The sequence below is a fragment of the Carassius auratus genome, unplaced genomic scaffold (genome assembly GCF_003368295.1).
Source record: "Carassius auratus strain Wakin unplaced genomic scaffold, ASM336829v1 scaf_tig00215844, whole genome shotgun sequence".
NCBI classification, from domain to species: Eukaryota; Metazoa; Chordata; class Actinopteri; order Cypriniformes; family Cyprinidae; genus Carassius; species Carassius auratus.
Genome location: NW_020528270.1, coordinates 704,855 through 776,943, shown reverse-complemented (window position 1 = coordinate 776,943; position 72,089 = coordinate 704,855). Strand labels below are relative to the sequence as shown.

Sequence of the window (72,089 nt, the reverse complement as noted above, 5' to 3'; positions counted from 1 at the left end):
TCAAGCTATCCAAAATTCATTCGCACCTGTACTGTAAGATACATTCTTTAAACAGTGGTAAAAGAGGATGTGGTGCTGATCCTTCAAGAGTCACTCAAAATGTATCTGTCCATAAAGCCTATAAAGAATTATTCTTAATATACAGTTCACAATACTTCAGCTTGTTATTCTAATAAAGTGAGGGTCATTTTATCAGTAAAATACATAAAATTCATATTATTTTTCTTTGAAAGATTTCTATAAATGATTTAAATCATACTTGTTTCTACAATAATTATTTAAAAGTGATCCTATAGCTCCATCTGGTGGCCATTATTGGTACTAAGAATTGCAAGCTTGATTTATATGTTATGATAGTTTTAATTTTATGCTGGCTCTTGAAAATGATAAAGCTATGAAACTTACTGTGCTTCCTTCAAATGATGACTTCTACGTATATAAAAAATTATGAAGAGTTGGAATTAAAATTTTAAAAGATATAGTAAAATAACTATTGTATTTATTTATGTTACTTTAATAAATCGCTATGGCCACACCATTTAAGGTATCCTAAACCCATTCGCAATTTAACATCTTCAGTATATGGCTTCATGTTAAAAAAGTTTGGTGTGAACTACTTGTGTCTTCTTGGAGGAGAATGAATTCATTTACAGGCTGAGTTTATCATAAATCCACAATAACATTTCTGAGTTCTGTATCAATCAGTGTTGTTGTTTGTTTATTTTTATTTTTTTTTATTTTTCATAGGAAGATAACTGACCCTTTACTCTCCTTTTTAATAAATGAGCTATTTATAGCTGTATTTATAAACTGCTTACTACTGACTATTAATATTGGGACAAGGCTTTATGAAGCATGAACTGACTATTTACTAATGAGTGCAGTTATTATAAAGTGTTATCGATGCATTTGCTAATGTTAACAAATTAGACATTATTTTACAGTGTTATCAAACCCCTTAAATGATTTGTAAGTGTTTTGTAATGATTTTATTGACCTACAAGCATTTGTGAAAGTTCTGCTTGCATTACAGCTTAGTCTTGATCTGTGAGCTGAACAGATTTACTGTTACATCCATGAGATTATGTAAATTCAAATAAATATCATGTCACAGGATGTCAGAGGTCAGTATCAAATTAGTTTGAAATTATTATTTGCAGCACAAATAAGGTTTTTTAGGATTTTTAAAAATCCCTAAAACTGTCAGAAAAGGATAAGGCCTAAGATTTCTATGTGAGTGGCTAAATTTGTTTGTTTTTATAACTATAATGCATAAACTATGAAACTATACAAAATGTATAAAAAAGTACAAGTTATTCTTTTCCAATGTTTTTTATTTATTTACAATTTTTTTTTTTTTTTTGGGGATTTACATTTTTAAAAATTTGCCTACGGCAATCATTCTAAACAGCTTGAATAAAACCTGTCAATATTTATTATAGACCACTATAACTGTGTATAATCTAACAAACAAGTTTATTATGAAAATAAAAGCGTGTACACCAGATAAATTGGACGATAAAGAAATTGCTAACAATAGTATATAGAGCATGTTTTATGTTTTTAGGCGTTTAGATGCAGAAATGGAAAAATCAAATGTAAAATCAAATGTAATTGATTTAATTAAATATAGATTAAGTCTTGTTAGAGCAAAATAATAAATAAATACGTACACACATTAAAAAAGCAGCCAAGATGAATGAGTTTAATTTTTTTATATAGATTAAAATTGAAGACAGAAGCAGCTGGTATATGCGGTCACTTAATATTAAAATCCAGTAGATCCACTTCAGATTTATTTCTCAACAGTTTATGTTCACGTGGCTGTTTTCGTTTATATTCGCCAAGCTATTATGTATTTTGAAATAATCTTGTCCGTGATGTGTTCGTTCTTACGACGAAAGCCAGAATCCTGCAGCTCGAGAGATATATGTTATTCTGCCAGTCGCGCTTTCAAATAGTCTTGCACACTTAAACGGGTCACAAACACCTGCATTTAGCTCGTGTTGTGTTATAATGGATGTATTGTGTGCATTTATGGCAATAATTTATTTTGAAAAGCTCTTAAACAAGAATAAATTCGTTAGTTTTGAACTTGTGACACTGTGCGCGCTGATCGGAGGCAGTGATTTCAGATAGGCAGCCGCAAATATTTCATTTTCACACAAACAGTTCAAAAACATTTTAATTTAGCTCTTGGTGTGCTCTAATTGGTGAATTGTGTGATATCGCTGCAATACTTTATTTTAAATAGCTATAAAACAAGAATAAACTCGTTTTTTTCTGAGCTCATCATTCCACACGCTGGTGCTCAGAGCGTGATTCATCTCTCGTGTTTCTCACGTATCACTGACCACACATCAATTATTAATGAGCCCTGACCTGATAATAATCATATATGTTGGTTTAGCTTGTCAGTGCGAATTAAATCCAAGTATTTATTTGTATTTTAACCGATTTAAAAGTGAAACAAAAAGACAGTCTCCTCCCTTTTTTAGTCCGGTAACTGCACCTGTAGGGGCGCTATTTCTCTCAGACAATGGAAGTCTAAGCACACACACTCAAACAGAGGGACAGAGTGATATGAGATGTCTGACAGTTTTTTTAATTTTCTGTTATCCATACAGTGTTGTAAAGTCATGAAACTATGCATATTTACTCAGAATAACTTTTTTCTGTATGAAAAAAGGTTTTGAAGTGTTTGGAATTTAAAAATGCAGGAAAATTAATAATTCCATCTTTATTGTCATTTAAAAAAATCCCCACGACAACACCATCCAAGCTATCCAAAACCCATTCACAATTTAAGTTCCTCAATGTTTTTTCAACATGTACACCAAGTTTGGTGTGTATAGTGTTACTCTCCTCTGAGCAGTATGCATTAATTCACAGCTAAATGTAAAAAACAATCCACATTCAAATCAAAATAGCCGACTTCCTGTTGGTCGTAGCTGATGACTGTGAATTAGAAAGTTGTCTGTCTTGATAAGAACAATTTTTGTACTGAGTTTGGTGTCTGTAGCTAAAACTAACCCCCCCACTTTTGACAAAAGGTGGCGCTATAGAGTGCCTCTTCCACGCCCTCTTATGAAATTTTGCCAGTGTCTAGCTGTCACTAATACTGATATGTGTTCTGAGTTTGATGAAATTCTAAGTATGTTATATGCCTCAAAATCACCTGAGAAGTATTCCAGTTTGACATGTTGCCACGGCAACAATATTTTTAGATATCAATATCCCCCCAGCAGATTTATATCGGCTGTGTTTTAACATTATTCTGATGAAGTTTGAAGCAAATCGAGTAAAAATAAGATGCTGAATTCAAAGCATTTTGAAAATGACACACTTCCTGCTGCCAGTTGGTGGCGCTATAACTTTGACTCCTAATAGTCACATATATGCGATCGACATCATACAATGAATAATCTAATGAAGTTTGATTAAAATTAGGAAATGTATGTGGATGGTATTAGACACTTCCTGTTTCTCATTTCTCGCCATAATTTCAAAGCCTCGCCACGAGCAAACCGTTCGAGATATCAAAAATCCCCTGGCAATTTTTCATCCCCAATGTCTTGAGATCATGTTGACCGAGTTTGGCGGCAATCGAGTAAAAAACCTATGACAAGTATTTCAAATTCCAGAGCATGCGCTTTTTACATAACTCTAAATAGCTGACTTCCTGTTGGGCGGAGCCTATGATATTCAATACGAAAGTTGTTCGGCACAATGAGATCTATATGTGTACTGAGTTTCATATGAATATTGGCAAATATGTGTGAGCTATACATCAACATTTCTGACTGTGATCCAGGGGGCGCCGTAGAGCCCCTGTGCCACGCCCGGGTCCCAGATTCTGCAGGCTCCTAAAGGCCACAGATTCCAAAGTGTGTGCAAATTTTCAAGAGTTTTTGAGTATGTTAAGGACCCCAAAAGCCCCCACAACTTTGACGAAAAATATGACAACTAAACCCAAAATAGCCAACTTCCTGTTGGGCGGAGCCTATGACATGCAGTACGAAAGTTGTTTGGTTTGATGAGATCTACATGTGTACTGAGTTTCGTGTGTCTACGTGCAAGTATGTATGATACATGGCCCTCCATATTCCAGGGGGCGCTGTAGAGCCCCTGTGCCACGCCCGTGTATCAGTCTCTGCCCGGCCCTAATGGCCGCAGGTTCCAATGTGTGTGCCAATTTTCAAGACTTTTTAAGCATGTTAAGGGCCCCAAAAGCCCCCGAAACCTTGAAGAAAAATAATAATAATAAATAATAATAATAATAATAATAATAATAACAAATAATCCTAAGGAAAACAATAGGGCTCTCGCCCTCCAGGCTTGAGCCCTAATAATAACAAATAATCCTAAGGAAAACAATAGGGCTCTCGCCCTCCAGGCTTGAGCCCTAATAATAATAATAATAATAACAAATAATCCTAAGGAAAACAATAGGGCTCTCGCCCTCCAGGCTTGAGCCCTAATAAAAAACAAAGCAGATACAAGAGGGTCCTCGCACCTCGGTGCTCGGGCCCTAATAAGGGATAATCAGATTACAGTAACATCTGAAAACTATTTTAGATTACCAGTGATTACTTTTATTTTGATGTAATTTATTAATTTAATATTTAAGTTTGGGGATTTCAAACAATACCGCGACTGATTTTTTCCCGTTACAAGCACATAACGACACAAACATTCTCCTAGAAATCACACTATGCATTCAGTCAACAGATCCATACGAAGCATGCATAAAATAAAGGTTTATGAAGTCAAACAATAGCTTTATGTGGTTTACAGATGAACTTCTTTATTCATTCGAAATGTTCAGTATCATCTTTGGCTCGGTAATGCAAGTTCACGATCCAATTCGTGAACAGATGATTCTTATTCGTGAATCTTTTAAAATAATAATTTCCTTTATTTATTTATTTAATGAAACCAGTGTGGAAACCAATGCTTCACTAACGGGATAGATCTGGGTCAGGGTATATTCTGGCAAACCGTTTACCAATCAAGTTTCTCAATTGGCAAAGCAAACTGTGGTACACGCCACTACCAACACAGAATGGGTAAATCTGTGTTTTCTCAGCACAATATCATAGAAAGTATGAGGTTTGAGAAGTAGAAGGCGGGGCAACAGTTAAAACATTTTAAAGTTAAAGTTCATGCAAACAGATAAGTTTCGGTTTTTCATCATTTTTATGCTAAAATATCTCAATAGAGCCGTCTACATAATATGCTGATTAGTCATGTTGAATTAAAGGTTTATGAATGTCCAATTAAGACTCCATTACAACCATAATTGTAACTCAAACAAGCAGTATAATCAATACGGTAGCTGTTGTCAACCCTGTAACTGATGTGTCAACCCTGTTACTTGTATAATATTCTAATATAACTTAAAAAATGTAAATAAAAATGTAATCAATTAATTGTAAATGTTTAGTAAGAGAGGCTAATAATCCACTCAAAATTGAATTGAGGTGTTTCATTTTTGTTTCCATACATTTTTCTTAAAACAGAAGATGCTGGGAGAGTGTAATTTGGAAATGAACGTATTCATCCCCTTAAAAAAATAAAACTTTCAATATTCTCAATTCACAAACACTCTTAATGTAACAAGGGGGAGTATATCTTCCACAGTATATCAGATTTGTTCTATACATGTATTTAAAACCTTTTCAAAAAGTAATTAATATGTTGGTAACAGGGTTGACCAAAAACACACATTTAAATTAGTTAAATGAAAAAAATGAAAAAAATAAGATAGCCTGAGATGGCACGGCACATTTTCCTGAGAGGTAAGGATCTACTTAATCCAAAAATGGGCTTAAAGATTTTCAAAACAGAAATTTGAAAATCAAACATTAAAAGTGGGAAATGGCACGTTTTCGTATAATGACCCCCCCCCCCTTTTTTGGCATGGAGACAGAAATGACATACCCAAAATAAAAAGTTTTCTGCTCATGATTCTTTCTGACTAGATACATAATCAACATTTGTCCACAAAGCTGACACTTCAAAGTTTACTGTTCAGGAATCAGAATCACTCAGACTGTTATGATAATAGAGATATGTAAGCTCAAACATAAAAACAAAAATAAAAATATTAAATTAAATATTTTTTAAATGTATTTTTAAAATTGTTAATGTAGGATATGAGTTTGAAAACACAGTGTATGTAGCTAAGGCCACAAGTCTTCCAAAACTTCATAAAAAATGTCATAATCGAATCTGTAAAACTGTGAATTTTATGAAATATTTTCTAAGGCCATGTCATGTGTGTTTTTAGAGAAGGCTAATCAGATTGATTTATGGCCCTTGTCATCTCTGTAAGATCTCACATGTAAACTCTTCTGTGTATTTTGTGTGTGTTTGGTTGTGAAAATTATCCTCATTATTCTTTTATCATTATTCTTTTGTTTTTATTCCACCTTTATTAGCCTTTATTGTGGTTTTTTAGGCTTTACAAAGCAACAAAGCAGCGATCTCACTTCAGTCTCTCTTTGTAGTTAGCCCTTATTTATCAAAAGTCTTACTATAAAAATACAACAAAACATTTTCTTACGACCTTACGTGTATTATTGAGACAAAAATGCATTCTGAAGAAGAAAAGCACCTGCTATTAGTAGCATTGGCGCTAACATTAGCATCAAGCTACATCATACAATTTATGAAATTATTAGTACACTTTTACTCAAAACTCACTTTAAACCCCGATCGAGTGTTTATAATAACTTCCTTTAGCGATCAGGGGTCGAATTTGGTCGTTTACTGTTGTAAAATATGTTATTTGTAGCCTTTTTCATCGCTGCACAAGTTAGCATTTCCGATGTACATTTTCGATTTTTTTTATAAAAACGCCCCTGATCTCAAGAAAATCTCATACCAAGCTTTACTATCGTAATCGCGGGTTTATTATTCGGATATTTCATGTGTACAGAGGTGTTTCAGTGTTGTTTTGGCCAGATAACTACCAGGAAGTGTGCAGGAAGCATGTGACACGATGTGGCGGTGTCCGGTTATGACACTCTAATATTGACGTTGGGAAGGCCCAATCGGAGTCTGAGTGACACACAGCATGAGCTGACGGCACAGCAAACACACACAGATCGCTGGGAGAGGCTGTTTATCATCAGATCACGTAAATCCGTGGAAAATGAATAGAAATGATGATTCTGTCTGAAGAAATATGAAGTAAACATCAGTAAATATATCCATATATCTCCGCAGATATGCATCTTTGGTCTATAAATCCTTATTGACTGAATATGAGTGAGTGGTGAATTTCTATTCAAAATGTGGCATAATACGGATTTATTATTTTGCACTCCTGACATAAATCACTAAATATCTGTCACTGCAACAATATTTTATCAAAATATTGGTCAAATATCGAAGCTAGAGTCTTTAAACTTTCAATTGATGCACAGTTTGTCCAGATCAAGTAAGACAGCGATGTTTAACATGTTGTGAAAGTGAAACAATAATAAACTGGGGCCGTCAGCGATGTTTGCACGTAAAGGGGTTAAAGGTCCCCTTCTTCGTGATCCCATGTTTTAAACTTCAGTTAGTGTGTAGTGTTGTTGTTAGAGTATAAATAATATCTGTAAAATTCTAAAGCTCAAAGTTCAATGCCAAGCGAGATATTTTATTTAACAGAATTCGCCTACAAAAAACGACCCGTTTGGACTACATCCCTCACGTTCCTGCAGTAATGACGTCACTAAAACAGGTTTTTCATAGGTGAATTGTGTGAAATACTGTCTGAATACTGTGTTTTTTTACATGCGAAACATGAACACGTTATATTGCACACTGTAAACACAATCAAAGCTTCAAAAAAGCGCAAAAAAAAACTGGACCTGTAACTAAGCAGACGGTTGCCGGTTTGCAATCACCAGTTTGTCCTTGAGCAAGGCTCTTTACTCCAAGGGGATTGGGGAGTCCCTGTAATAAAAACACTGTCACTTTGTCACTTTGGATAAAAATATCAGCCAAATGCATAAATATAAATAAATGTCAAATATTTCAGTACAGCCTTTTTAAAAGTGTCTTAGGCACAAAGCTTAATTCAGCTGCTGTTTAAGTAGTAATTAATTAAATACAGACTGAATTTATATGTTTAAGTGAACTAACCCTTTAATCACTGTTACTATGTGTAGTTATTGCAACATGTAAGGTGGTTTGGTTTGTGTAAAAAGTCTGAAGTTCAACTTGGGTCATAGAGGGCCATTGTCCTGTTGAGTTTTCCTTCCCCTAATTGAACACACCTGAACAATATAATCAAACCAATTAATAACACACCACTTGAAATTTACAAACAGGTGTGTTGGAACTAACCCCTGCAAGGTTGTAGTAGCCCTACATGACCTGACTTGAATATCCCTGTATGAGTTCTGTTTGCATTCAGAAGCCTAATAAGACAATAATACAAGGATTGTTTTAAAAGTATGTTTTGTGTGTCTGTGCATTATACCACACATATTCACAAAATAATCACTTTATATTTAAATTAACTTATAAATGTGAATTCATTTTATAAATTATAATTATCACATAATGTCTGTTAATATTGTACTGTGAATGTGTAGAATTATTTTATTGACACATATAAACGAGTTGTACTAAAGTCTTAAGCAACTATTTCATGTTTTAGAACTGCTATAATGACCATATATAATTATTTTTTTTAAACCTGTTTACTAGATTAAAAAAGAAATGGGTGGCCTATAATTTTTGCATAGTACTATGTATATCTATAAAATATTTAAAAATATGCTTTTTTTGTTTTTTACACAAACCCAAACCAAATGTATTAATGACCAGAAGATGCATTTGTTACATAATTTATTGGTCTTATTTTTTTTAAAAGAATTTCAAGGAGGCGAAGAAATCTTTCCTCCCTTTCCTTTGCCTCCCTGTCTCTCCTTTCCTCTTTCTCGCACGTTTCCTGGCGCCATCGGTCTTCTCTCTCTCTAGATTCTCTTTCTCGTCTCTCCTCTTTCTGTCTTTCTCGTTCTCGACGGTCTTCTTTCTCCTCCATTTCTCTCCATCTTCTTTCCTCCCTCTCAGCTGCTTCCCTCTCCACAATCTCTTTCATCAAATCCTCAATTTTTCTTGTTATTTTTCTTGCTGGGGCTGGGCTTAACGAGGAAGAAGAGGCCAAAGCAACATCTTGACCAGATGAGGCAACAAGGACAGGTGGAGTGATGGATGGTCTGCTCCCTTTTGCCTCATCCATAGCGCACCATACCATCTCCAGGATGCTGCTGTGGACGCTCTCTCCATCCTCAGTGCCCACGCCAGCCTGCGGACATTTCAGATCCTATAAAAATGCACAAAAACAATACAAAAGCTGTCACTCTGATACCACAGTGTGATTTCATTTCTGTATTAAAAGTAAAAAAAAATAGCTAACTTTATATTTTTGTTTAAGGTTTTGCCTTTTTTTCTTTTTTTTTTTTTGACATGCCGCAGTAATTTGGCCTTGCAGGCCCTTTTCCACCGCAAAAGCTCTTCGAAGGCACAGAAATCAAGAATCAGAAAATTGCTGTAATAACTCAGTTTGAAATTACAATAATAATTAAAGAAAACAGCAACTTTAGATTTACATAGATTTTTTAAATGTATTTATGTAGTATACTCACTCAAATCCTTTGATAGCTGAATTTATTTTTCCGGTGAAGAGGGCTCCATTAGCAACTCTCCTCTGTGTGCTCATCTGTCCCTGTAATGTCCAGACAAGATTTAAGTTACCTCTGTGATTAATGTGCTCAATAAATATACATGTTGAGGTAGTTGCTTATGTAACTCAATTTTTATCCAACAGAAATGTTAATGTCAACATTACTAATGGACAAATAAAACCGTTAACTTAATTGTTAATTTAAATAACTTACATTTATGTAATGTAAGCAGGATTGACAACAGTGAATTCTGCACAACAGCACACATACATCACTCACTAAGATGCCTATTTGCATGTCTTTTAGATGTTTTAGCAAACATTTTCCTGTAAGATGTTAGACATTAAGTTATCATGTATATGATTTTTGTAAATGTACTTTGGTGACGTGTGCTTACTTGAGCTCTGCTGTTCGCTATACAGTACATAATAAAACATTTTAGTGCAAATCACAAATATACTATACTATTTAACTTCTTCACACCTTTAGCTGGCATATTAGTATGCAAATTATGTATATGTATGACCGAAACTCACGAGAATTTGGCAATTTTCGTCTACTCTTTCATGAATACTGAGGTTTCAAACATACTAATTTGCTCGCTTACTGCTTTTTGCCTACTATATAGTATGGAAGTATGCGATTTCGGACGAAGCCAGTGTATTTTGTAAAACAAGTAACATAAAATTTCCGTATTTTTCGGACTACACTGTAAAATGTGACAAGTTGACAACTTAAAAAAGTGAGGAAAACCATTGCCTTAAATTTATAAGTAAAGTATAGTATTCATTTTAAGTTGGCAAAACTAAATAGTATTTGTAAACTTAACATAATTATCAAGTACAATTAAGTACTGGTGACTCAAAAGCATTATTTGAGGTAACTTATTATTAGTGTTCACTTTACTTGTAAATATAAGGAAACCGATTGCCTCACATTTTTAAGTAAGCTAAACTAACAGAAACGAGTAAAGCAAAAATTTAACTATTTTTCAAAACATTCATTTTATTGTAAGAGTGTACAAAAATTGCTTCTTTAAGGCATGTTTAAAACAAAAAGGGTTGAAAGTGAGTGATTAAAACAACCAATAATTCAACCCTACAATAAAGCATTTGTGTTACTGTAAACACACAGATAACTGATTATCTTTTTTTATTAATGGGGAAGTCGTGGCCTAATGGTTAGAGCGTTGGACTCCCAATCGAAGGGTTGTGTGTTCTAGTCTCGGGCCGGACGGAATTGTGGGTGGGGGGAGTGCGTGATCAGCTCTCTCTCCACCTTCAATACCACGACTTAGGTGCCCTTGAGCAAGGCATCGAACCCCCAACTGCTCCCCGGGCGCCGCAGCATAAATGGCTGCCCACTGCTCCGGGTGTGTGCTCACAGTGTGTGTGTGTGTGCATTTCTGATGTGTTAAATGCAGAGCACAAATTCTGAGTATGAGTCACCATACTTGGCTGAATGTCACTTCACTTTCACTTAAAACAGACATTTTTGTTGTGTATAGGGATTTGTCACCCATCAACCTAGATATAACACCTAAAATGCAACAATAGACACAAGACTAAATCTTTGTTATTACATCTTGTTGAACATTCTAAAGTCCATCCATTGCTATAAGACCCTCCAAAATGATTGCTGTATCAGTGACCTCCAATGGCAAACCTTGTGGAGACATCGGGCTGTCCTCTGGCATCACAGTGAGAATTCCCATCGATACTTGAGGTTCAACTATATACTTGAGGTTCAACTATATCACAGACCTAAGAAAGAAAAGCTATATTAAAATACATTCTTATATTGCAAACGCAAACAAGTGCATGTTCCTTTAAAAAATGTAAACTGCTTAAGGTGCTGTTACTAGTTCTTGAAGTAACATTTAAATTTGTAACAGGGCTTCAGTGGGAATTGTCAGTGATAATTTTGACCTTTTCAGCAAAAGCATCATTAAAACGTTTAATAGCAATGTATTTAGTAAAACAGTTACATCCCTACCATGATCGGTTTGGTTCCAAACGTTCCTCAAAATGTTTTGTGTTTTGTGTTGTGTTTTGTGTTTGTGTTCATCAGGACAATGAAATTTATACAGATTTATAAAAAAAATTTGATCTTTTCCCTATCTTTTTAATGTTTAACTTATTATTTAATGCTAATTATTGGTCATTGAAAGGTGTTTGTTTTTGTTGTTACAGCTGAAACAGTCTATTCCAGCAGAGAGTGAAGCGATAGGGTGCAGAACGGATGCTACGGGACATCGGTAAGGAATGGCTATATAGAGAGACCTTTTTGCGCTGAGTAGTTTGATTGAAATTAGATTGAAAAAAATTCAAGACACTATTCTATAGATTTTTATTGTTTGAAAACAGTTTCATCCACATTTTAAGATTTATTTGATCAAATGTTATGGAAACAACTTTGAAAACAAAGTATATTTTACTTGCACTTAAATGTATCTTCTATGTACTTTATATAAGATCTCTTAAATAGACGTAATGCTGACACAAAAATTGGGACATCTTTCTTGTAGCACAGATATTAAATAAGAAGAGTACTTACAAAGCATGTTTTGAAGAAGTCTGTAGTGTCTTCCCCAAGAAGGACAGCAAGACCACAGAGAACTGCTGTCCGTGGAGCAGTGACATCAGTGATGTTCTAACGAATAATCAACAAAAATAATCAACATCAAGATCAACAGTGAAAATCGAACACTTTAAACTTGACAAAATGGACATGCACTATTGTTTAAAAAAACAACACTTACTGCAGACTTTTTTTCAGCTTTGCCTTTCTTTGAATCGAAAACTTCCAGAAAACGAGACGTATGTTTATCAAGGGCTGAGAAGAATTCTTGCTTGAGGTTTTTGCTTGTGATCCGGTTGAACTCAGCAATAATCTACGTAAAGAGAACAAAATTTCAAAATCGCTGTCTTTGTATGGGCACTGAACCATTTCATTAATTTTCAGATGTTGACGCAAATGACAGAAAAACAAGGATTCTGTGCAGGCTAAATGAAGAAGTTGAGTTTAAGCACTTTGTGTGGGGAAAAAGTTGGAATTACTTAGTTAAACTAAGGAATATCAACAAACTTAATAAAATAAGTTAAGTTTACTTAATCATTTTAGTAAGCTCAGCAATTACATTTAACAGTGTATAAGTCACACCTACGTATAAGTCGCACCATCCAAAAATACGTCTGTTTTCAGGGAGAGGCTACAGGAGCACTGAGCAGCATAGAGCACCCTCTCGCAGCTGTAGATGGTAAAGTTTTATCTTGGTTCATGTCAAATTAATTTTGATAAATAAGTCGCACCTGACTATAAGTCGCAGGACCAGCCAAACTATGAAAAGAAGTGCGACTTATAGTCCAGAAAGTACGGTAAGTACATTTTTTGTAAAATAAGTAAAATCACAACCTATCACAAAAGGTCAATGAATCTCTACCAAAAGTGACAGTGCAGTAGATGACAATTCCTCAGAAATTTGCTAAGAATAAGCTAGATCCTTGATGACTCTACAAGGGGAAAGAAATGGTTTACTTAAGTTCTTAAAAAAGCAGGATTTCATTTTATACCATTTCTTTAAACCAGTGGATGGACGTTTCCAAACTTCTCCTGTCCAATCATCCTACTACTTGTCCACTTGATCCGATCCCCACTCACCTCCTTCAAGCGATCTCTTCTTCGTACCTTCGCTTACTCACATTATCAATTATTCTCTTCACTCTGGAACATTTCCCTCAGCATTTAAGCAGGCTCGGGTAAGCCCACTGCTTAAGAAACCATCTCTAAATCCAGTGCTTCTTGAAAACTACAGACCAGTATCCCTTCTTCCATTCATCGCAAAGACACTTGAGCGAGCTCTATTCAACCAGCTTTCTATGTTCATTGTACAGAACAACCTCCTTGACAGCAACCAATCTGGCTTCAAAAGTGGCCACTCAACTGAGACTTCAAAATCCTCAGTACTCATCTTACTGGACCTGTCTGCTGCTTTTGACACCGTTAATCACCAGATTCTCCTGTCCACCCTCAGAAAGATGGACATTTCTGGAAAACCGCACTCCTGTGGGTTAAGTCCTACCTCTCTGATAGATCCTTCAGTGTGTCTTGGAGGGGTGATGTTTCTAAGTCACAACAACTTGCTACTGGGGTTCCTCAAGGCTCAGTACTTGGACCACTTCTCTTCTCCATCTACATGACGTCATTAGGATCTGTCATTCAGAAGCATGGCTTTTCTTATCACTGCTATGCTGACGACACCCAACCCTACTTCTCATTCCAACCAGATGACCCAACTGTAGCTGCTCGCATTTCAACCTGTCTGAATGACATTTCTAGCTGGATGAATGACCTTCACCTTCAGCTTAACCTTACGAAGACTGAACTCCTGGTGATTCCAGCTAACCCATAGCTTCATCACAACTTCTCTATACAGCTGGGTTCATCAACCATTACTCCTTCCAGGACAGCCAGAAACCTAGGAGTTGTGATGGATCATCAGTTAAGCTTCACAGACCACGTTGCTACAACGACCCGGTCCTGCGGATTCGTCTTATACAACATTAAGAAGATTAGACCCTTCCTGTCAGAGCATGCCACCCAACTTCTTGTCCAAGCTCTTGTTCTCTCCAGACGTGACTACTGTAATGCTCTCCTGGCGGGCCTTCCTGCATGTACTGTCAAGGCTCTACAATTGATCCAGAATGCAGCAGCGAGGGTTGTGTTCAATGAGCCAAAATAAGCTCATGTTACTCCTCTCTTCATCAGGTTACACTAGCTACCTGTAGCCGCTCGCATCAAATTCTACTTTTCAGTAAAAGGTACTGATGCTTGTCTACAAGATGACCACTGGCACGGCACCAACACACCTAAATCAGTGACTACAAGTCAAGCAACTCCACACCTACAGTCACGGACGTCTCCTTCCTTAACGAGCTAAATGACTTTTATGCTCGCTTCAACAGCGACAGCAAGGAGACGGCCACCAAAATCTCAGCCTCTTCAGACCACCAACCTCTCAAACTCACCTCCACAGATGTCCACACTGCACTGAGCCGGATCAACGCACGCAAGGCTGCTGGCCCGGATGGCATTCCTGGACGTGTGCTTAGGGCATGTGCAGAGCAGCTTGCAGGGGTCTTCACAGACATTTTCAACATGTCCCTCATCCAAGCAACTGTGCCTACATGTTTTAAGTCCACATCCATTGTGCCAGTACCAAAACACTCCTCCCCAACGTGCCTCAATGACTATCGCCCCGTAGCACTCACACCCATCATTATGAAGTGCTTCGAGCGACTGGTCCTAGCACATCTCAAAGACTGCCTCCCACCCACACTGGACCCACACCAATTTGCCTACCGCAGAAATAGGAGCACAGAGGATGCAGTATGCACAGTGCTGCACTCTGCACTCACACACCTGGACCATAACAACACGTATGTTAGGATGTTGTTTGTTGACTTCAGTTCAGCATTTAACACCGTCATTCCCTCCAAGCTGACCACAAAACTTGGAGACCTGGACATTAACAGCTCCCTCTGCAACTGGATTATGGACTTTCTGACCAACAGGCCTCAGCATGTTCGGTCAGGCCACAACCACTCCACCACCATCACACTTAACACTGGCGTACCACAGGGCTGTGTGCTGAGCCCATTCCTCTACTCCCTTTACACCCACGACTGCAAGCCTGTGCATGGATCCAACTCCATCATTAAGTTTGCAGACGACACCACGGTGATTGGCCTCATCAGTGACAACGATGAGACTGCCTACAGGGAAGAGATACAGCACCTGGCCACATGGTGCGCTGACAATAACCTGCTCCTTAACACCAATAAGACCAAGGAGCTCATTGTGGACTTCAGGAAGAAGAAAGGAAGCACGCATGACCCCATCCACATTAACGGGATGGTTATTGAACGTGTCTCCAGCTTCAAGTTCCTGGGAACCACCATCTCAGAGGAACTGTCCTGGGCCACAAACATCTCCAGCCTCGTCAAAAAGGCTCACCAGCGCCTTTTCTTCCTCAGGACACTGAAGAAGAACCAGTTGTCTTCAACCATCCTGGTGAACTTTTATCGGTGTGCGATCGAGAGCATCCTGACCAGTTGCATCACAGTCTGGTATGGGAACTGCTCAGTGGCTGACCGCAAGGCACTGCAGAGGGTGGTGAAAACTGCCCAGCGCATCACAGGGACACCACTTCCTGCTCTTGAGGACATCCAGAAGAAACGCTGTCTACGTCGAGCTCGCAGCATTCTCAAGGACTCCTCTCACCCTGACCACGAACTGTTTAACCTCCTCCCCTCCGGAAGGCGTTTCAGGAGCCTCCGGACAAGGACCACAAGATTCAGGAACAGCTTTTTCCCTAAAGCTGTCTCCTTGCGGAACTCTGCCCTCTGACACCCCTCAACACCCCCCACACCACACATAGACTCCTCCCCCTCTTCAACACTCTGATTTATTTATTTACTCACAACAAGCAAAAAGTAACTTTTTATTACTTGCACTACTGCCTGTTCATCCAGGAACAATGTATAATCCATTTGCACATTGAAATATTTTTTTCTATGCACTTTACTGTCCATTGCAATACTGTAAATTATGTTCATAGTCCTGCCTATAGTGTACATACACTTTTACATAGCCCATCTGTATAGTATGTTCATAGTACACCTATCTGTATATCGTGCTTATAGTATTTAATATCTGTAAATTATGTCCATAATACTTACCTGTATAGTTATTGTACATATTATAGACCTTTATTCTGTACTTACTGCTTATTGCACTTCTGGTTAGATGCTAACTGCATTTCGTTGCCTTGTACCTACATGTGCAGTGACAATAAAGTTGAATCTAATCTAATCTAATCTAAACTCACTGGTTAAATCTTATGTGCCCTCCAGAAGTTTGCGCTCTGCAAGTGAACGACGCCTTGTGGTGCCATCCCAAAAAAGTTCAAAATCACTCTCACGGTCTTTCTCCTGGACTGCGCCAAGCTGGTGGAATGACCGCCCAATCTCAATGAGTCTTTACTCATCTTCAAGAAACATCTAGACTCATCTTTTTTGATAGCACTTAACCAACTAATACTAGCACTTTTCCTTCTTTTCCTGTCCTTTCATAAAAAAAAAAATGGCTGTACTAGACTAACTGAGACTTGTCTCGGCACTTGTATACTGTTGTTGTTTGCCTGTTGACCTGACTGCTTCTATTGTTCTCATTTGTAAGTCGCTTTGGATAAAAGTGTCTGCTAAATGATTAAATGTAAATGTAGCTTAATTTTCGTTTTTCGTTCTTCAGACAGAACAAAATAATAATAGTGATAATAATACTAAAATAAGATTGTCATTTCTCTTTATTTCTTTTTGTTTGTATTTAGATTTGTCACTAAATCAAACTTGAGACATTCAAATAAAGAAATCTTCATAGCCCAGACTCGGTATTGTTAAAAAAAAAAAATTTGGTTTAATTTTATCAAATTAAACGAGTCATTTCCCTTGGGTCTGGGTCTGAGTGCAGTAATTGGATAGCATATTGTAGAAAGATTGGAGATGTATCTTAATAAACATAACGTTACAGTAAAAATAATAAAATACATTTAAAACAGTGTATTTTTATAATTTCAGCAGAGTGCAGATGCTCTTTTATGTTAGAACTGCGGCAACAGCAGCGCGGACAGTCGTTTAGCTTGCTCACATTATGTAGGGTGAATTGCCCTAAAGTTGGACACTGGCTAATGTATGACACTTAAGGTTTGGTGTTTGTAGCTCACCCATAAATACATGAATGCCATTGAATCTCTGGGTTACCAAAGCTGGAGACACATCCTTGGGTTTTTAAAATGGTATTAGTTGTGGATTTAATGTTTTAATGAAATATGTCACAGAAATCTATAATGGAAAATCATATTGTTTTTATGACGTTGTTGAGAAAGAAATGTCGTTTTAAGGAGATAATGTGGTTTTAACGATGTAACATCTCGTTATTACAAGAAAATATGTCGTTTTGACTACATAACTCATTATTATCAGATGAGCGGAAAAAAATTATGTGTGGAGGTGAAACACAACACTCACGCTCAGATGCAGGCCCAACTTGATTTCTCGCTCGCTGTGTTGACTTTTGTTAAGGATGCACGATGCGGTCACCACCTATCTCTGTCAGTCACAGTTATGTTTTTATAAGGGAACCTATGAACCGCTCTGCCCCAAAATCCATCACTTAATAATTCATTGATTTATTAGAATTAGAGGTGTGGCTATGAGAATACTGCTTTCAAAAGATCACCGCAAACCCCGCCACCCCCCACCCCCCACCCCACTAAAATAAAAGCAGTCCCTGCCCAAAGTTATTCAATTCGCTCTCATGGGTCGCTGTCCCATCTCGTTTTCTCGTTTCTCCCAAACCGTCTCGTTTCCCATATTTACAGGTTCAGAAGCTGGAGCAACCTAAACACTATATGGTACAAGATCTTGAGCCGTGACATAGGCATGGTATTAAAGGTACTAGAGGGTGGTAAAACTTCCACTTCAGAGGCAGCACACTTAATTGCATTACGGTGTAGAACCTTTTCAGGTCTTACCCGATACACCAACCCAGTTTCTCCTAATGTTCCTATCACAACATGGGGCACTGAACCCCACCAACTGCACAGCTTTCCCCGACCTTGCCTATTTCAGTCTCTAACCCAGACTCGCTGACCATCTAACAAGGGTGCATCCTTAGCCCCACAATCATAAGTCTGCTTCATTTTCTCAGCAGCATGATCCATCTTGTTCTTAGCCACTGCGTAGGCCCATTTTAACTTTTTGTAATGATCATGGACCAACCCTTTATGATCCCACTTCTAATGATCAACCACTACACCCAACCCCAAATCTACAGGGATCCTCACTGTACGCCCAAACATCAGATATGATGGAACAAAACCTGTAGCGCTATGAACAGTGTTGTTGTAGGCTTGCATCAGCTCAGGGAGGAAATCAGGCCACCTATCCTGTTTCTCTTGTTCCAATGTACGGAGCATATTTAACAATGTCTGGTTAACACGTTTTACACTACCATTTCCTGCAAGGTGATAGGAAGTAATTCGTCTCTTCACCGTTCCATATAACAGGCAAAACTCCTGAACCAACTTGAACTCAAAGTTTGGTCCTAACCGTTAGATGTAGTTTAAAGGAGTTCACTTTCAAATGAAAATTAGCCTATGATTTACTGACCCTCAAGTCATCCTACGTATGTATACGACTTTCTTCTTTTAATAATAATAATAATAATTCTTTACATTTATATAGCGCTTTTTTTCTAGACACTCAAAGCGCTTACATAGTCAAGGGGTATCTCCTCATCCACCACCAGTGTGCAGCATCCACCTGGATGATGCGACGGCAGCCATAGTGCGCCAGAACGCCCACCACACACCAGCTTACTGATGGAGAAGAGACAGAGTGATGAAGCCAATCAGCGGATATGGGGATTGTTAGGAGGCCATGATGGTCAGAGGCCAATGGGCGAATTTAGCCAGGATGCCGAGGTCACACCTCTACTCTTTACGAAAGACATCCTGGGATTTTTAATGACCACAGAGAGTCAGGACCTCGGTTTAACGTCTCATCCGAAGGACGGTGCTTGTTGACAGTATAGTGTCCCCATCACTACACTGGGGCGCTAGGACCCACACAGACCACAGGGTGAGCACCCCCTGCTGGCCTCACTAGCACCTCTTCCAGCAGCAACCTAGTTTTCTCAGGAGGTCTCCCATCCAGGTACTGACCAGGCTCAGCCCTGCTTAGCTTCAGTGGGCAACCGGTCTTGGGCTCCAGGGTGATATGGCTGCCGGCTTTTAGACAAATTCATCTGACAGAGACATTTATTATTTTGCAATGATTATGATAAAATCATAAATTCTCTAAATATCATAATGAACCTATTATGCAAACAATTGCTGCACTTGAATTGGTGCTATAATGTCCATGGCCACAATGGCATTCATAATGGTGCATGTCCACTGGTGCTGAGCAAAGGAAGTATTTTCAGTTTATTTTGATGGAAGTTGACCTTTCATAGTAATTTATTGCAAATGCTCGCTCTGCATTTGATGACATGTACTGTGAGTGATTTTAAATTGGAATGTAAAAAGATCCACCTTGCCTCACCTTGTCCCAGTCACATCAATATTATTGTTGTTGTGTTGCTTAACTGGTGGAAAAATGTCCTCACTGTCAGATCCATAGTGAAGTTGTTGTTGTTTTTCCCCCAGAAATTACTTGTAGTTCTTACAATGCAGAAAAGCACAAAAAAGTGAGGTCGAAGGATTCCTTCATAATGTGTCAAATGTTAGTGAAGGAGCAAATCGTCACAAATATTTTACTGCAGTTTTACAGGAGGCATGAAGGAATAGCCGTGTTGTTGTTTTTGATGTACAAATGCTGAGTCCCAATTTGCATACTATCCATCCTAAATAGTACGCAAAACTAGAATTAGTATGTTGAAAAGAGTATTCCAAAGATACCCGGATGGTTTACTATTTATGGTTAGAATTCGAAGTGCAGATCAATGCACACTCTAAGTGCTAATATTGCCCACAACCCATTGCTTGCGGGAGGGAGGAGCTTTGCGATTGCTTTGCGGTGATGTAAACATGGCAGCCGGATGCAGCAGCGGAGATGCGCCCTCAGCCTTTAAGTGTAAGAATTCAAATGTTTAACCCTAATTAAAGTTATATTTTATTGTCTCATAATATTATTCGGTTTATGTTGTGCTAAAAAAGTACCGTGTTTATCTTGTAGGATCCGATGAAGATACTGAGCGTCTCATTAACTGGCACATTGCCAATGATGCCCTTTTCACAGGAAAAAGAAACGTGGCAATCAAAGGTTTTGAGTAAGTAGCAGTCATTGACATTTGTGTGCTTTTGTAGATTCTGTAGTAATTGGTATTTTACTTTATTTGTTATGTGTCATAGGCTTATATATTTGCTGTTATATTGTGTAAAAAAAATTATCCATCGGATGTAGGAAAAGTCTGTCCCAATGTCTATCCCTCTGATTTGTAATAGAAATATTATTATGAGTAATTAAATATACATCCACTGTACAACTCCTGTAAAATGTTCCTCTGGGTTTTTTTAGTCCAAAGGTGTGCTCAGTAGGAGAAATGATATGGATATGTGTTTACTTAAATAGCTCTAGAAAGGAGCAAGTTAGTGTGAAAATAATTGAGCTCTAAACTCTCATTTAATGGCTGTTTTATTAATATTTTAGGGTGTACAAGTGATACTCATAGGTTTTAACTCAGTGGCATGGGTTAAAAAAAAGTGGGAAAATCTTAAGCAAAAATACAAAGTAAGTAAATGTGATGTATGTTGTCTTCTATTTTTGCCTTAAATATAAATAATTAGTTAAATAAAATGTTAGTAATTGTAAGTCTTTTTCCCACAAATGTTATAAGATCTTAAGTGTCCACAGTCAGGGGTCAGCACAGAGGGAGGGGAACTGACAGCCACATCCTGGAAGTGGTATGGGGTGTCAAAGCCATCCATCACCCCACCAGTATTAATACAGTCTGGTGACCAGGATGAGGCTGTTGGTCCCTCTGTTCCTGGCCCTTCTAACATTGGAGGCACAAAAAGGAAGATAGGGTCAGGAGAGAGTGAGCTTCTTTCCTATTTGAGAGAGCTGGAGGAAAGGGAGGCTAAGAGAGAGGAAGAGGCACAGCTGCGAGAAGAAAGAAGAGAAAGAGAGTTTGAAGAGAGGGAGAGAAGAAAAGAGGAAGAGAGGGAGAGAGAAGAGAGAGAGAAGAAGAATTTAGAGTGAGAATGGAGATGAGGGATGAGGAGATGAGAAGAGATGTAGCAGCTAGGGAAGGGAGGCTCCTTAATTTGATGGAGGTCCTGACCAAATCTTTAATTAATAAATAATTGTAATTAATCAGTTTGTCTAAAGAGTTAATCAGTTATTATAATGAATTAATCAAATTGTAAATTAAGACCATCTCTGGTATGATTTTTCATTCTGTTTGAGTGATTATGGTATTAATTCGTTCCGTCTTAAATTATATTCCAGGAACAAAAATATGACCATTCTTTAATTCTACAGTAAATGTAAAAGCCATTGATAATATACATTATATATATTCTAGTGCGAAAGGCCTGTGCAAAATCAGTTTTTGAGTGTGTTTTTAGTAATTGTTGGTTTGGTGTGTTTGAGAGCTCATTGTTACAATTACACAGCAAAAGTTCTGAGACATTTTTATTTGTCTATGGTAGAAAGCAAAAACTGATTCTGACATAATGACATAATGACATAAAATAAATGTAAAAAATTGAGGAAAAATATAATATTCAGAAGTAAACAGTATAGCTGATTTAATGTTAAGCTAACAGAGTCTTTATGTCAGAATGTTTATTTTTAAACCACAACTTTTCTTTGTGCTTCTTTTACAGAAACAACCTTCTAATGTCAGAATGTTTATTTTAAACCACAACCCTCTAAAAATGATATATTTAACAATATCATTTGCATTTCTCATCCAAACAACGCCATCTCAAACTTGGCACTGCACTTACTCATGCCCGTAGCAAGACACCTGTCAAGTTTGAAATCCCTCGGACTAAAGGTTCGACAGATATGCTGTTAACAGACAGACAGACATTTGTATAATTTTTATATATTTATATATATTATGACATATATTTAGTTATACCCTCTGTTGCAGTCCACCATAGTTAATATCAGTTAATTATGTCCATTGGAATGAATGCAGAATCTGATAGGGTTGAAATAAAAATTAATGGGCACTGTATTCAGTTGTTGACAATTGATTGAGTTTATGAAAATCAGTATAGCATTTATGAACAAATTTGATTGACAAACTACACAAAGTATTGTTTTTCATATATAGTAAACATCTGAAATCAAGGGTTGAGTAGTGTTTGTAGAAGCAGCCAGGACAGGAGGAGGTAGTGATTATTTGTGGAGGGTGAGTCATTTTTAAATTCTCCCAAATCCATAGGATTTAATTTTTCTTCCTGGCTACAATTTTGCAGACGATTTTAGAGCTAATTTAATATAATGAAAACCCATGACACATTGTATGTTAATTGGAATATTTTTAATATTAACAATACAAAAGTGCTTATTACTACGATCATGAAATAATTGTTTAACTGAGAATGTGGTTTAATAAAATAAAACTTCTGTAGAACTTTAAAACAATACAATATAAACTTTATAACAAAGGAAAGTAAAGGTGGATGACTCTAAACATACACTGTAATGAATTGATGTAAAAATTACAGCATTATTTTACAGCCGCGGACTGTTTTTTAATAATACATCATATTGCTGTAAACTGCAATGCATTCTGGGGTCACGTGTAGGTCTGACTCAAATTTACAGAATTTTGCTGTAAATTTCTAATCTTCAGAGCCGCATCATTAGGTCTTCAACGGTCGAGGAGAGTAACGTTAAAGGCAAGAGGAGTGATTCACAACTGTGGTAAGTGACTTCAGTTTTTATATTTCTTATTTGGTAGTTTATAGTATATGAATGCATCTAATTTGCGGATTATATTGGTAACTCCAGATTCAAGCATCATCCGTCCGCGGGGCGCGAGGCAGAATTGCGCGGGGTTTCAGTAGCGCGGTCGCGGTAGGATTTCACACATCCCCTGGCGCTATAGCGGCTATTGGCAGAAAATCTCTGGATTCCTTCTCTATGAATGACATGTTTCAGTGCTTATAGTTTATATTCACGGTAACTTCGTGTTTATCAGCACACTTCGTTGTGATTATTTTATGATGTAAAACAACTTTGCACAGGCAGTCATCTGTTAAAGGGTTAGTTCGCCCAAAAATGAAAATTATGTCATTAATAACTCACCCTTATGCTGTTCCAAACATGTAAGGCCTCCTTTTATCTTCAGAACACAGTTTAAGATATTTTAGATTTAGTCCGAGAGCTCTCAGTCCCTCCATTGAAGCTGTGTGTACGGTCTACTGTCCATGTCCAGAAAGGTAAGAAAAGCATCATCAAAGTAGTCCATGTGACATCAGAGGGTCTGTTGGAATTTTTTGAAGCATCGAAAATACATTTTGGTCCAAAAATAGCAAAAACGACGACTTTATTCAGCATTGTCTTCTCTTCCGTGTCTGTTGTGAGAAAGAGTTCAAATCAAAGCAGCCTGGATATCCGCTTCGCGAACGAATCATTCAGTTCACCAAATCGAACTGAATCGTTTTAAACGGTTCGCATCTCTAATACGCATTAATCCACAAATGACTTAAGCTGTTAACTTTTTTAATGTGGATGACACTCCCTCTGAGTTCAAACAAACCAATATCCCGGAGTAATTCATGTACTCAAACAGTACATTGACTGAACTGCTGTGATGAACACCGAGCTGAGCCAGATAACGAACAATAGACTGACTCGTTCACGAGTGAAGAACCGTTTCTGTCAGACGTGTCCGATTCGTGAACCGAGGAGCTGATGATACTGCGCATGTGTGATTCAGCGTGAAGCAGATTGACACACAGAGCGTCTGAACTGATTCTTTTGGTGATTGATTCTGAACTGATTCTGTGCTAGTGTTATGGGTGCGGGTAAACCGAAGGCTTGAATCAAAGGCAATCATCGCCAATGACGCCATTACGTCGAGCGCAAAAGAACTGGTGAACCGTTTTCTTCAACCGGTTTATTGAATCGAACTGTCCGAAAGAACTACTGGTGATCCGAACACCGATGCAACCGGTTCTTGACTCATGAATGAGTCAGTCTATTGTTCGTTATCTGGCTCAGCTCGGTGTTCATCACAGCAGTTCAGTCAATGTACTGTTTGAGTACATGAATTACTCCGGGATATTGGTTTGTTTGAACTCAGAGGGAGTGTCAGTCACATTAAAAAAGTTAACAGCTTAAGTCATTTGTGGATTAATGCGTATTAGAGATGCGAACCGTTTAAAACGATTCAGTTCGATTTGGTGAACTGAATGATTCGTTCGCGAACCGGAAATCCAGCTGCTTTGATTTGAACTCTCTCTCACACAGACACGGAAGAGAAGACAATGCTGAATAAAGTCGTCGTTTTTGCTATTTTTGGACCAATATGTATTTTCGATGCTTAAAAAAATTCCAACGGAGCCTTTGATGTCACATGGACTACTTTGATGATGCTTTTCTTACCTTTCTGGACGTGGACAGTATACAGTACACACAGCTTCAATGGAGGGACTGATAGCTCTCGGACTCAATCTAAAATATCTTAAACTGTGTTCCGAAGATAAAAGGAGCCCTTACATGTTTGGAACAGCATAAGGGTGAGTTATTAATGACATAATTTTCTTTTTTGGGCGAACTAACCCTTTAACACGGGCGCCGAAATAAAACGCGTTTCTAAAGCCTCGCGGTCAGTCAGGCCCGCTCACGGAGGATGTGTGTGTCATATAAATTCTCAGTGGTGCTTTTCCAAGAGGTTAACGTAACCAGTGAGATGTACATTTTTTTTGAGCCTTTGCTAACTTCAGGTAACGTTAATGTTAAAACTTTAACAAATCTGTTTGATATAAAGTCTGCTTTGTATAGTTAGCCTAATTTATTAACTTAGGGCGACCAAATACTTTTTCCTTGAAATTATAAAATATCCTATTTATAGATATGTGTCTATATTTATGTCGGCAGGCAAATCATGTGTGTATTTTGGCACAGGGTGCACAAAGGCACCTTATCAGTGCGGTGACACTGACCAATAAACAAACGAGTTGACTTATTGCGTCTATGACTGAGACTTAGGTCTCTGCAGTGCAAAAGTGGGCGTTTATCACCATGTGGGTGTTTTCAAACTGCTGGGTGTTTCTGAATCATGCAATCGAAATGATCCCCCTTACCCAACCCCACCCCTAAACCTAACGTCACTATTACATCAACCAATTAGGTATCATGGTGTAAAAACACCTTGATCTGGTAACTCCCATTACTTTCCTGCAGAGACCTATACTGGGGCTATGACCTGAATCATATCATCAGTTGAAGTGATGGGAAGTTCAGATCATTTTACCGAATCCGACGTTCAGCAAAATGAACGAATCTTTTTTCGAGTCATTTCAAATAAACGCACAACCCAAAGGTTCAGGAAGAAAAAAACAAAGTGCTATTAGTCTGCTTCACATTAGGAGGCATTTTGCTGCATAATCGATCCACCACTGACCATATGCAACTATGGAAGCTCAACTTCCATTAAATGGACTGAAAACGCTCAAGTATAAGTCTTAAAACACTTGCTCTGCGCCAGTGGATAGACACACGCAGTTATGTGCATGTCACAGACTGTCCGGGCATGCACTTCCGCGTTTCAGAGATCCGCCTTTTACTTTCCATCAACATTACATTAATTAACGTTTAGAAAATTGATTTTTGACATTTGTGAATCAATTCAGACTCGTCTGCTTATGCATTGCGATACATTTAAGAATCAAATTTTTATCCCACCCCTACTAAATATAGTATATAATGTAAATGTAAAAATCTGAAATACAAAAAAATAAATAAATAAATAAAATGGTATAGGTATTAATTACTATTGTGATATTGATTGTTTTAGGGGACACTTTGACAATGGGCACTGGATGCTGGGTATTGAAGGTGAGGTGGTGTGTGAGGGCACTCAGCCCAGTTTCCTGTCCGGCCTTGCCACTCTGTTTGCTGCTTATTACTTGTTTAATCTTGAGTATCGGGAGGAAGCAGTGTGTACCTTGGAGTTCATTCAAAGGTAATGGTTGAATTCTAACAACTTCAGAACCAGCATTTTATAGATAAGTTATAGTAGAACATTCCTTTTAATAATGTTATGTTATAAGTGTTATTTCTGTTGAGGCCTTTAAAACAATGTGTCTTAACTCGAGAAGAGAATATATTTGTCTGCCTATTTAACACCAGCAAACTATTGAGTTAAATATGTTTTTTTTTTTTTTATTAGTGGACATCTCCAACCTTCTGGGAGGTCCTAAAACCGATCTTAATTACATATTGTCTGTTTCATGACCCTTTAGGTGCTTTGTGGGCACAAATCCGGAGAGAGGATCCAAAGCCAAGGGAAAAGTGCCATCGAAATAAAAACAGGACAAGTGATACAGAAGAAAATGTGTGGCAGTCAACCCACGTTGCCACTCTTCTGTGCAAATTCCAGTGGAATTTCTGAAATGTAAGGATACACACACACCAAGATTGCGTCTTCCTTTTATTGTTCTCTATCTGCCTTTGACTGTACCTCTCATCCCTCTGTCTCTCTCTGACTGTATCTCTCATCCCTCTGTCTCTCTCTGACTGTACCTCTCATCTCTCTGTCTCTCTTTGACTGTACCTCTCATCTCTGTATCTGTCACTAACTGTATCTGTCCTCCCCCTATTTGTTTCTGAAAGTATTATTATGTTTTGTAATATATCTAATGTATTGTCCTCTTTGCTCTTTTCAATATTTCTATTCACACTTTGAATCCTGGGATGGAACTTCATCTGGAGCATAATTGTTATTTAGTTGATTTTTATCTGTTTGATGGAAAGTTTGTATGACTTGTTTGGCCATATCGGTCTACTCTTTAATGATGAAAGCTATCTGAAAACGTCTTTGTGGTTTTTAAAGGATTAGTTCACCCAAAAATGAAAATTAAGTCAATAATTACCTATGTCGTTCCACACCCGTAAGATCTTCGTTCATCTTCACAACACACATTAAGATGTGGCTCAGTGAAGCCTGCATTTCTAGCAAGATCATTTATTTTTTATATGCTCTGATTTGAACTGAAAAATTAATAAAGCTTCAAAGCTTCATGAAGCAGTGTTTTTTAAAAAAATCATCCATCGCGAAATATTGTTGAATAGTCATTATTTTGTTTTTTGGCACACAAAAAGTATTTTCATCGCTTCATTACACTAAGGTTGAAACACTGTAGTCACATAAACTGTTTAAAATATGTTTTTAGTACCTTTCTGGGCATTGGAAAAGGAAATGATCTTGCTAGCAATGTAAGCATCACTGGGCCATCAGGTTTTATAAAAAATATCTTAATGTGTGTTGTGAAGATGAACAAAGGTCTTAAGGGTGTGGAATGACATGAGGGTGAGAAATGACAGAATTTTCACTCTGGGTGAACTGTTTTAATATGACCATGTTGGTCATGTTTCGGTTATAACGCAGTTTGAATATTTCTTTGTGTCTAGGTCCATGATGGCCAGTATGTTCCAAGTAATAAAAAAGAAATCATGCCAAAATTTCATATCCATTTAAAAAAAAATATGAAATAATTTTAAAATAAATAAAAATGAGTTCAAAATAATATACTTTTTGTCATTTTTTAATGTAAATTTGAAAGTGATATATAACATTTTGACCTGTTTTTTTTTTTTTAATGTTATTTATTTTATTTTTTTGGTGAATTAAGTTATGCATTATATAACACTTTATGCAGTTAAAGTTAAGTCAGCAATAGGGAAAATATATTGTATGCTATCATTTTACATACTTTAAATATAGCAAATACACATATGCTTTTTTCAAAGAATTGCTTTGCACAGTAAACTACTTGAATGTGTGCATTTGCTATTTAAATAATTATGTTAAATGCCATATTCAATATATAAAAAAATGCAGTATAGAATATTTTTTTGTAAAAATGCAGTATACAAAATATAAAAAAATTACTGTAAATTTTACAGTAAAATACTGGCAGCAGGGTTGCCAGCCAGTTACTGTAAATATTACAGTAGTCTTAATGTAATTTAATTCACAGAATTTTACTGTAATTGAGAATACAGTAAAAATCTGTAAATTAAATTACAGTACTACTACTGTAAAAATTACAGTAACTGGCTGGCAACCCTGCTGCCAGTATTTTACTGTAAAATTTACAGTAATTTTTTAACAGTGTAGTCATGTTCCATTATTGCAGGAACGTGGATGTCGGGTGCGGAAACTGCTGCTGCCAGACGGTTCCGCATGAAATCACTGCACAAAACTTCTCTGTTGATGTCAGCGTTGTCTTCATTGTTGACATCATCATCATCATCGCTGTAGCAACAATGGGTTGTACAGAATAATTAACTCAAATGATATATAGGGAATTTGAATAATTAATCAGGAATATGATTAATATTTATATATCATATGACAGTTACAATAAATTGTATTGATTATGAAAAATAGCTCAACTGTCTATACCAATAACTAATTACAGGGCACTGTAACTTACTCAATAATATGTCAATATTCCATTCTTCATATCAATTATTGTGATATCTCTTACTGTAAATTACTGCAAATCAAACAGTGGTTTGTCCAGCAAACCAGATTGACCTATCAATTTTCAATAAAGTTATCACTTCTTATAATTCAAGGAAAAATATTCTCTGGCCATGAAAACATTATCCTATCCTTATGATAAATTTAGTTTCTAAATTTAAAGCCTGTAGCTAAAGATCAGACATCTCAGTGACTCGTAATGTGAGCGGGTGGTGGAGACAAGAATCATGAATATATGGGTTTTAATAATTACTAATAAAACATCGAAACTACAAATCACACAGAGTAAATATGCGTACGACAATACAGACAGTAAAATTTTTACAAGACATAACGGAATCCAAATAAAAGAGAGAGAGAGAGAAATGAATGAGGTCACAGAATGAGCTCAGATATGGAAATCAGTCAGTAACCCTTCTCAGCCAACAACGGATCAAATCATAGCAACACTTTAAAGCAGCATTTAAATCTCCATAGAAAACGATACTTGCATGGCCCAGACGAGGGTCGCACAGGAGAGCAGCGTGTCCAAGAACGAAGAGAGGAAGAAGTGAAGAGAGAGGGCGGACCTTGTTTGGTCGGTTCTTATGGCTTGGGATGGTTCACGCCTCTTTTCGCATGAACAACCAATGAACGTCCGCGATCTGAAGCGGAGGGAAAGTTCCTTTGTCTCTGTGGAAACACCCACCCTAATGATTTAGGGCTTGTCAGATTTCATCAGGGATATTCTAGCAAGTTCGTAATTCCAGAATAAAAAATTTTTCATTACTTTGCTTTAGATAAGTGGGTCTGTCAAAGCATGACGATTACAAGAACACCAAACAGTACATATATATAACTGATAGAAACACAAAGTTACATTCAAATGCAGAATTACACACATTTAAACATTAACACACGCTAATAAATTGCAGATAGTCACAATTTATATGGGACACATCTAATGTACCAAAAAGATATACGTAATACATTTATAAAACATAAAAACAAAAAGGTAATGGTTTAGAATGCATTGGGAAAAGAAACCAGTGACCTGGCTTCTCTCCTGTCCTGTTGCCCAGGGGGGTCATAAAGTTTATATGAGCTGCAAAGCAGGTGGGGGTTACATAAACATGACTATTTGAGAAAGAGTTAGACTGAGGAGAACATTTCCACTTATAAGTCAGCACTTTAACCATTTACCCAGGATTAACCATTTTTATGCAATACACAAACATTCAAAATACATATTAATAAGGACTTACAAAAGTAAGGAACTTTAAGAAAGGTTTCGTTTTGCGTGTGTGTGTGTTAAGGAATTTGGGGGGTTTTCAGGTCTCCTTTGAGGCTCGCATGGGTATCATAAAATAATTTAAGTCCAGCCAGGCTGGCGCCAGGCCAGGCTTTTAGTGCAAAAAGGGTTTCATTTGTATGCCTGAATTTAACCCATGAATCGATGACCTGCATATGCGTTACACATCCCCCTTTCGTCAGATGAAGTCCCTGTGTGGACATCATCGGACGGCAATCATCAGGATGGGCAGATGACAGGTGAATCGTGATGGTCATGTAGCAGGTGGATCATGATGGCAGGTGGTTCAAGATGACAGGTGGTTCCTGGAGCTGAGGATTCAGCTTGATGAGGTTTGGTGTTGTCTTTGACTTGGCACCCCCTTTCCGGGGATTCCATCGGAGATCTCCAGTCACAGTTGTCGTGAGTTTGGCGGTAGAGGTTTGCGTCTCGTTGAGTATCCTGTATAGGATGAAGGTCACGCCAAGAGTCAGGGCGGGACCCATGACGGTGGAGATGCACCTTGCAGTGTCGGCAGCAGGCCAGGCTCGGACCGCAGATGACGGGTTCAGAAACGGGCTGTCGAGACAGTGCTTGGAGGGCTGTGTCAACAGGAGTAATGTCAATGTGTTGGGTGGTAGCTTTCAGTACTTGGTCAAGCAGCTTGGCACGGGTGGCGGTGTCATGCTGGTCATAGGTCAGTGTAGCTGAGCGCACAGGAGTGTTGACGAGCCATCTGTTACCCACAATCTCTGCTTCCGTTTCTGTGACTTGTGTACGAGGCTTGGCTTCGTTAGGGCAGCGCGTATCGCTGACCCAGGGTTGCAGCTCACAGATTCCTTCAGCGTTGTGTCTGAGGAAGGGTTTGCTAAGGCAGAGATAATGAATGTCTTTGGTCAAAGTACACATGTGCATGTTTGTGGCCAGGTACAGCTGTGTGTCGCTGTCGCGGTAGGCCACCACATCTGGAATGTGTGTCTTGGTGTGGGTGTTGCTTTTCCACATCCTGACACTGACAATGTCTTTAGGTCTGTAGACTTGGCTTGACTCGCTGATGAGTTGGTTCAGGAGCACATTCACTTCTCTCTGTTTGGGGTTGACGTGCCATAGAAAGGCACTATCCATTTACATTTACATTACATTTACAGAAGAAACAGTTGAGCAACATAGAAAGACAGCAGCTTGTGAGTGTTTTGTCTTGTTTTCTCATCAGACTAGTGTGTGATCATCATTGCTAGGAAAGTTTTAGGGTTTAAATTGTGTGTGTCTTAACCTGGTTAATACGTGCTGAAAGTGGCGCTTGGTTTTGCATTTGCCTATCGCTGGACTGCCTGGTTTCGATCTGCTAAATAGTAAGGCGTGGCCAAAGCCAGTGAAAGTACTTAATTAGCTGTTTGGAAAGCACTTGTCAGAAGAAACAGTTTAGCAACATAGAAGGACAGCAGGCTTGTGAGTGTTTTGTCTTGTTTTCTCATCAGACTAGTGTGTGATCATCATTGCTAGGAAAGTTTTAGGGTTTAAATTGTGTGTGTCTTACCCTGGTTAATACGTGCTGAAAGTGGCGCTTGGTTTTGCATTTGCCTATCGCGGGACTGCCTGGTTTCGATCTGCTAAATACCGAGGCGTGGCCAAAGCCAGTGAAAGTACTTAATTAGCTGTCTGGAAAGCACTTGTCAGAAGAAACAGTCGAGCAACATAGAAGGACAGCAGCTTGAGAGTATTTTGTCTTGTTTTCTCATCAGACTAGTGTGTGATCATCATTGCTAGGAAAGTTTTAGGGTTTAAATTGTGAGTGTCTTACCCTGGTTAATACGTGCTGAAAGTGGCGCTTGGTTTTGCGTTGCCTATCGCGGGACTGCCTGGTTTCGATCTGCTAAATAGCGAGGCATGTCCAGCTGACTTCAATCACAGGTAATCAGGCAAATACAAAGCACTAGGTTTCACCGTGGCAGCGGTCGTGGCAACCCTCGTGTGAAGACCGACGAGTGTAAAGACAATCGACTCTACCTGCGCGACTCCACCGAGCAAGGACAACGACAGGGCACTTGAGTATTGCTTTTCTCTTTCTTTTTGTATAGCCTCTCAAATATCTTACACTTGTAGTGACTATGTGCTTTCAGATCTCTACTATCACTACTAACACTCGCACGCTATGTACGTCGCAGGAAGGCCTGTCTGACAAACCTACGCCATGTCCCTCTGACCTCTACTACTATGCTCTCTATTCCAGTTGGTCTCTGGAACTGCCAGTCTGCAGTTAACAAAGCAGACTTCATTTCTTCTATTGCTACTCATTCCGGTCTCAACCTCATGGCACTGACAGAGACTTGGATCAAACCTGAAGATACTGCCACCCCTGCAGCCCTCTCCACTAATTTCACTTGTTCCCACACTCCTCGTACCACTGGGAGGGGTGGAGGTACGGGTCTCCTTATATCCAAAGAATGGAAATTTGATCTTCAGCCATCACCTTCAGGTACTGGTTCATTTGAATCACATGCCATTACTGTAACCCACCCTGTTAAAATCCACTTTGTGGTCATTTATCGTCCCCCAGATCATATGGGAAACTTCTTGGAGGAGTTGGATGTGCTGCTATCAAACTTTCCTGAAGATGGTACTCCTCTGGTACTGCTTGGTGACTTCAACATCCACCTAGATAAACCCCAGGCTGCTGACTTCAAAACTCTGCTCACCTCATTTGACCTCAAGCTAGTGTCTACTACAACGACTCACAAATCGGGCAACTAACTGGACCTCATCTACACACGCTGTTGCTCTGTGGACACCTCTTCAGTTGCTCCACTGCACACCTCTGATCACTTCCTCATTACTGCTAACCTAGCACTTACTCCTGAAGTGGCACACACTCCAACGCAGGTCACCTTTCGACGGAACCTACGCTCACTCTCTCCATCTCGCCTATCTGCTGTGGTTTCATCCTCTCTTCCACCACTCTCTCAGTTTTCTGCTCTGGACACGAACAGTGCTACGGACACTCTTTGCTCCACTTTAACATCTTGCTTGGACAACTTTTGCCCACTGTTGTCTAGACCAGCACGCACTGCCCCATCTGCCCCCTGGCTGTCCGAGGTTCTCCGTGAACATCGCTCTACACTCAGGGCTGCAGAGAGGAAATGGCAGAAATCAAAAAACTCTATGGACCTCAGTGTGTATCAATCTCTCCTCTCTTCCTTCTCTGCAAATGTCTTTACAGCTAAAACATCCTACTACCACAACAAAATTAACAGCTGCTGTGACATTCGGACACTCTTCAAGACTTTCTCTTCTCTTCTTAATCCGCCGCCTCCACCTCCTCCATCAACTCTTACAGCGGACGACTTTGCAGCTTTCTTCACAAATAAGACAAGATCCATCAGTGACCAATTCTCCACACCGCAGACTGAGGACAACTTTACAATGACTGATACACACTCTTTATCCTCCTCCTCCCCACTCTCAGAGATGGACGTCTAGAAAAATTCTCCTGTCCAATCATCCTACTACTTGTCCACTTGATCCTATCCCCACTCACCTCCTTCAAGCGATCTCTTCTTCAGTCATATCTTCACTTACTCACATTATCAACTCCTCTCTTCACTCTGGAACATTTCCCTTAAAATTCAAGCAGGCTCGGGTAAGCCCACTGCTCAAGAAACCATCTCTAAATCCAGCACTTCTTGAAAACTACAGACCGGTATCCCTTCTTCCATTCATTGCAAAGACACTTGAGCGAGCTGTGTTCAACCAGCTTTCTATGTTCCTTGGACAGAACAACCTTACTGGACCTGTCTGCTGCTTTTGACACTGTTAATCACCAGATTCTCCTGTCCACCCTAAGAACGATGGGCATCTCTGGAACTGCTCTCCTGTGGGTTAAGTCCTACCTCTCTGACAGATCCTTCAGTGTGTCTTTCGAGGGGTGATGTTTCAAAGTCACACCACCCTGCTACTGGGGTTCCTCAAGGCTCAGTACTTGGACCACTTCTCTTCTCCATCTACATGACATCTTTAGGATCTGTCATTCAGAAGCATGGCTTTTCTTATCACTGCTATGCTGATGACACCCAACTCTACTTCTCATTCCAGCCAGATGACCCGACGGTAGCTGCTCGCATTTCAGCCTGTCTGAGTGACATTTCTAGCTGGATGAATGACCATCACCTCCAGCTTAACCTTACAAAGACTGAACTCCTGGTGATTCCAGCTAACCCATTGATTCATCACAACTTCTCTATACAGCTGGGCTCGTCAACCATAACTCCTTCGAGGACAGCCAGAAACCTAGGAGTTGTGATGGATCATCAATTAAGCTTCACTGACCACATTGCTACAACGACCCGGTCCTGCAGGTTTGCCTTATACAACATTAGGAAGATTAGACCCTTCCTGTCAGAGCAAGCAACCCAACTTCTTGTCCAAGATTTTGTTCTCTCCAGACTGGACTATTGTAATGCTCTCCTGGCGGGCCTTCCTGCATGTACTGTCAAACCTCTGCAAATTATCCAGAATGCAGCAGCGAGGGTTGTCTTCAATGAGCCAAAAAAAGCTCATGTTACTCCTCTCCTCATCAGGTTACACTGGCTACCAGTAGCCGCTCGCATCAAATTCAAGGTACTGATGCTTGCCTACAAGACGACCACTGGCACGGCACCAACTTACCTAAACTCACTGGTTAAATCCTATGTGCCCTCCAGAAGTTTGCGCTCTGCAAGTGAACAACGCCATGTGGTGCCATCCCAAAGAAATTCAAAATCACTCTCACGGACCTTTTCCTGGACTGTTCCCAGCTGGTGGAATGACCTCCCAATCTCAATTCGTATAGCTGAGTCTTTACTCATTTTCAAGAAACATCTAAAGACTCATCTTTTTCGCCTGCACTTAACCTACTAACACAAGTACTTTTCCTTTTCTTGTCTTTTTCATTTAATAAAAAAAAAAAAAAAAAACCTACCTGGCTATGCGTTCTATACTAGACTAACTGAGACTTGTCATGGCACTTGTATACTGTTGTTGTTCTCTTGTTGACCTGACTGCTTCTATTGTTCTCATTTGTAAATCGCTTTGGATAAAAGCGTCTGCTAAATGATTAAATGTAAATGTAAATGTAACTCAAACGTGAAACCTACCTCTGTGCATCAACCCTGCACAATTCAAACTCTCTCCCTTGAAGCTGTGGAAACGTGCTTCTGAGAATTTCTGCAAACTGTGTCTCACTCTGCTCTCTCTGTACAACAAGTCTCTGACTGGCAATGGCATCTATTGGTCAACAATGTGAAATGCTGTTAGTTTAATTTGTTTACAATCAACATCACAATTTCATGAATAGCATTATAAGCAAAGTACTTACCTCTCAAAAGAAGATAACCGATCAACACCAGTCCGGAGAAGAATTACTTTAAATGGATATGTCACATTTCTCCTCCACACCCTTTTGGGACGAGCATGCCATTCAACAGCTGTTCATTGAGGAACATCTCAAACCTTTCAGAGAACATTTAAACATAACTCTACTACGAAATTTAAACATATTTGCTATAACCTAATTAATGATCTGAAATAAAGTTTGATACTTATTGTTTGTTATTATAATGTCATGATTTAAGTTGTCCAATTAAATCATCCAATTAATTTATGTTTATGTTTTTATTAAACATATTAAGATATTTTTGGTCACTGAGGGTTTCTGTAAAAAAAAAATAGTAATAGATCATATTAATTATTATTAAAAGATAACATTACTACTAATTCTACTATCATACTAATATATATACAAAGCACTATGAATTGATGAGCTGCTGGGTTCATGAATATTAATCACGTTTCTGCCTTCAATTCAAACTGATTTGGAGATCATGGATTCATATTTCAAACAACTTTTGCGGCTTAACATTTACAGATACTGGTCCATATGGAGATTTGATTTGATTAATTTATACTAACTTTGACAAATTCCACGACTGTCCATATTAAAATGTAAGTTTAATTTTCATGACTGGATTTTGAGATTCCGTCCTCGTTTTCTGCTTCGCGGAAATCATAGCGCTGAACCGTGTTTGAACGGGACCTCGGTACTACCGGTACTTAAAGAAACCTGGCACCGTCACATTTACATCTTTTTAGTACCGACTTGGTACCGAAGTACCGGGTCTTTTGACAACACTACTTCTCATACAGTAAGACATGACTCGAGAGCACTTTGTTGCTCTTTGAGCACTAGCTTGATACCGTTAGCTATAGTTCCTCAGTAAATGGCAGAATCTTTAATTTTTTTCTTTATTGGTGATTGTTCAATCTGTCTTTCCCGAACATCCTTGACTGTGGCTAGTTGTTCACAATTTACTGACAGGATATATATAATTTCTGACAAAGTGAGCAGACCAAAGGACTATGCGTGCATTGCTGCCGAAGGGTCACATAATCTTCCATGACATTATTTCATAAAATATACAGATTGGCTGTACACACGAAAATGCAAAGGTGTAGCTTTTAGATCCAGCCACTCTGGGACCCGGTTTAAAAAACAAAAAAGTGATTTCACTACAAAAATGCCGGATCCGCCTGGACGAAACACATATACCATACAAAATATTTACAAATACAGCTAAATATGTCTCCATTTGGACAGGACTGTGATTGTTTTTTGTATAACTGTGTATAACAGATGACTGAATGAAACACTTGCCACGTACAGTGCATTAAAACGGTTTCTCTCCAGTGTGGATCCTCTCATGTCTTTTCAAACTTGATGAATCTATATAAGTCTTGTCACAGTGTGAACACTTAAAATGTTTCTCTCCGGTGTGAATCCTCTCATGTCTTTTCAGATGTGATGAAACAATGAATCTCTTGTCACAGTGTGAACATTTATACGGTTTCTCTCCAGTGTGGATCCTCTCATGTGTTTTCAGATTTGATGGATCACTGAATCTCTTGTCACAGTGTGAACACTTATTTGGTTTCTCTCCAGTGTGGATCCTCTCATGTGTTTTCAGATGTGTTGATTGATTAAATCTCTGGTCACACTGTGAACACTTATAAGGTTTCTCTCCAGAGTGAATCCTCTCATGTATTTTAAGACTTGATGAATCTCTGAATCTCTTGTCACAGTGTGAACATTTATACGGTTTCTCTCCAGTGTGGATCTTCTCATGTGTTATCAGACTTGATGAATCTCTGAATCTCTTGTCACAGTGTGAACATTTATACGGTTTCTCTCCTGTGTGGATCCTCTCATGTGTTATCAGACTTGATGAATCTCTGAATCTCTTGTCACATTGTGAACACTTATATGGTTTCTCTCCAGTGTGGATCCTCTCATGTGTTTTCAGATGTGTTGATTGATTAAATCTCTGGTCACAGTGTGAACACTTATAAGGTTTCTCTCCAGAGTTAATCTTCTCATGTGTTATCAGACTTGATAAATCTCTGAATCTCTTGTCACAGTGTGAACATTTATACGGTTTCTCTCCTGTGTGGATCCTCTCATGTGTTATGAGACTTGATGAATCTCTGAATCTCTTGTCACAGTGTGAACATTTATACGGTTTCTCTCCAGTGTGGATCCTCTCATGTGTTTTCAGATTTGATGAATCTCTGAATCTCTTGTCACAGTGTGAACACTTATTTGGTTTCTCTCCAGTGTGGATCCTCTCATGTGTTTTCAGATGTGCTGATTGATTAAATCTCTGGTCACAGTGTGAACACTTATAAGGTTTCTCTCCAGAGTGAATCCTCTCATGTGTTTTCAGACTTGATGAATCTCTGAATCTCTTGTCACAGTGTGAACATTTATATGGTTTCTCTCCAGTGTGGATCCTCTCATGTAGTTTCAGACGTGATGAATTTCTGAATCTCTTGTCACAGTGTGAACACTTATATGGTTTCTCTCCAGTGTGGATCCTCTCATGTGTTTTCAGATGTGTTGATTGTTTAAATCTCTGGTCACATTGTGAACACTTATAAGGTTTCTCTCCAGTGTGGATCCTCTCGTGCTGTTTTAAATTGCTCACTGAACTAAATGTCTTTTTACACTCAAAGCACATGTACTCTCTCACACTAGTATGTACTTTCTGATGTACTTTCAAACTTTGTAGATTCCAAAAACTCTTACCACACAAATAACATGAATGTGGTTTTTCCTTTGAATGAAATTTATAGTGTTTCTTAAGACGTGAAGCCCATAAAAACATTTCACCACATTGATCACATGTGTACGGTTTCTCTCCAGTGTGGATCTTCATGTGTCTCTTAAGGTTTGCTGATTGTTTGAAACTCTTCCCGCACTGATCACAAGTGAAAGGTTTCTCTACAATATGAATTCTCATGTGACGCCCATAACTTGCTTTGTGTGTGAAACTCTTTCCACACTGAGTGCAGGTGAAAGATTTCTTGACTCTTTTTTTCTTTAGATCTTTCAAAGGTTTTCCTCCAGTTTTGATATGATTTTTCTCCTCAACTTCACTTGATTCTTCATACTCCTCTATCTCTTCGATGAACTCTGAAATAAAAGTAAAAATTATTTATTTTTGTTAATTTGTTAAAAGCTGTGAAAAGTGAACATAAAAGTGCTCACTGAATGTTTAGCGTCTGTAAATACACAACTGAGTTTTTTTGTTTCAGATTTAATGGGGACAACTCTTTAAACATAAAATTCACACAATGTAATTTTTTTGAATGCCCTCTACAGATTTTGACACATCGTTGTTCTTTGGGGTCAATATGACCCCAAGGTCTTTGAGCTGTATAAAACAAGAAATATAAACATTTTACTAGGGCTGTGGCGGTGGCAGATATTTATTAATTTTGTTTTATATTTATGTATTTTATATACACAGATAGGGCCTATCTATCTATCTATCTATATATATAAAAGGGATATACTGGTATCAAATTTTCCTCTTTCGATTAATTCATAATGTTTTTATCATGGTATTGAAATTTATTTAGTTTAAAAAAAGTGGTCACAATATAGTATAACAAGATTATATAACTTTTTTCTTATAACAAAAATAACCGAACATTTAAATATAATAAAATATATAAAGTGCAAAAGAACTATAAAGACCCATAAGTATCACTTTACAATAAGACCTCATTAGTTAACCTTAGTTAATGCATTAACATTAGCAAAGTTGAATAACTTAGCAAATGTAGCTATTGTTCATTGTGAAAGTCTTGGCTCATTAAATAACACAGTTGCAACTTTCGATTTTTACCAACGTGATATTAAATATTGGAATAACTAAGATTAATGAATGTTCAGATTTATTTTTCTTTGACCGTTTGTGCTAACTAATGAATTAACTGATGTTAACTAATGAAGCCCTAATGTAAAGTGTGAACGAACAATAAAGAAACATTTCAAACAATATCTAGGGCATGTTGTAGTCCAGATTAAAATGGAAAAAAAAAGATTGAAAATAAGTAGCCTAGTCTAAATATTTGGCTCTGTGATAAACACCATGGCAAATACACAAATCTGAATGGGTATTTAAAATGATTTAAATAAGTTTTAGAAAGTAGCACAGCTGCTTTATGGGGATTCCAGGGTAAGGAGCTGCATTTTCTGCAGTTTAGCGCCATCTGCTGTCAGAGAGTTGGTTGTTTTGAGCCCCTGCCCCTATGAGGTCTGGTCTGCGATTTCTTCCGAGGGAAGGGGTGTGCATTATGAATATTTTTGATCGTGGACGATAAAAACGTCTCCACAATCTGCCTTTGAAGAAATATTTTTGTATTATGCTGCATTGCAAATTCTATCCATGGAATGAATATACTGCAACAGCCAACATATCCAGAAACATAGACAGGTATTTATGTCTATCTCCAGTTCTGCGGTCCCACACAGAGTACGCAGTAAGGCACCATACCAGTTGCTCCAAAAATAAACCTTTCGTTTTATATGTACATTAACGTAAATGTAAATAAACATGTACACAGAATTTTAAAAAATGGGTTTCACGGTGAAGACCACAGACAGGTGAAGCACACGTGACATGCCATTGCTGGAGCCACATGCTCGCTCTCACCTCAATCTTGTCACAGTGTTCAACCATGAAACAAAAAAAAACGACGACAATAAAAATGAATCTACTATGCTTGGTTTCTTTTCATTTATTTTGAACAGACAGTAGTACAATTATTTTTTTCCACCTAGATGTGAAAATACTAAATATTATGTTAAATATATATAATCTTCAGTACATGTGTACATACAAGGAATACGTTCTTTTCAATACACTTAAGGCCCTTTCACACTGCACGTCGGACCCGGCAAATTGCCGGAACATTGCCGGGTCGCCTTCTGTGTGAAAGTAAACGTGTCCCTGGATTGATTCCGGTGTTCAGTCCCGGAACGAGCGCTGTGTGAAAAAAAAGTCAGATCTAATGCCATGTCGTAGTGATGATGCACATTATCACACGACTCTTTTACCAGGTGTTTTGAAGGAACATCAATGTTCGTGACTGAAAAACATTTGCAAACTGTAATGAAGCAGAGATCAGTTAGTTCCTCATTATCAACGCTGACGCTGGGATCGTTTCGCAGCTTCATTGAAAGTATAACGTGCCTAAAGTTTTCGACTCGTACATTACATGTCACACCCTGATGTCACGTGTCGTTATGGGACCTTTACGGGTTGTGTGTGAAAGCACGCACATATTCCGGGTAATCACTGTCAGTGTGAAAGTGCAAAATCTAGCGACCCGGGAACAATTGCCGGGACACATTACCCCTGTATTTGCCAGAATCGCAGTGTGTAATGGGCTATTACTTTCTGCCATTTGAGTTCTTTATTTTATTTTTTCATTGTGAGTGCATGCAAAAAAATAGACCTTTATACAGTGATGCAATATTCAAAGACAATGGTTTAAAGGGATAAGACAAGTGTATAAAGGGATACTCCACCCCAAAATGAAAATGTTCATTTAGGTGCTAGGGTTTTTTGGAAAAAATGCTGTATTTATACATCAATATTGCAAAAGCTTGTGGCCTGAAAGGGCTTAAAGATAATGATCTACTGTAAATTAAAAAAATGTTGGGCATGATCGAAAGTTTATGTTGGCTGTAAATATACTCATCTAATTTGCAAATTATGATGTCACCAGGGGGCGGCCTTCTCGAATTTCATAATATTCAGGAAATATTAGATATTGAATGAATGTTTGAACTTATTTGCAAGGTTTTCCGTATCTGTTTTATTGTTTTGTTATTTGCTATGTTCGTCTTTGGAACACAATTTAAGATATTTTGGATGAAAACCGGGAGGCTTATGACTGTCCCATAGATTGCCAAATAAGTTACACTGTCAAGGTCCAGAAAAGTATTAAAAGCACCATCAGAATAGTCCATCTGCATCAGTGTTTCAACCGTGACCTTATGAAGTGACAAGAATACTGTTTGCAAACAAAGAAAACAAAAATAACTTTATTCAACAATTCCTTTGTCAACAGTCTACTCTGTCTCTCTCCACATCACTCAAACTGCCTACGCTTTTCTGTGTCAGCCTCACCACAAGGATGCACTCTTTGCTTTCAAATCAAAGCATAAATACATGTAGAAACAGCACATTGTTGCGCAGCTGACACAGAATATAGAATATTCAGTCTGTGAAAGACACATTCAGTGTCAGCACATGGTTACGGTCTAGCAGGCTTTGTTTTCAAGAGCGCAACTCACTGCATTCAATGTTCTTCTGCTGGTAGTCAGCATTGTATCAAACAGCATTGTATTGTTCCGATTAGAGGTCAACCGATATTTGATTTTGCAGATACCGATAGCTAGGTTGGACCACACCGGCCGATACAGATTAATTGTTTTTAAAATGGATAATGAAAAAAAAAAAATCTTTATTTACAAAAATTATTTTCCATGATTTAAATTTCCTGGATTCTGTTTTTTTTCTTCTTTTTTTTTATTCTACTCCACTCCTTTTTAATAGTTAAATTAAGGTTTATTAATCATAATGCAAGTCTAATTAATTAACAAAAATTACATGATTGAAATGAAAAGTTTTATTTTTTTCTCACCATATATTTTGTTACCAAATTTTGTTATAGCATGTCTAATTATTTGAATGCATAAAACAAATTAATTTTTTTCTTAAAGAAGCCTAATGGTTTTCCCCTCAAAAATTCTGTGTATTTGGATTTTTATTGTTATCAAATCAAGGCATGAAAATTTTATTTTATTTGTCTTTTAATTACTGAAAATTAAGTAAACATTATTTTTTGGCAAACAAAGGGGATTTACTTTTGAAATTAAAACATGGGAGATATTTTGTGTGATTCTTCCTTAAAAATAATGTTTGTTTCATTTTATTAGTAGTAGTAGTAGTAGTAGGCTATGTACATTATACTGAACAATAGACTTCAAAATCGGACTTTTATTTTGATGGGTTTACGGGATTACCTTTACAGCTTTTATTGTACAGACTTTATTAGAGCCACAGAAAGATAAACATTTAGATGAAAATGCTCAATATACAACTCATTATGTACATTCACAACGATTCGGGGCGAATATAACTTCATTTAATGGAAAACTATGTGAATGGCACTCTGAGGTGCGCAAGGATTTTCTGTCTGAAGTTTCTCTCACTGTTCAGCGTGCATCATCACGTTTCTGAACAAACAGCATGTGCTGTCAGTGATTTCAACGACTAGAGGCTGCTCTTGCACTGTATAATGTAAACAGAACCTTCTCAGCTGCTCCAGCAACAGACGCAACCCGGGAAACTATCAGCCGATCCAGCAAGGTACGAAACGCGGAAAACTATCGGCATGGATTTTTGCCGATAACCAATTCTTCCAGCAATCAACTATCGGTGCCGATTAATCAGCAAAACCAATAAATCGGTCGACCTCTAGCTGTGATCACCCCTTTCTGGATTGGAGGTAGAGCTGGACGATTAATCGAAAAGTAAATCGAAACAGAAATTCAGAACCTCTAACCGTGTTAGAAAAAACACTGTTTCACACACTTATATGTGTGTTGCACACACGTGTAAGCGCGTTTGTGCATGCATGCGTTCATATTTGCTCATGTAACGTTAGCGTTATGTGTATGGGTGCGTGTGCATGCATACATAATTTTCTGTGTGTATGTAAGTGCATGGACATATCTCTCTCTCTTTCTCTCTCTCTGTGTGTATGTGTGTGTGTGTGTAAGTAAGTAAAGTGTGTATGTGTAAATTTATGTTTGTCTAAGTGCATGCATGTGTGCATATGTTTGTGTGTGCTACTGCTAATGTGTGAATGTGTATATGTGTGTGTTTGTGTGACGGTCACGGAAAGACCGCACATTCAACATGGACTTTAATACACACACATACTCACAAACACACACAGAGACTGTTTAGTGATAAGAGTTTTTGATCAGAATGAATGGAATACCTGTAAACGATGTGTATTGTTCCCGTGTAGCATTTGTCCCGTGATTTTTAGAGTCCCGGTAGGAAACAATGGCAGGAATTATTGGTTCCGCTTAGGGTGGGAATCTACCATGTATTAATTGAGCGTGGGGGTTTCAGGGGCAACGCGGCCGAGTTGTTGCTGTTATTTCCTGTTTAATGTGAATGACTTAATAACATCAAAGTAGATTTATTAATTAGAACATCATGCCAATATGTTTCTTTTAGACTCTGTATATTTAGGTGAACATGTGTAAAGTGTTGTATGTGAGTTTGTCCCTCCCCATGGGGTAATGGTGCTGGCCACCAGTATAAATGTGAATGACTTTGTAATGGAAGGGAGTCTGTGTTTGTTGCTGCAGTGGAGAGTGTGGCCTGAGGGTTGTAGGTATTGTGGGTATTTTGATTAGTTATTTTGAAATTGACCTTGTTGTTAAGGAAGTTATTTTTGGAAACTTTATTTTGCATTTGAAATTAATTTGGATTTTTCTTTTTGGTTAAGACTTTGTTCCTTCTATTTTTTTGTCATGTTTAATCATATTATTGGGCTTGGATGATTGCCCTTTTGTAAGTTTAAATAAATATTTGTTTACATTTCAAAGTTGTGTATGCAAACTGCCTCTGTTTAATTTGGCTACAACATTTGTGGTGCCTATTATTAGGCTGACCATTACAGTTTGTGTGTATCTGTGTGCATGTGTATCTGTTTGTGTGCATGTGTGTATCTTATACAGTCTATGATGTGTATGCAAATGTGTGTACGCGCTTGCGTGACTGTATGCATGCATTTATTTCTATATCTGTATATTTGAGTGTGTGTGTTTAGGTGCATGTATGTGTGTGTGATTGTGTGTATGCAAATGTAAGTAACTGCAGGCTTTATTTTTATTATTTTATTTTATTATTATAGTTATTTAATTATTATATTGTTATATATTAATATATTATTTAGGGCCGGGACTTTAACGCGTTAATTGAGATTAATTAATTACACAAAAAATAACGCGTTAACTAAGATTAATTAAATACAGAAAAACAAAAATTCCCGCATTTTTAATAACTTATTTTTGCACCGCGGAACGTTTCTCACTGGATTTGTTTCGGCGGACCAATTATACTGAAGCACCAACTAGCGTTCGCTCCGCATATCACTGCAGCCTGCAGCACATCGAGCCTCAAGTATCACCTCAACGCAAAACATATAGCAGCTAGCGTGGACTTTACACTTTATGTTGAACTATATATTATTTTGTTGGTGCAACAGTTTATGTTGAACTCTTTATTGTTTTGGCCAAGGTTATTGAGAGTTGGACTTAGTATGTTATGGCCTCTGAAGCAACAGAGAGATGTTTTCTAATAGTCAGTGTTTCCAATGTTCTGAATGTAATTGACAGTATTGTGTTTTACTTAAAAAACTCTTTACAGAAGGTTCTAGCACCTACAAGCTTCCTGAATTTCTGAAATGTACTATTTCTAAATTGTTTCTAAATATGGTATTGCTACACCTCATGGCAAAAATTGCACTGGTCTGCTAGACTTGGTTGAACAAAAATAAACAATATTTTGTTACTTAAGCTTATGTATTCAGTCATTATTCAATGGTATACTATAAATCCATGTGAAAAAAATTACTTCTCACTGTTTTCAGGTCAAATATTTATATGCGATTAAAATGCGATTAATTTCGATTAATTAATTACAAAGCCTCTAATTAATTAGATTAATTTTTTTAATCGAGTCCCGGCCCTAATATTATTTTTTAAAATGTTCTCTTACTAGTGAAGTGAAGTGAAGTGACATTCAGCCAAGTATGGTGACCCATACTCAGAATTTGTGCTCTGCATTTAACCCATCCGAAATGCACACACACAGAGCAGTGAACACAAACACACACACTGTGAGCACACACCCGGAGCAGTGGGAAGCCATTTATGCTGCGGCGCCCGGGGAGCAGTTCGGGGTTCGATGCCTTGCTCAAGGGCACCTAAGACGTGGTATTGAAGGTGGAGAGAGAACTGTACATGCACTACCCCCACCCACAATTCCTTCCGGCCCGAGACTAGAACTCACAACCCTTCGATTGGGAGTCCAACCCTCTAACCATTAGGCCACGACTTCCCCAAGCTTATAAATTGCTTCATAATGAAAAGTAGTTTTATGTACATATATAGTGAGTTTGTAACACATGCTGCTTTTTTTTCAGTTTGGTTTACTCCAGTTATCTATGAAGCAGCAAATGGGCCATCTACATCGAACACAACACCATCTCAGAGGGGCTGGGGCCGTGGTCGCAGCTGTAGCTGTACAATAAGTACATGGGGGGACTTGACACCTCCAACAAGATGCTCAGAACAAAGTCGGTGCCCCATAAAACAAGTCATATGTGACCATTTTCCAGCACTTCCTGGACATTGCAGTGACCAACAGCTTCATTTTACACAAAGAACTGTGTGCCATCCACCATGATAAGCTCATGACACAGCAAAACTTTCAGGAGCTGCTAGCTGCTGAGCTCACACGTTTTCCCCTGGATGGCCGGCTGAGAGAGATGCGATCATCTGCCTGTTCCTGTGAGTGATACTCAAGACCTTTCACAGAGTTGCATATGATGCAAAAGGAGCACCCCATGGAAGTGCCAGGAATGTGATGTGGGACTATGCTTGCAGTTAGACAGGAACTGCTTCAGATAGCACCACATTTATAGGACTGGATTGAAGGATCCAAAAACGCATGGAGAACTGGAGTACAACAAATGGCTCCTGAGTGAAAACTGTGCAATCCAGTGTCTCAAAAAGACTTGTATTTATGTATTATAGTTCCTTTTTCAAGATTGAGGCATTAGATTCTTTCGATCATGAGTTTTCAGGTTTTTTCTAAATAAAAATCAGTACAATTTCTTCCCGTTTTTATTTTTTTTGTCTATTTAAATTATATTTACTAACTCATTACACAAAATACATGTACAATAACTGTAATTCCCTGAAAGCCTATAATTTTCTGAAAAAAATTACACCTTACACTTGAAGATACCACATTATGTTCTAGTTTTATACTCAAAAAAACAAAATGAGTGAAAACGGCCAATTTTAGCTTTAGGTTCTAAAGGGTTAAAAGCATACTACCTGCGTGTAGCCACATGACTCTGCTCCGTCCAGTCAGTGGCATAAAAGCAAAACACGGATGTGAACGCCGGTTCAACACATACTGATGGCCTTGCATCTTCACTAAACTTTGTCAGTTCTATTTGTTTTATGGTTTGGACATTCAAGCGATTAGATGATCAGATGTGTATTATTATATCGAGCTGCCATGTTCGCACTTGGGCTGTAAAAAAAAAAAAAAAAAAAAAAAAAAAAAAAATAGAATTTAGATTATTCGTAGAAAAAAAAAAAAATCCACATTTGAATGCAAAAATGTTACATTCAAATTGTAGGCGTCCATTAAGGAGGCAGCTTTAAGGCACGCCCCGGGTACACTTCACATTCCGCGTTCTGTTCCGTCTCATACAGCTTCATCCACACAGCTTTCAGAAGGCGGAAGAGCTCGACAAGCAGTACCACTTCGGTCATCATTCACCTCGTACATGCGCTGCTGACAGCCATGCACCCCGTCCACGTGCAGTCACTTTTTCCCAATTGACCACAACATTCTTTTGCATAGACTTGAACATTTTGTTGGCATCAGTGGAAGTGCATTAGCATGGTTTAAATCTTACTTATATGACCGCCATCAGTTCGTAGCAGTGACTGAAAACGTATCATATCGATCACAAGTGCAGTATAGAGTACCTCAAGGCTCAGTACTAGGGCCGCTACTCTTCACGCTTTGTGTTACCCGTGGGAGATATCATCAGGAAACATGGTGTTAGCTTTCACTGTTATGCTGATGATAGTCAGCTCTATATTTCTTTGCGGCCGGTGAAACACACCAATTTGAAAAACTAATGGAATGCATAGTCGATATAAAAAAACTGGATGACAGTGACAGATGACAGTATTTCTTATTGCTAAATTCTGAAAAGACAGAGGTGTTAGGACCTAATTATAGGACCTAAAAACTCTGCTTGTAATAACCTAGAACACTGTCTAAGACTTGATGGTTGCTCTGTCAATTCTTCGTCATCAGTTAGGAACCTAGGTGTGCTATTTGATCACAATCTTTCCTTAGAAAGCCACATTTCTAGCATTTGTAAAACTGCATTTTTCCATCTCAAAAATATATCTAAATTACGGCCTATGCTCTCAATGTCAAATGCAGAAATGTTAATCCATGCATTTATGACTTAAAGGTTAGATTATTGTAATGCTTTATTGGGTGGTTGTTCTGCACACTCAGTAAACAAACTACAGCTAGTCCAAAATGCAGCAGAGTTCTTACTAGAACCAGGAAGTATGACCATATTAGCCCGGTCCTGTCGACGTTGCACTGGCTCCCTATCAAACATCATATGGATTTTAAAATATTGCTTATTACTTATAAAGCCCTGAATGGTTTAGCACCTCAGGATTTGAATGAGCTCCTTTTACATTATAATCCTCTACGTCCGCTACTTTCTCAAAACTCAGGCAATCAAAATCAACTGCGGGCGGCAGATCCTTTTCCTATTTGGCGCCTAAACTCTGGAATAACCTACCTAACATTGTTCGGGAGGCAGACACACTCTTGCAGTTTAAATCTAAATTAGAGAGCAATCTCTAACCTGACTTACACATAACATACTAATATGCTTTTAATATCCAAATCCGTTAAAGGATTTTTAGGCTGCATTAATTAGGTAAACCGGAACCGGAAACACTTCACATAACACCGATGTACTTGCTACATCATTAGAAGAATGGCATCTACGCTAATATTTGTCTGTTTCTCTCTTGTTCCGAGGTCACCGTGGCCACCAGATCCAGTCTGTATCCAGATCAGAGGGTCACTGCAGTCACCCGGGTCCAGTACGTATCCAGAACAGATGGTGGATCAGCACCTAGAAAGGACCTCTAAATCCCTGAAAGACAGCAGAGACCAGGACAACTAGAGCCCCAGATACAGATCCCCTGTAAAGACCTTGTCTCAGAGGACCCCCAGGACAGGACCACAGGAAACAGATGATTCTTCTGCACAATCTGACTTTGCTGCAGCCTGGAATTGAACTACTGGTTTCGTCTGGTCAGAGGAGAACTGGCCCCCTTACTGGGCCTGGTTTCTCCCAAGGTTTTTTTCTCCATTCTGTCACCGATGGAGTTTCGGATCCTTGCCGCTGTCGCCTCTGGCTTGCTTAGTTGGGGTCACTTCATCTGCAGCGATATCGTTGATTTGATTGCAAATAAATGCACAGACACTATTTAAACTGAACAGAGATGACATAAACTGCCTTTAACTATAATTTTGCATTATTGACACACTGTTTTCCTAATGAATGTTGTTCAGTTGCTTTGACGCAATGTATTTTGTTTAAAGCGCTATATAAATAAAGGTGACTGACTTTTTAAGACCGCGTGGACGGATGCATGGCTGTCCGCAAGCCCTCTTGATGGCTGAAATTACATAATGCGGACAGTGCGCGGATGCGGATGGTCAAATTATACTTTGGCCTTTATCAGTGACGCACGAGATGAGATGACAATATAAAAGTTTCATTGCATTATAATGTTTTCGTTAACGTACAGTTGAAGCAACTAGATGGAGCGCTGCGACGTTCAATCAAAATATTGCAGAAAAAGAGAATGTGGAGAAGATCTTGTTTAGGTCAAACCTGAAACCTTATTTCACGCCTTTTCTAGAGAGGGACATCTAATACCGTTGCACTCGCGTCTCACACAATAGAGCCGCATGTTTAGAAAGCCATGTAAAATTAAGGTGGGTTCAGTTTTTTTCTAAAAAATATCATGACTTTATGTTGTCTAGGGCTGTAGCTATCGAATATTTAAGTAATCGAGTATTCTACCAAAAATTCCATCGATTAATCGGATTAAATTTGTTTTTGCTTAATTGAAGTGCAATATTAATTATGCAAGAGAAAATAAAACTCCCGGGTCTCTCAAAATGAATAACTAAGTAATAAATAAGTTTCCTTTTTTAGAAAAAAAATATTTTTATTTTGTTAAATGCATAGAATGCAATGCATACATCAAAAATAAAAATTTTATTATTACACATTGTTTCTCTGTCTGTACTTGTACTCTGAACAATGACAATAAAATTGACAGATGAATTAAGTGCATTTAAGTGCCATTCAGTTGGGGTTTTAAATAAAGCATTTTCTGGGATGCACATTAAACACAAAACATTAATTTAATTTATCTTTTAATTATTTAAAATTGAGCAAACTTAAATGTTGGTAAACAAAGGGGATTTACTACTAAAAATCAAACCTTAAAAAACCTTTAAAAAAAAAAAGGTACATTCTGCTGAACAATAGTAATACATATCTGGCAAATACTACCGTATTTTACGGATTATAAGTCGCACCTGAGTACAAGTCGCATCATTCCAAAAACACATCATGATGAGGTAAAAAACATAAGTCGCACTGGACTAAAAGTTTCATTTATTTAGAACCAAGAGAAAACATTACCGTCTACAGCCGTGAGGGGGCGTTCTGTGCTGCTCAGTGGTAGACTACAGGAGCACTGAGCAGCATATGGCGCCCTCTCGGGGCTGTAGAGGGTAATGTTTTCTCTTAGTTCCTTTCTCTCGGTTCATTTCAAATTAATTTTGGTAAATAAGTCGCACCTGACTATAAGTCGCAGGACCAGCCAAACTATGAAAAAAAGTGTGATTTATAGTCTGGAAAATACAGTAAATATTAGATATGTTCTGATACCCTTTTTCTTTTCCTGATACCGATTCCGATACCTGGGCTCAGGGTACGGATCCGATAGCTGGGTGTGTATTGGTATATACAGCTGTATATACTACTAGCTCTGGGTAAATTGCTAGAATTATTATAATGGTGTGCTTCAGACTGATCCATTAATAAAACATGAACAAATACATGGTGAACTACTGTATTCATTATAGTATTTTTATTATCTGACATGAATTAGACCGTATTTAAGCGAAAAAAAAAAACTTCAAATGCAGCCAAAAATCTAACACCGCAAACTAAAAAAGGTATTTTAGTTTTAAAATATAGCTGTATAAAAAACTGCAACAAGTCTAGGAATATAAAAAATTATATATTAATCAGATAATCTCTTTACAACAAAACAAGTAAAAAACAAGCAACCATCTAGGCATAATTATTATTATTAATAGAGACGTATTATTATTACTACATAGAGACATAGCTAAATCTACTGTAGGCTACAACAGTAGCTTAATATATTGTCAATTTGCTCATGTTAAACCAAACATTTATTTTAATGGGCTGCCATGAAGATCTTTGAGTGTCTGTGTTTATGATATGACAGTTTTCTCAAATGTAACGGTAAATTCTAATGAAGTGACGGTTTATGCGTTCGTGTCCTCATATAGTGACACACGGCAGAGACTACAAAACAGCGAGCTCCCTCGCATCTGCGCCCGTCACCCACAGGGATGTAGAATTTGCAGAAGTAATATTTAAATAGTTTTTTGCAGTTTAATATTCACAGACATTAGTATATATTCGGCTACTGTCTGGAGCCCTGCGCTTTGACTAACACGGAAGTGACTGAACGCAGCTGCGGGTACCAAATATACTCGTGAGTCGGTAACTAAACGGGTTGCTTGTGGCAACACAGCACAACTTCCTGTGTTTGCAATGCATTCTGAGCAGCGAAGAAGAACTGTGCACAGCTAGGGCATCATTATATCTGACATTATATCTGACCGGGAAGCCAAAATGCGTGGGGCATTCAAGCTTCTCCGTTCCTCCGCTCGCCATGACCACTGAGTGTGGACTGAACATGCGCAACTTTTTTTTTTTTCATTAATCAATCCACGGATCACGTGTGTGCCGAACCGAAGATATTGATCCGAACGGATCACGGATCAATGATTATCCGTTGCACCACTACTATAGTGTCATTTGAAAACATTGCAGTTGCGTTTTAAAATACAACAAAGAGCACCACGAAACCATTTAAAGAGGCACATTCAGCGGTCTCCTTGACGGGAAACAGTCAACAAAGTAAAATGATCTCCAATGTATGGCGCGCTCTCTTCATTTTATCAAATGATCATAATCACATCTATTCATTTTACGGTCCTGCTACTAGCATTTTATTCAGACTAAAACCCCTTTAATTTGGGTGAGAAAGCTTTTTTTCCAAGTGGCTTTTGCACATAATAATAATACTGCTGCAGACGCATTTTGCAGCATTAAGGTTATTACTTGATCGTTAATTTAAACGACGATCGGTCGTGGAAATTATTGGCATTCCTAAATACAAATGAGTTGGATGGAAAACTGGTTATTGTCTGCATCAAACCATGCTTCCGAACAAATGTGATTCACCATTCTGGGCAGCTCCAGGACAGCTGTCTCTCCGAGCACGGTGCTGTCTGTGAGCGGGGCAGAGTAACGTCAGAGAGAGTTTACTTTGGTAACGTCACGCTGCAGTGTTTGTAAGAGCTGCCAACTTCTCCGCCCCATTTACAGAGTGAAATTCTCTGACTACCTTTATCTCCCAGGGCTGTTGTTGAATCTTCCAAAAGTTTTGGTTTGGGGTGCTTCACATGCAGCGGCAGCAGCACTTTACACCGCACCAAAAATACGGGGCTGCCCGCCGACGTGCCTGACTTTAAATCAGCGATACTAAACACGGATATCGGCCGATGCCAATATATTAAAAAAAATGACAAATACCGGCCCGATATATTGGCCAACCGATATATCGGTCAACCTCTAGTTTATGCAAGTGGTACACGTTGAAAAAACGGTTTTAGGACAATGTAACGTTGCCATAAAAACTGGGATGAGGAAGAGGTGGCAAGAACCAACTTGTATGATGGCCCGCAGCCATATAATTTTGAACCTGCCAGACGTGAGAGGGCAAATAAGCAATTGCCAAGAACTGATGTACGTGAAAGCCAATTAAATGCATGGTCCGATGAGAATGAGTGGAGAGTTGGTGAAGTGTCCTGGTGAGTTGTTATCATTTAGCAACGCAGCAATGAGCACTGGAAACTAGTCTAAGTCAGCAGTGCACAATAACGACACATATAGATTTATTTTTTACTGTCATTTGAGAGCACCGAGTGAAAAATCAAAGTCTTCTTTATATAGTGGCAGTGATCATGACGTTAGTTCAGATAAGTACTGGTAACCTTTGTCATAGAGCCGTAGTACTGGTAAACTTTGTCTTTGTCATCTAGAAATAAAAGGCATCATGCTAGCTATATGGGCGTTTCTAAGCATTTATCTCTTACTCCGGTGAAAATGTTGTTGCAAACGTAGCCGCGTGTCTGTCGCCTTGTTTGGCAGGTGCTTGTGTGGGGGCGGTGCCGTCCCATGGAAACTGCGCTGGAAAGCTTGTGCTTGTAGGGAAGTGTGTGCGCTTTGGTCGTTATTGGTCGATATCTATCTGTCTATCTATATAAATTTAATCTATCTGTCTATCTACCTATATGTATTTATCTATAATCTGTGCTATCTGAATGCCCATCATCTACTACTCGTCTCTCTAGTCATTCTCAATGCTATCAAGGCTGGCTTTGGTAAATTCTCTACCCAACGTGACATAATGCAATGCATTGTGGGGGAAAGGAGAATCGTTGCAAACCTGCTGTAAGAAAGTACCTACTTTTTCATATTATATTACATTTTGTGATACCCAACAACATAAAATATAATGGATAACAATTTAAATGTTTATTACCAACAAGCAAATTGCACAAATTCATTGAAAAATTAACCCTGCAACACGGCCTTTAACCCCTTTCTAGGCACCTCCTTTTTTGGCATGGAGACAGAAATGACATACCCAAAATAAAAAGGTTTCTGCTCATGATTCTTTCTGACTAGATACATATTCAACATATGTTCACAAAGCTGACACTTTAAAGTTTACTGTTCAGGAATCAGAATCACTCAGACTGTTATGATAATAGAGATATATAAGCTCAAACATAAAAACAAAAATAAAAATATTAAAAACATATTTTTTAAATGTATTTAAAAATGTGTTGATGTAAGATATGAGTTTAGCTAAAGCCACAAGTCTTTCAAAACTTCATTAGAAATTTCATAATCTAATCTGTAAAACTGGGAATTTTATGAAATATTTTCTAAGGCCATGTCATGTGTGGTTTTTAGAGAAGGCTAATCAGATTGATTTAAGGCCCTTGTCATCTCTGTGAGATCTCACATGTAAACTCTCCAGTGTATTTTGTGTGTGTTTGGCTGTGAAAACTGCCCGATTAATCCCTATCTGTTATTCCATTGTTCTCACCAAACGAGTCTTTCACACCTCCGCCAGGTATGACACATTATCCGCATTATTCTTTTGTTTTTATTCCACCTTTATTAGCCTTGATTGTGGTTTTTCAGGCTTTACAAAGACACAAAGCAGCGATCTCACTTCAGTCTCTCTTTGCATTTAGCCCTTATTTATCAAAAGTCTTACTATAAAAATACAACAAAACATTTTCCTACGACCTTACGTGAATTATTGTGACAAAAATGCATTATGAAGAAGAAAAGCACCTGCTATTAGTAGCATCGGAGCTAACGTTAGCATCAAGCTACATCAGACAATTTATAAAATTATTAGTACACTTTTACTCAAAACTCACTTTAAACGCCGATCGAGTGTTTATAATAACTTCCTTTAGTGATCAGGGGTGGAATTTGGTCGTTTACTGTTGTAAAAATATGTTATTTGTAGCCTTTTTCATCGCTGCACAAGTTAGCATTTCCGATGTACATTTTCGATTTTTTTTATAAAAACGACCCTGATCTCAAGAAAATCTCATACCAAGCTTTACTATCGTAATCGCGGGTTTATTATTCGGATATTTCGTGTGTACAGAGGTGTTTCAGTGTTGTTTTGGCCAGATAACTACCAGGAAGTGTGCAGGAAGCATGTGACACGATGTGGCGGTGTCCATATATGACACTCTAAGATTGACACTGGCAAGGCCCAATCAGAGTCTGAGCCACACACAGCACGAGCTGTGACCACTGCGCACACACAGAGATCGCTGGGAGAGGCTGTTTATCATCAGATCGCGTAAATCCGTGGAAAATGAATAGAAATGACGATTCTGTCTGAAGAAATATGAAGTAAACATCAGTAAATATATCCATATATCTCCGCAGATATGCATCTTTGGTCTAAAAATCCTTATTGACGCTGTTCAGTGAGTCTATGTGAACACAAATAAACCGCTACAGACATGACTGAATATGAGTGAGTGGTGAATTTCTATTCAAAATATGGCATAATACGGATTTATTATTTTGCACTTCTGTCACTGCAACAATGTTTTATCAAAATATTGGTCAAATATCGAAGCTAGAGTCTTTAAACTTTCAATTGATGCACAGTTTGTCCAGATGAAGTAAGACAGTGATGTTTAATGTGCTGTGAAAGTGAAACAATAATAAACTGGGGCCGTCAGCGATGTTTGCACGTAAAGGGGTTAAGGATCTGTGCACCATCAGCATTACGTTAATTTCATCAAGAGGGCTCGCGGACACCCCGTGGTACTGCGCATGTGTCAAGCTCATCCGTCCGCGCTTATCTGCGGTTAATTATACTTTTGAAAGCTGTTGGAAAATAGTAGTGGTTTTGAAACCATGAGATTTTCAAATCATGGTATACCTTGAAACCGGTAATCGGCCCATGCCTAGTAGGTATGTGTCGACAAAAGATAGTATTGTGTATTGACGATAGTCAGAGATAGACGATAGCAGATGTGTCTGTCAATATTTAAGACAATATTAGGTTCATTCTCCTATTAATGTATTATTTGTATTTTTATTAGGCGGCCTATTAAAATTCAGCTATCAAACTGCCCAACTATTTCACTTCAGCTACGCATTTTGCATACACACATGCGCACTCAAATCAGGATTGGGGCCTGTAGCCAATGAAGAAGTCTCCATCAACAAACAGACGTACACTGTCTGCAGATATAAGGTATTTCATTGCACTTTAACAAGTAATCTGAACGGCCTATATATGTACAACATTTTAAACAAGCCCTCATTAACTGAGTTTAATGCCACAGTTATGTTAGAGTGCATTTCATTCTAAAAACTTTTTTATTTAACGTGTTTGTTTATGTCTAATATTAGTGATAAACTGTTGGACTTTCAATGAAATCTAATTTTGATTTTCACTGTTTTTGCAGAACAGACTGATAACTTCCGTGCTCAGATGCGGAAGATTTGTCACAGGACACGCGATATGACAGTTGCGTCCAATTATATATGAACTAGCTGTTTTAAATACAGTATTTTTAAAACACCAAATACTTAATCTACGACAAGAACCAGGGGTGTGATTCTTCTGGAAAAATCCGGAAATCCGGCTTTTCTGACCTGAAAATGATGCTCTCGTAAATCATACAAAAAAAAAATGGGTTATGATGTGTCGGGTATTGGTAAACTTAATGACCGCTCACCATTGTCAATGTTTTTTTGTGCCTCTGATTCATGTCGTCGTGTCACTCCGCAAGTAGTCGAATCATTTGTCACGATTGAAGTTCAAACTGTATGTGCACCCATCTACTCACATGAACAGCTTCAGTTGACTGACGAAGACAGTGAACACGGATGATTAAGCTGAGCAAATGCAATATATTGTCCTTCATTTTTATGAAAAATAATTTCATTTTTATCGATTATTGCACCCCATTCCTCCCCCTTTTGCAGCGCTGCGCTTTCATTCCTCCATAAAAGCCTAATTTCCGGTGAAAATCAGTAAAATCATGCAACGTGACATTTGCAAAACGGGACGTGCTTGAATTATCGAAGTATACTTATTCATGTTTTTAAAGAGAATTTGCACTGCTGCTCAGGAAGATATAAGCACAGAGACAGAACAGAACACGGACATTTAAAATCATCTTTTAGCTCAAGGTGCACGCCTAAACGGTCAAGTACATGCAAAAATGTGTCAAAATGCTGCGCTTGGTGACTATTAATGCATACATTCGTCGGTCATGTAATAAATGAATGTAAAGAGTTGAGAATGAAAATACGGATCCGTGCGGCTCTTAAAGTGACTGCGGGCTGCATTTTATTTTACATGTAATTATTAATTCCTGCAGTAGGGTGTACAACGCTACATTAACCTTTTCATATAAACTGCAATAAATACAAAACTAAAGCCAAACTTAAACTGAAATGAGACAGAGACATTAATAGTAAATGGTATAGCGAATAAATGAAATAATCATACTGCTTGAGACAGCTTGTTCAATTTGTATCTTTTTACTCTTTTGTATTTGTTCCTTTGCTGTTTTATTACTGACAGTTTAATTATTTTCAATCATTCCTTATTTACAGGAAATTCATATTTGATATCTATCACTATCTTTAAATAAATCACTCATTTAAAGTTTTGGTCATATGGCCCCCTCATGATCGTGTTAAATAATCGTTATTACAATATTGACCAAAATATTTGTGATTATGATTTTTGACATAATCGAGCAGCCCTACTTTGAACCGATTCACTTTAATGAATGCTTAAAACTGATCTGGGTCGAGTTTCCTGATAACGATGTATCTTAGCTCTGAAGAGTGCACTCTACGTGCAAGGTTACAAACCTTCACCACAATTCAATGCGCTTTTCTCCAAAAATGTACTTGACATGAACGCGTTCTACATGCTACTTTAGAGTCGCTGCCAATTCGCGAAATTCATGCTGAAATATAACCTATGGAATCGTATTCTGAATGTTCAACCTAATAATCGTCATCTGTTGTGGATTAGCAATCATAGAAGTATATATAATAAAGCACATACCTACAGGCGGAGGCACTGACAAAATGGCTGAACAAAAACACAAGAAAAGATACCTTTCAAAAATATAGAGGGAAATAAAGATGTTTTTTTTAATAGATGTAAAGGACACCATAGAAATAAGGTTAAAACAAAACATCTGGGAGGACAAGAAATGCCCAATAAATGATTTTTTTTGGAATTCATCCCTATTTTGCCTAGTTTGTTTAATCATTTAATTTAGATGTGTATTTCTATTTTTCTTCTATTTTTAATTAATAAAAACTAGTACAATAATTTATTATTAATTTATTATTATGCTATATAAATTATGTCACTGTGTGTGTGGGGGTGGGGTTCTGTCGCTGTGTCATGGTAAGTGCACCGTATAGTTTCCTGCTTTTTTGTCCCTTGCCAATCACACCTATGCTCGTGGGAGTGAGAAGCTGAAGAGCGGCAGGCGAAAAGACAGGAAGACTGTAGTAGTGCGGCGCCGAAACAGATTGTGAAGTTCACGCGCATCTGGAGTGATTGTTTATTTTTGTAATCATTGTTAAATAAATAAATACAACAACTCGGTTACACCTATACACTTTTTTTTTTTTTTTTACTTTCAGGAGGGTGTACTCATTTTTGCAACAAAGTTATATCGCTTTGATAAGAAAACCTTATTTTGCTGAATAATTTTGGTCATTTTTCTTTGGTAATTGATCTAGCAAGCTAGTTGAAACAGTACAGCTAAATAGTAATTGATGAATTGGTTAAGTTTTAGAGGGAGTGTTCTCATTTATGCTAAACCCTGTATATTCACCATATACAATGCTTAATTTAATTAAAGCAAATTTATTTAAGGCTTTAAATAAATTATGTAAGGTTTGTGCCACTGCTGCTCTAAACTAACAGTACTGATGATTACCAAAATCACGTTTTAGCTTTCTATATTGGTTAGTCCTCCGATTTGCGTAAGCTCTTTAGTAACAGTAGTAGGCTATTTCTAATGCTATAATTATTGCTGTTGTCTATGACAGAAAGGCGGGAAAACGTAGCCTAGTCAAGCACTTTATAGTGTTTTTTTTTCTTCCCAGATGCCCAATTACAGTCAAAAAATACCTAAACAAGGACAGTGAGAATACAAGCTGTTATCACATGAATAAATACTATTTATTTGTTTGAGTTTGTTATTTGCCTAAATAACGACAATAACATTTTTAGATTTAAACAGTTTTTTTGACAGATTCCTAAAATATTTCACTTTCTCTTTTTATTATGGTAGGTGGTCTAATAAATTGTTATGCACTGCATGTTTTCATAGCGTTAAATTGGCATGTTTGTTTGAAAGACATTTGGCAGAATTTGAAAAAGTGTTTTTGTCAAAAAAAAAAAAAATTGGGCTTTAAAAAAAAACTAATATAAAATAATAATTAGCCAACTAATAGATTGCCAAAATAATCCTTAATTGCAGCCCTAAATATAACAATTTAAATAATGTATTATATTCATGCTTTTATGAGAAACAATGTTTAGTTTGGTCACTGGCTTGATTTTTCACACACACACAAAAACATTAACATTTGAGACAAATAAAATCTGACTGAACTTAAATGATTACACATCAGAAATCACTGATTACAGATCAGACATTAGAATGAACAAGTTTATTTCGATGTTGTGACAATGCACTGTGTGCTGTATGTGTTGTGAAATGTATGCTGAATAAATCTGAAAGCTGAATAAATAATCTTTCCATTGATGTATGGTTTGTTAGGATGAGACTATATTTGGCCGAGATACAGCTATTTGGAAGATATCTGGAATCTGACCGTGCCAAAAAAAAAAAAGTTTAAATATTGAGAAAATAACCTGTAAAGTTAATCGACAGTTGTAGGATTCACAAAAATAAAGTCTAATTAATTAAATATCCTCAGCGTCAGTTAGGTCACAGTCCCATAAGAACTTTGAAACATGCATTTAAAAAATGTTATGATAATTAAGGTCTTATCTTTACACAAAGGATCTGTGAATGTACCACATTTGTCTTTAATGACTGTTTGGAGAATAAAAACCTACCTCCTTGTTCCTCATGTTTTATTCTGCAGGTTTCGGATTCCTCATGTTTTATTCTCAATATTTCTGGTTCCTCGTGTTTTATTCTGCAGGATTCTGGTTCCTCCTGTTTTATTCTCAATATTTCTAGTTCTTCGTGTTTTGTTCTGCAGGTTTCTGGTTCCTCTTCTTTTATTCTCCAGGTTTCTGGTTCCTCTTCTTTTATTTTCCAGGTTTCTGGTCCCATGTGTTGTATTTTCCAGGTTTCTGGTTCCTCTTGTTTTATTTCACTCGTGCTTTCCTCACTCTCCTCTTTAACAAACTCCATATTCTCAGCAGATCTCAGTTCAGCTGATATTCCTCCAGAATTTCCTGCTTGATTCAAAACTAAGTCACGACTGTGATGATGAGAATATTACAGGCGTTTAATGACCTGATTCAAAAACTGTATTTTTCCACTTACAGAAACAACATTTCTAACAGTTTGTATTAAACTATCACCACGACAAAACAACAGAGAGCGCGGTGAAACTAATCTTCTTCTTCTTTTTCTGAGGTCTAATGGCGTTTATCTTCGTCTTCTTGTTCTTTGTTTTTAACGGCGGTTGGCAACCAGCTTTTGGTGCATTACCGCCACCTTCTGCTTCGGAGTGTGATTCAGACAATAGGCTTACAATCTAGTTTCCACATTTAAAAAAAAAAAAAAAAATTAACACCTACACACAATCATTCATTACCCAACACACTTTCCCATATCCCTGTTTATCCTCATAATCTATTAAACAAACCTGTTTCCCTTAAGAAAGTTAACAATAATCTAACCTGTGCTCTGTCACTATGCTCATCAGTCCTGATAAATTTAATTCCTTTTTTTTTTTTGTATTATGTTGTTGTAATGTTCTCTGTCTCTATTTTTGTTATTTGAAAATTATTGTTTTGTTCTAACTGTTTTAATAATAAAAAAAAAAAAAAAAAAAAAAAAAATTAATTCCTGAACCCCTAATTCCCTCAAATTATTCTCCTATTGCGTTTATCAAACAAACGAATGTGTTTTAGCGCCACCCGCTGGACTGGAGAGTGAAGCGGCGAGAAGAGGATGGTTTTTTCACACCAGACGCGAAGAGATGGGTATAAACCTTTCTTTTACTGTCTATGGTATAAACGGAGGTCGGAGCCAGCTCCAAATGGGCGGGTCAGCTCCAAATGGGTGGGACTTCAGCTCCAAGTGGGCTGAACAAACCTCCAGAGTCTTTTGATTGGTTTATTTAATGTCATGGGGTTAATGCACGCTGCAAATCCCCACCCACCGGGAAAAAAAAAAAAAAAAAAAAACGACGTCAACGTCCCAAGGTTTTTCAGCGTCAAGAAAGAGGAATTTGAATGGGGTAAGTTTAGAGTTGTACAACGTTTTACAAGTTGTGAAAAAGTGCAGTATCTTGGCGGTTGATGTTTTAGTCTTGACGTAGTTAAATCATGATTACAAGTTCATTGCATTCCAGTTTGAAAATGGGAGGACATTCATGTGCAGTTTTTACCTTCAAAACTCATATATGCGATTATTCCGAGATCACGTTAAAACAGCATTAGCAGCACAGATAAATTACATCTTTATTGTGTCTGTTACCTTTTTGTGCTAAATATTTCTGCAATACATATTTAGGATTTACGCTGCAGATTATGGACACTGAAGACCATAAGCATGTGACTAACGTTACGTAAAATATGTAGGCGTATTATAACTGCACTGATATTTAAGCGATCAATAACTATTTATAGATTTAGTACAGTGTTCCATAAGAATGAGTCTTAGTTAAAACTCCTAAATGATTATGCTGGACTTTAACAAAGCTGGTCATTGTTTCAAAACCTGCTGTTATATTTTTAAAATGTTATCTATTTTTTACGTGTAACGTTAATTCAAATAATGTAATGCAATTGAAACATTTGGTTTAATTACCAAATTCATTTTTCAATAACAGTGGATATATGAAGATCACTGCAGTGTCCACTACCATGCATTACATATCAACAGTAGCCTATAGTAAAATTCATTTTGTCATTGTAGTAAACACCAACAAACAAAAACATTGTGTAAACTTTGTGTTACAGAAAGTTCAAGTCTGGGTGGCCAGAAGTTAAATTTCAATGACCTGGTTACCGCCTCTCTCTGCAAACCCAAAGGATCACTTTCCTGATTTTGTTGTTCTTTCAACCATTTTTTGTTCTTTATATGCATCAAGATGTGTAATTTATTGTGTCTGAAGAATTTTGACTAATGTGTGTGTGTGGGTGGGTCTTTGTGTGGATAAATTATGTTCATACTTTAAAGGTGGACATTTGCAACATCGCTTGTCCCTAAAATTGCTCCAGGGGTATGGTCAGAGACTGTCCTAAATGACAAATGTTGGAATGTAAATGACATTACATTCTGTATCGTCTCACTGTACTTTCATTAATGTTATCATTGTACTTTAGTTAATGTTAACTTGTCAACAGTGAATTATTTTACGATGTCATTGGACTGAATGTTTAGTGACTAATGACACTTCATTCCAATAAAAATATAATGCATAGCCTTGGAATGAAAGCAGCAGCAAAGTGTTCCAATGCTGATAAAAATCAAGCAGGTTAAAACCTCAGGTTCCTTAAATATCTATTCTACCGGACAGTATGGGGTTGGACAGATTTTGTAATGGTTTTGAAGTCTGATGCTCACCAGGCCTTCATTTATTTGTTCAGAAATGCAGTAGAAACAGTCATATTGTAAATTGTAATAATATTTTACAATAACTCTTTTCTATTTCAGGCAGCAGTGGATCTACCCCAATCAGCATTAACGGGACCCCTGTGGAGAGAGTGAGCAGCTATGCAAATGCCCTGCAAAGAGTAGCTGAGCGCATCTCCAGAACATCTCTCCCCTCTCTGCAAGAAATCCACACCAGGAGATGTAAATCTAGGGCTGTTAAGATCCTTGAAGACCCCACACACCCTGGAAATCTGCTACAGTCAGGCAGACGCTTCTGCAGTCTGATGGCAAAAACAGAGAGGCTCAGGAGGAGTTTCTTCCCTCATGCTATCAGACTACTAAACATGGACATTAAACACACTGAACTTTATAGACTAGTTGTTTAGGGCTACCCAATAACTCACTGCACACTGCACTTTTTTGACACAACCTAACTATGCAACTCCTCCTCACTGCACATTGTTTACATCTCTGCACATCATCTGTGTAGCAGTTTCTGTGTATCATCTCTACAAATAATCTGGGTAGTAGTTTAATAGTTTAATATTGTGTATATTTCATTATTTGTATTTAATTATCTCCCCCCAAAAAAAACTTTTTATTTTTTTCCTGTTGTTTCATTATTTGTATTTAAATTTTCTCTTATTTTTTGCACAGTCTAAAAAGAGTATGCCAGACCTATATTTCACTGCTTTTTGCATGTCATATAACAAATGAAACTTGAATTTTGAATGGTGTGGAGCGTTACCTGTGATTGAGTTGGTGATAAAAAGGAGATTGAGAAAACAGTGTCTTAAATTGGACTTTAGTACCATTAATATTTTCCTCTTAAGTCTTGGAATGTCTTTTTTTATATCATTAATTCTCGTATTACTATTTAGATTATTTTTCTTTTTTTTTAATTAAATGTTTATTTGTCAAATTTACTTCAATGTGTGGCCTTTTGTAATGTTGTTTCACCTAGAGCCAAGGGGGTTGTAACAATCTAAACAATATAATTCTCCCTCAGATTTCAAACTTGCATTAAAGAAAAACATTAACATACAGTAAACATTTTATTGCTTTAAATTACTCATTCATTTTCTTGAAACTGATGTAATTATGAAATGAATATCATTTAATATATTTGAATATTTGCAGTTGTCACAAAATAAAAAAAAAACCTCTTGTTAATAAAATTTAAACTACAATGAAAAACAATAAATCTGTTTTTCATTAGTATCGCTACTTTATGCCATCCTCATTCGTGCGCACCCCGGAAATGACGCAATTTGAAATTTCCGCGTAAACCCCGCCCATTTGTAAAGTCCTGCCCACTAGCGGCAAAAGTTCCTCCCACTTGGAGGTTTCCAGGCTGCAGCGATACCTACTTGGACGCGAATGAAGCGTTAAGCGCGAGTGATTTAAATATTAAGTCAATGTAAAGACGCGAATAGGCAACCTAAAGGGTCAAAATAAGGTGAATAGGTTAATCGCGTTTGCATAGTGATGTGACATTTGAACCGAGGCTTCGGAGCTTGTGTCGAGAAAAAAGGGGCATGCCAGATGAAGCCGCGATTCGAGGCTTGTGTTGTTAACATGGAAATCCCGTGACTGATGACAAACGAGGCCTCGGTTTGTGTGTAGTGTCGGTTCCGGATAAAGGGGGTTTGAAACTCACGCCACCTAGTGGGTGTTGTCAGGAGTAGATGAATCAGTTGTAGTAGAGTCAGCGAGTCTATCGCAAGCCGTTTTAGCATTTAAAACGTTGTTTTGAGTATCCATAAATATAATTTTGGTTATTCACAATTATAATTCGGATAGTCATAATTATAATTCGACTAGTCAAAATGATAATTAGAGATATCTGCAATTATAAATGCACTAGTAAGAAATAAGATTAGAGATATCTCTAAATACTTTATGACTAGTCAAAACTACATTTAAGATATCTGTAATTATTTTATAGATATCTTCAATAGACGCGTCATACATCCGCGAATGTAATTAGAGATATCTTTAATTCAATTTCGACTAGTCACAATTATAGTTTAAGATATCTGAATTGCCATTGCTCCTATTCGAAATGCTGTTGTGTGACGTCAGAATAAATTTACTCAGCTCCTCCCCGCCTACTCTGCTAACCGCTAACAACATAATAAAAGTCTGCTTTTGTTGTCACAGAGAGAAAAGCAAATGCATGAAGTGCTTCATGGGTTATTAAATAAATCTGGATGTAGCCTTGTGTGGTAAAATGTCTCCCACGTGCATGTGTTTTAATTGAATCATGTTGCAAAATAGACCAAATGCAGTGTAATGTTCAATAAAGGCAGAAAATCACAAACCCCTTACAAAAAATTACTGCAGTTTTTTAGAAGTAATACTAGAATTTTTGGACACGAAAAAACTGCAATATTGCAGTATTACTGTAAAAAAAAGAAGTCTGAAGTTTTACTTTTGTATTGTAGTACTACTGCAGTTGTACTGCAGTTGTATTTTAGAAGTACTTCAGCTGTACTGCATCTGTATCACAGTATTATTTTACTAGTACTTTAGATGTATTGGAGCAGATGCAGTACAGCTGAAGTATTTCTAAACTGCAGTACAACTGCAGTAGTACTAAAATAAAGATTACAACTAAAGTACAAGTACTAATAACGTGCTGTACAGATACAACCGGGTTATCCAGAAAATAGTTTTATTTTCACACATATATTATTTTATGTACAAAACAACAGTGAATGCAATTTAACAATACATTTTTTTATTTATTTAAACTTTAAATAACCGGCTGAGAGTTAGAAACTAAATTAATAAATTAATCATTTGCAAATAAAAACTTTATAGTCTATTTTCATTACTCAGGGAGGTTCAGTTTTTTGAATAGCTTGTCCTCGTTGTTAAGCTTGGTTCTTATGACTGCCTTTACATCAGATGAAGACACACTGAATTTCTTTTGGATATAGTCTGAAAAAGAAAAGAAAAAAGATTCAGAAAAACTATCAAGTTTCAGTTACAGTCTACAACATATAGTAACATATAGCATAAGTATGCTTAAACTGAATTTTGCATTGTGGTTTCACCAAATGTTTGGGGTAAGTATTCATACTGTTCCCTAATTCGTTTGTAATGGCATACTGGTCAGCATTAATGGCAATGAAGATTTCAAGTAAATTAAGTTAAGGTAACACTTTACTTCTTAAAGCATTTATGTATAATACATAATTAAGGTGTGCATAATGCACATTATATTGCATTATATATTTTCATAAGTAATTGTTATTAAAGTTAAAATGCATTATATTTGCAGATTGGCTGTTACATCTGAAATTGGTTGTTTGTCATTTGTTTTATTGCATTACACATTATGCATAACACTTTTTTTATGAAGCCTGTATTTATAATGCATTAAAAGTGTATTTTTATTGTATTATAATGCATGTATAATGCCTTATAAACAACTTTATAATGTGTTATATCGTCTCATTGATAATCGTAACAATAGTAATAATACTTATTTGTGGTTAAAAGTATTAAGAGTATGACTATTTATAATTGTATTCACTTGTAATAATGGATTATATATCCCATAGTTTCATTTACTTTGTTTCCCCAAGAGTCATACTGTATCTTGACTTTGTTGACTTAAGTTACAACATTGTATTTTTAAATGTAAAAGAGTCACCCCCCCCCCCCCCCAAAAAAAGGTCATAAATAATTCACCCTCATGTTGTTGTGACTAAACCTGTATTGGTTAACAATTTTTTTTTTTTAAACTTATACAGGTTTGCAACGACATGAGGGTAAATAAATGAGGATATAACATTTATTTTTAAGGTGAACTATCCCTTTAACTCACTGGAAACTCTTTTACATTTAAAACAATACAATATTGTTTTGTTGATAGCACATATGGAACATGATTTATTTACTATGTATTACAATAAAAATTTAAAAAGCAAATGTCTTATAACCGCATGGTATCTTATGGCTTGTTAAAGCGGACAAAGACTACTCATAAATATCATGAGCACATTGTTAAGTGCTTTAGATCTTTAAAATAAGACTTTATTATTGTCTCTTTACTTTCACCAGATAAAGAGACTCATTAGATGTAAAATGATACTGTGCGGATCTTCAATGTCAACAATGTCAAGATATGAGTCTTGCGTAAGCAAAATAAAGGAAACTATGGGATATATAATCCATTATTGTATAAGTGAATTAAATTGTTCATTGTGTGTTACAAACAGTCTTACTCTTAATGGTTATTACCACAAATAAGTAATTATTATTAATATTATTACGATTATCCATGAGAAGATATAACACTTATTATAAGGTTGTTTATATTATTTGTTTATATAATGCATTATAAAGGCTCAACCTGGTGTTATGCACTCTTAAACGTTATGACCACAAATAGGTAAGCATTATAATGTATTATTACTGTTTTTATGTTTTTTTATATGATAATACAAAATGATAAGTACAGGCTTCATAGGAATTGTTACTCAAATCTATTGCATTAATACAATGAAAACTACATGGGGAAGTGGTCTCATTACACTCACATATAGAGCAAAACCCACTTCATGGAAAATCATGATTTCTGTTGTTGAAACTTTACTTTTTATTAGGCAAGGTAAATATGTTGTTCTTAAGTTATCTGGGATAATATCCAGCTGTCACTGGAGAAGTACTAAAACTTGAATCATATGCTAACTGATATGATTTATCTTTTTGATATTTTTTCTTTATTTATATAATTTAACATCTGAAAATAGTTGGTTATGTAAAAAAAAAAAAAACTTTTCCATATGTATACAGTTTATCAACAATTATTTAATAATTGTAAAAAAAATAATTGAATTAAAGTGTTAATTTTTTTATGTATTTTTTTAAATGTTAAGAATTTAAATGTAAAAGGCATAGAGGGCTTAAGAGCATGTGAGTATCAAATGTGTTTTAATTCCACTCCAGAGTTTTTAAATTTGCAATTAATTAAGTCTTTTATTATCATTTGATGACAAAAGATCACATGCCATTTAAAATGGGAGATAAATCTTGATTTAATACTCACCTAATTCTGAAAGCTATTAATATAACAATTCGAAAATACTTACAAATTTACTATAAACAACTAATTATATACATGGACTGAACACAAAGTAAATTGTTTGACAAATAAATAATAAAGCAACTGATAAAAATTCCAAATACTCTTTCACAGCAGAGCTAGTCTGTGGAAATACATGAGGAGTTACCTATTAAGACGGACACTGTGTGAGCTGGAAGTGCCTCCTTGCTGGTCTCTGCATTGGGTGCCTTTCTTCCATTTAGAGAGTGAGTGGCAAGAGTTTCTCGCCCAAAGGTTACAAGGAAAAGCTCGCTGGTAATTTTTTTTAAATCTTGGGTGTTGATCCTATCAAACCGGCTTCTCTTGATCCGCACCCCCTCCCCCAAATTGATGTAATCGACTACCTAGTGGGGAACAGCAGAGAAAAAATTATTTTCTTTTCTTTTCTGAAAAAGTAAAAGAATTGAAAAAAAGTTGACCACCACAGTGATAGACTACAATCTAAAACAAAATGGCTCAGAAATGCCTTCTAGAATAAATTATAAAGCTACAGAGAAAAATCCAAATACCCAGTACAGAGTTAAAAACAACATCAGCAACCACAAGTTGTGTTAAGTGAAAGAGGTAGATTTTAACACACCTTCTAGCCAGAATTGAAAATTCTGACAGAAAATTGAATACAATAAAATAACTGTATAATTGGGACCTACTTACCTGCTTACTTCCTGAAGCAGAGCATGGTTCTTGAGTTTGAGAACAGATGTTTTGAGAAGATGAGGTCTGCAGATTGTCAGGCTTGTGCTTTGAAATGCACATCTTTATTTCTCGTACTGTGCCTTTTAGCTCCTGCACAACAGCATGCAATTCTGGAAAAAAGCAGAACGACACAATCATGTTCACAATCCACAAAACCTTTACAGTGCCCTCCACATCTATTGGCACCATTTATCCTCTTGGTCTTTCATTCAAGATTCTAATGTAAAATCAAAATAAAATAATTGGGAAAAATATTAATATGAATTGATAAATACAGTCATGGTCAGGATAAATGGGGAGTTGGAAAATTAGCCTATTTCCAAAAAAAAGTGGAAAGTGGAGTGTTCCTTTTCATCAGGCACAGCGTTTTCCTAATGAAGCTGTCACTTTAATTGTCAGTTCGCAAAGACCCACCCCCCTTAGTTACTGTCGCTACACTGCTCTCATGACATTCCATGTTCTTACGCAAGGAAAAATACATTGCGTAGCAGAGAGGAGACTGACAACACACTCACTGACAGACAGGACAGACCAGGTTACTTTTCGGTTACTTTTGATATTTCTGTGTGTGAGATCATTGCAAGATCTCTGTTTGCGAGTGACTGCCTGTGTGTGAGTGTATGTGTGTGTGTGTGTTTGTGTCCTACAATAAAAGCAGCACATTAATTTAGAACAGTGATTCAACTGACTTGTAACCTGTGCATTCATTGTTTAATGCACACTTTCCAGGCAATCAGAATCGAGTATTCAAAAAGAATATGATATTATATATACTGAAGAAGATAGCTCACAAAATTGAGAACAATTGCTACACTATAGCTAGATTTCATTACCTTTCCACTCCCTCAGCTCTCTCTCTGCTTTTATCCTGAAGCGACGCTCATATTTTAAATCTTCTTTAAGCTCTTTAATTTCATTTTTTAACTCTTTGATCTCTTCAGCTATGTCTGACCTCTTACATGGCTGAGGAGACGAAGGACTTGGTACACTTGAATCCTTCAGCACTCCCAAGGCAGGTCTTGGTTCCTGAAGTACAATATCAGTTATTATGTATTCTAGCTGTAAAGTTATAGTTTATAAAAGATAAAATAAAGTAGTTTCCTGCTGACATTTATTTGAGTGCAGCTTTGTTTCACCGCAGCCATAATCTTCTGTTGAATGATGTTTTTGGTCTTTTTCTTTTTTTTTGTTACCGGTGCATTTTCCTGAAAATAGAAATCACACAATAAAAAAGTATCCCAGAAAAATGTAACTATTAAACATAAATGCTTGTCTACAGTGCATTAAGTACATGTATAAAATACACAGGACTAGGCCTACATGTAACTGGATTTCTTGATCTCATTTAAATACTTTTCTTGATCTCATTTAAATACTATCTAAAATTTTAATTATTGAGCTTCAATGATAGCTACTTTCAGAGGTTTGTTTGTGATGGGACACTCTACTCCACTGATCAGTATGACTCAAAATACTCCAGATGTAATTCCTTGGTAACCATTGGCCAACAGGTTGCAAAAATTGAACACATCATTGTTGTTCAAACATAGGCCACCCCCAGACAACCAGTTTTACTGGTAAGGTTAACAAATCAAATTCAAGCCTTTCACAAAAAGTGGATAGTTTGCATGGATTCTCACATACTTAATGTCACATTCTGTGCAGGCTACAAGGCAGTACTTCCATCTGAAGTAACAAACAAATGTATAGAAATTGTAAAAAGACCAGATGGGCTTGTCATTTTGCCCCTACCAAACACATATGAAAGAGATTAAACAATAAGCAGAATTTGATTTACTGTAGTATATCAGTGTACTATGTGAGGAGGAGAAAATTAATGCTTTGAGAAAAGAATGTTTACGGATTTATCATTAGTACAAATTTAGTAAAATTGCACTTGTGTATGCTTACCCATCTATTCATTAGAATAACTCAATATAAATATATTTCTTGTATTAACTGCATGTTTCAATCTCAGAATGTGACAAATGATGTGTATATATGTATAAAAAGTACAGAATGCAATACAAATAAACATTAATTGAAAATCACATGTGTACTTGCTTATTTAAAATAATTACTAACGAGATTAACAAATAATCAGATTCAGATTTATTGTGACAGTATCTCTATGCAAAATGTGACGAGGAGAAAATTAATACTTTGGGTATATAATTTATATTATTGCATCCTTAGTACAAATATAATTTAAAAAAATATTCTGTATATTTACCCATGAATTTTGAGAACTCCATTTAAATTTACACAAACCATTTGCATCTTTTATGCATTGGCTATATCTTAATTGTTGTGTTTTATTGATTTTATATGACGAATTGAATTGTCAGCAAGTGTCCACAAAGTCACCAAGTCTCATGCCATTTAGATTAAGACAACTTTTATTATTATTATTATTATTTAAGATAGCTTAAGGTTTAATGTTGCAGTGGTCATAGCTTTTACTTTCTGTACAGTAGTAGCCTACTGTTACCACAGTTGCAGTAATGTAGTATGAGTGTAGGTTTATACCTGCATTTCAGTACTTCATTATATTGGAAAACTACAGTTGTACTTCATTTGACTGCAGATGTACTGTAGTTTTACTGCGGTCGTACTTCAATGTACTGCAGCTGTACTGCCATTATACTGCAAATCTACGGCTGTGCTTAATTTAATACTGCAGTTAAACTGCTTTGTACTGCAGTTTTACTGCAGTTGTACTTCAATATACTGCAGTTGTTTTTTGTAAGGGACTGCTCATCTGAATTTATTTATTATATATTTAGACAATGAAAAACAATGTTTATTTATTTATTTATTTATTTATTTATAACAGAATTCATTTATAACACCTCAGTATTGTAGTAAAACAGTACGCAATAATAACTTTTTAATTTGAATTTGAATTTAGAAATTTTAAATGGATGCCACCTTACTGGGAAAATTAAAGCCCTGCCTACACCTACCCTAACCCTACCCAATATTTATTTTAAACTTTTTAAATATTTCCTTAATTTTTATAGAAAATAAATGCCTTTCTGATACAATATGAGATGTGAAAAAGGAGAAAAAATGTTTGGGAAAAGGCGGACGCGAAATCGTGTCGATTGTGTCAAAAAGCACATACATTAATCGCTAATCCACCACAATTGATACTGATATGTAGGTGGATGATGGTAGTCTTGCACTTATTGTAAATAGACACTGATTCTTTTATCATTATATCAAATGTTGCAACAGCTGATATGAAGCTTATGCATGTGTTCTTTTGTAAATATGTCTCAACATTACGAAAAAAAAAAAAAAACAGGACTAAAGCCTGTTTAAGTCCTCTCTGTCTAATCTACCACTTTTACACATGCTCCAGTTATATTTTTATTTCCATACTTTTGAATTACTTCTGTATAAAACAGTTTAAAATCTCCCAAAGTCGCAGGACCTTTATTATACAACTCTTAGGCAAAATTGCGTATGACAACAGTTTCCAAGCTAGGATTGGTTAAGTAAAATGTTCAAGGTGGGGCTCAACAAATGTGTATTTGCATGCACATTGTAGATATCTACAAACGTATTTTGACTAGTTAAATTGTTAATTCCAGATATCTACATTGCAATTACGCCTAGTCACAAAGCTAAATGCAGATATCTCTAAATATACTTCTTCCTAGTCAAATATCTGATTGGGATATCCATAATTAAATTCCAGATATCTTTAAATGGGTTTTGACTAGTCAAAATTCCAATTCAAGATATCTACAAATGTAATTTGACTAGTCATAAATTAATTGCAGATATCCACAAATATATTTTGGATATCTTAAAAAAATTGGAATTAAAGATATCTTAAATTGTATTTTGACTAGTCAAATCATATTTAAATATATCTTGAATTGGGATTACAACTAGTCAAAACTCATTTGAAGATATCTCTAATTGAATTATCA

The 72,089-nt window shown here is 37.0% G+C and overlaps 2 protein-coding genes and 2 long non-coding RNA genes across 6 annotated transcripts; 1 reads left to right on the top strand and 3 right to left on the bottom strand.

Moving 5' to 3' along the window:
• Positions 1–8,734: 8,734 nt before the first annotated feature.
• Positions 8,735–9,779, bottom strand: LOC113096031 (ensconsin-like). Its single transcript, XM_026261402.1, has 3 exons — positions 9,651–9,779; positions 9,422–9,518; positions 8,735–9,328 (listed from the first exon to the last, which is right to left on the bottom strand). The coding sequence occupies exons 1-3, from the start codon at positions 9,722–9,724 to the stop codon at positions 8,819–8,821; spliced, it is 681 nt and encodes a 226-aa protein (XP_026117187.1). The 5' UTR covers positions 9,725–9,779; the 3' UTR covers positions 8,735–8,818.
• Positions 9,780–11,349: 1,570 nt separating this feature from the next.
• LOC113096030 (uncharacterized) lies at positions 11,350–12,667 on the bottom strand. The gene is made up of 3 exons (XR_003288450.1): positions 12,451–12,667; positions 12,246–12,341; positions 11,350–11,452 (listed from the first exon to the last, which is right to left on the bottom strand). It is a non-coding gene; the product is annotated as an uncharacterized LOC113096030 (long non-coding RNA).
• A 22,585-nt stretch (positions 12,668–35,252) lies between these two features.
• Positions 35,253–60,272, bottom strand: LOC113096007 (zinc finger protein 271-like). 3 transcript variants are annotated; one of them, XR_003288438.1, is made up of 4 exons: positions 59,609–60,272; positions 36,954–38,761; positions 35,612–35,745; positions 35,253–35,520 (listed from the first exon to the last, which is right to left on the bottom strand). XR_003288438.1 is itself a non-coding variant. In XM_026261384.1 (3 exons), exons 1-2 carry the CDS (start codon positions 59,910–59,912, stop codon positions 36,960–36,962), a joined length of 2,106 nt encoding a protein of 701 aa, XP_026117169.1. In that variant the 5' UTR covers positions 59,913–60,272; the 3' UTR covers positions 35,253–35,745; positions 36,954–36,959. The 3 variants fall into 3 exon arrangements, 2 of the variants coding, with proteins under 2 accessions (XP_026117169.1, XP_026117168.1); XM_026261384.1 differs by having other exon boundaries at positions 35,253–35,745; XM_026261383.1 differs by lacking the exons at positions 35,253–35,520; positions 35,612–35,745 and having other exon boundaries at positions 36,537–38,761; positions 59,609–60,267.
• A 647-nt stretch (positions 60,273–60,919) lies between these two features.
• On the top strand, positions 60,920–63,066 carry LOC113096025 (uncharacterized). Its single transcript, XR_003288447.1, has 2 exons — positions 60,920–60,969; positions 62,391–63,066. It is a non-coding gene; the product is annotated as an uncharacterized LOC113096025 (long non-coding RNA).
• Positions 63,067–72,089: the final 9,023 nt, after the last annotated feature.

Coding starts and splice junctions, on each gene's coding strand:
- LOC113096031 (XM_026261402.1), bottom strand. CDS start 9,724: ATGAGCACACAGAGGAGAGTTGCTAATGGAGCCCTCTTCACCGGAAAA. Junction 9,519..9,650: donor TCAGCTATCAAAGGATTTGA/GTGAGTATACTA, acceptor GTGCCTTCGAAG/AGCTTTTGCGGTGGAAAAGG. Junction 9,329..9,421: donor ACCTTAAACAAAAATATAAA/GTTAGCTATTTT, acceptor GCATTTTTATAG/GATCTGAAATGTCCGCAGGC.
- LOC113096007 (XM_026261384.1), bottom strand. CDS start 59,912: ATGGAGTTTGTTAAAGAGGAGAGTGAGGAAAGCACGAGTGAAATAAAA. Junction 38,762..59,608: donor AAAACATGAGGAACAAGGAG/GTAGGTTTTTAT, acceptor CTTTTATTTCAG/AGTTCATCGAAGAGATAGAG.